The sequence below is a fragment of the Notolepis coatsorum genome (assembly GCF_963971535.1).
Source record: "Notolepis coatsorum genome assembly, chromosome: 6".
Classification (NCBI taxonomy): domain Eukaryota; kingdom Metazoa; phylum Chordata; class Actinopteri; order Aulopiformes; family Paralepididae; genus Notolepis; species Notolepis coatsorum.
This window is the reverse complement of record NC_140170.1, coordinates 20,369,095-20,441,183: the sequence shown is the minus strand read 5'-3', so window position 1 is coordinate 20,441,183 and position 72,089 is coordinate 20,369,095. Positions and strand designations below refer to the sequence as shown.

The window sequence follows — 72,089 nt, the reverse complement described above, 5'->3', positions numbered from 1 at the left end:
TTTCATCACACTTTTTAGTCTTTATTTTATTTTTGATTTTTTTGCACATTATTTTGTTAGATACATCGAGTATACACGCTTTTGAGCAGCCCAACTCTCAGTCTACTGCTGCCACATAAAGCTCCAACTCTCAGTCTACTGCTGCCACATAAAGCTCCAACTCTCAGTCTACTGCTGCCACATAAAGCTCCAACTCTCAGTCTACTGCTGCCACATAAAGCTCCAACTCTCAGTCTACTGCTGCCACATAAAGCTCCAACTCTCAGTCTACTGCTGCCACATAAAGCTCCAACTATCAGTCTACTGCTGCCACATAAAGCTCCAGCTCTCAGTCTACTGCTGCCACATAAAGCTCCAACTCTCAGTCTACTGCTGCCACATAAAGCTCCAACTCTCAGTCTACTGCTGCCACATAAAGCTTCAACTCTCAGTCTACTGCTGCCACATAAAGCTCCAACCCAACTGTATTATAGACTTGATTGATTGAAAACGTTATTAACAGATTGCAGAATGAGTACACTACAGTAGGGCTCGATAAACAATTGTTAAGGGGATGCAGACCAGAGAAAGACTTTCGTCTTGTTTACATCAGAGTCCCCCATTTTCAATTTGTCGTTCGACACGTTAGTCGCGACTCCAGCCTTAACCCTGCTATTCTGAATATTCTATTCTGTTCTGTTTGCCATGTCCTAAACCTCTGCCCGTCTCCTTGTCCAGGACCTCCAGTCGACCTGCCTGCCTCGCAGTACCCTGCTAGCTAGCTAACAACATGCTAACCACTGACATATTAACCACAAACATGCTCGCCTTCAGTCTGCTAGCCACCAGCATGCTAACCTCAAGTTAGCTAACCACCAGCATATTAACCTCCAGTCAGCTAGCCACCAGCATGCTAACCTCAAGTCAGCTAACCACCAGCATGCTAACCTCAAGTCAGCTAGCCACCAGCCTGCTAACCTCAAGTCAGCTAGCCACCAGCATGCTAACCTCCAGTCAGCTAGCCACCAGCATGCTAACCTCCAGTCAGCTAGCCACCAGCATGCTAACCTCCAGTCAGCTAGCCACCAGCATGCTAACCTCAAGTCAGCTAGCCACCAGCATGCTAACCTCCAGTCAGCTAGCCAGCAGCATGCTAACCTCCAGTCAGCTAGCCACCAGTATGCTGCTAACCTCAAGTCAGCTAGCCACCAGCATGCTAACCTCCAGTCAGCTAGCCACCAGCATGCTAACCTCCAGTCAGCTAGCCACCAGCATGCTAACCTCCAGTCAGCTAGCCACCAGCATGCTGCTAACCTCAAGTCAGCTAGCCACCAGCATGCTAACCTGCAGTCAGCTAGCCACCAGCATGCTAACCTGCAGTCAGCTAGCCACCAGCATGCTAACCTCCAGTCAGATAACCACCAGCATGCTAACAGGGACTGTATACAGAGTCCGGGACTGGTTCACTTCAAAAGCGGCCACGACCCGCCTGGAGGCAATGACTCTCTTCTAGGGGTGTAACGGTACACAGAAGCCACAGTTCGGTACGTACCTCGGTATTGGGGTCACGGTTCGGTACAACAGAAAAAAAATATTTATAATTATTATTATTAATATAAATTATATATTATATTTATGATAATTATTATAATTATTAAATAGAATAATTTTCTATAGGCTTGCCGTGGTAGTCAGTGATACTGGTGTCACTCTGTGTTCAGGCATCCAGAGTAAATGAATTGCCTAGTGCCCCTTTAACAACTTATAGGCTTGGTAAGTTTCACTTTCACTTCTAGAGAGGATTTAACTGCACGACATTTCGAAGTTTTAAAGGGATCACATTCACAGACCTGAATATAGTTGCACAACTGGATAATATTTGTATTATTACTAGGAGGAACTTAAAATCATTCAAAACAAGTATTACACTTTTGAGGTAGAAAGAAACGCAGTTGGGTATATTATAAAAAATGTATTAAAGAATATTGCAGATCATCCTGTAACCTTTTTTATCAATAATATAAGCGTGGATAACATCGATAATGTGATTAATATCTAAAGTTTCTAAACACTTATGATTTGTCAGCTTAAAAGCCGTAACATCCACTATTACAGTGTATAAACATAACAGGTGTGCTCTGTTAAAATGACCATTCATATGATTTAAAATAGTAACTAAGCCGTTTTCAGTTAGAAGACTTTCATCCTCTGAGAGTGTCTCTATCATATATTGCCAATTATTTAGCAAGCCTTTCTCTCTCACCAGCTTCAACATATTTTCAAAAAGGCTTAAGCGCAGGCTATTGACCTTCCCGTTTACCCATCGATGTACAATTGTCCTGACAGCTCCGCGGCGGTCACTAAGGCTTTAAGAGTAGCTACTTTGATTGGGAAGTGGAGGGTTTTTCTTCTAGTAGGACACAGTCTCTTAACCATACCCCGGGTTGGGGATGGCAGTGATGATGCTTTGTTGGTTACATCAGCGATAGGTATTTCTTCGGGGTCAGGGTGGAATACATCAGATTCTGATGTAGGAGAACCCGTGTACCAGATGCTATTACGAGGAGGGGGATCCATACGCCTGACGGGGTTTGGCGGTGATGAATCCGGCGATGAAGTCTCCCAAATCGTTGAAAGAGGGCTGTAACTAGTCCTAGGGGTGTCTAGGAGGAGGCTTAGCAATGAAGGAGTTTTAGTTGAACCATACATAGTTATGGGTAATGTCTTAACTTCATCGTCTGGAGCGTATAGTGGAGACAGGCTATCTAGTGTATCCAATGCAGAGTTAGAAGGATCAGCCTCATACCAAGCAAAGTTTGATTGCTGTGAAGGAGGGTCCATGAAACTATACCCGCCAAAGGGTAGTGTCTCAACATCGTCAGGCGTGTATAATGGGACAGGCCTGTTTGTGTATCCAATGCAGAGTTAGAAGGATCTTGTAGGGAGAAAGCCATGATTGCTATCTAAAAGTACAAAATGCACTGTAAGTCTTTTTAAAGGAGGATTTAGGGTTGACACGCCCCATCCTCCGCCCCCTCGCTGGGTCACTCCCACTCCATCTCCTCTGAATCGTCGGCTGGATGGAGCCTTCTTCTAAGATATGCCAGGTCTGTCCTCACCTTAACCCCATCGTTAGTAACCATTCCGCAAGTCCGAAGACATTCTAACCAGGCCGGTACCGGTACTGAGAATAGGAAATACTCATGATTTGTATTAAGGAACCTTGAGAAGATGGTTAGATTAGTCTCTACACCAAAAGCCAGAGTACTTTTTATAGATATCCGCCCGTAATACACATACCCGTAGTCTATTTAGCTTATTACCAGGGTGAATATATGCCCATCCTTAAGCGTTCTACCCACTAATCCATCCATAGCTTCATACGAAGCTTTTTTCATTTTCCAAAATTCACTCTCCGATAGGTCTATCTCAGATCTTCTTCCAACACCCTGGAAATTCTCCAAGGAGGTCTTGTAGAACAGAACTCTCTCAAATTTAACATCATAACAGAATCCGATGACCCCATCCCTGAGGGGCCATATCTCTTTATAAAACACGCTACCAAATTTGGATGGTGCAAGTAACTCGGCCTTAAAATGCGCTACTCGGGCTGACGTGCGTATAGTAGATGTAGCTAGACTGCTCGCCATTTTTTATTTTCTAGGGTCTCTCTAAGAGGGAACTCTCTAAATATATAGGTTTTTATCCAACCCTGACCGCCTATATAGCGTCATATAGACCCGTCCGCAGCTTCGCTCCCACCCCCATACAGAAATACATCCACCTAGACATACACACCCACACAATCTTTTTGACAGTCACAGTCTTTGACAGAAACTTTGAAGTATCAGCTGTTGTTTAAAGTATCAGGATCGTAGCATAGGAAATGGGGAATTTCTTCAGCAGGACTACCAGCTGTATTATGAGCTCAATAAACTATGATATCGCATTGCTTTTAAAACATGCTATAGCTAATAAAGTCACCGATGCCCACTTGTACACTGTAAACGGGAATGTCAATAGCCTGCGCTTAAGGCTTTTTGAAAATATGTTGAAGCTGGTGAGAGAGAAAGGCTTGCTAAATAATTGGAAATATATGATAGAGACACTCTCAGAGGATGAAAGTCTTCTATCTGAAAACGGCTTAGTTCATATGAATGGTCATTTTAACAGAGCACACCTGTTATGTTTATACACTGTAATAGTGGATGTTACAGCTTTTAAGCTGACAAATCATAAGTGTTTAGAAACTTTAGATATTAATCACATTATTGATGTTATCCACGCTTATATTATTGATAAAAAAGGTTACAGCATGATCTGCAATATTCTTTAATACATTTTTTATAATATACCCAACTGCGTTTCTTTCTACCTCAAAAGTGTAATACTTGATTTGAATGATTTTAAGTTCCTCCTAGTAATAATACAAATATTATCCAGTTGTGCAACTATATTCAGGTCTGTGAATGTGATCCCTTTAAAACTTCGAAATGTCACCACTGTCTGTTAAATGTAATGCTTGAAAACATTTTACCATTTGTCAGGATCATGATCAAATCATATTTGTAAGGTCCTACAATACATACATTAATGCCCCCTTGAGTCAAACTTCTTTAAACAATTCAAGAAGAAGTATCACAATGAATGTATTGTCAATAGTCAATGAATAAGCCGTAGATACCATAAACTCTAAACAATTTAAAATAAATGACTGCAACACAGTCATACATATCCTTGCATAGGTATGTAAAAACCTATAGATAGGACATAAATGCACCTCAGCCCCTTCTTAGATGATGCAACAGTCTTGCACTAAAACAACCAAACAGTCAAACAGTTACAATAAAACCTTAACATTTGACATGTATAGAAAAGGCGTACTTCCCATAGCAGGAGTCGAACCCGCGCCTCCCTGTTGAAACCAGGGCATCCTTACCGCTAGACCATATGGGATTGCATGTGATATACTGTACAAAGCCTGTTTACACTCCAGGGTCAGATATTTATCTTTTTTGTACACGTTTTTAAAGTGAAATATATTAGTAGAACTCTTTTTACATCATTCTACATAAGACTTGTAGATACATAAGAACATCTTATAGAACATAAGACATGTTTTGATATTATAAATGAAATGCCTCATTGTTTTAAGGTGTTTCATACAGAATATAACCGATCCACTATACCCCTGGATTCACTATAAAATGAATCAGTCCATATATTATATAATATTTTTTTATAAACAGCATATTGTGTGAACGAAGCAAAACTTTCATGTGGAAATAATACAAATCAACAATAGACCTATCAACCAGGCCATCACTGAAACAATATGAATTGTTTTTGCTAGTAGCCTATGTAAAACCCTGCATAGTGCAGGGATCTTTCGCACACGCATCTGACACAAACTGAGTACATTTGGATAATTGAATGTGAATGATACATTCCTATCTCTGACTTCACAAGTCTGTCCAGGGTTACTGATGTATAAAGGACCCCGTCCTGGATACATTCCTATCTGTGAACACTATAATCACGGTAAAACCTAACATTGCATTATTTTCATGGTTATAATGAATAAAAATACATCTTTGTTTTAAGATGTTTCATGCTAAATGGTTGTTAAAGTGAATTTCCTTCAATCATATGCGGACTATGAGCAAACAACCTCCGCCGGTAATACTCTGTATTTAGCTTTTTTTTCTGCAAAATTATTATGAATTATAATATTGTATCAACAACTTTAATAACGGCTTTATGTTACTTTCATACATGTTAGCCATACTATACACTAACTATGGTGAGTGAGTTAAAATGTATTTACCTTAGAATTATCATCTTTGAGCTGTTTGAATATTTCCTATTGTGTGTAGAATTTAATGCAGATCCATAATATTGAGTATATTACACAAATATTTAGTGTGGCTAAAAAACTAGACACTGTTCTGCAAAGTAATTCAGAAATGTGCTATTTGTATACCTTAGAACAGGTTAAAGAAAATACATTTGGGGCTTGAGCGTACTAAAAATACATTTGTATTGTTTTTACCTCATCATTGTGTAAACAGGTAAAAAACTAGGTTGATATGTCTATTTTAGCTGTATCGGTCAGTTTCATGGTTTTAGATGTTTATAATTGACACTCAGCCATTAAACAAAAATTCAGAATTCACTAGGATTATGTGATATGATGTTCTTTACATTTACCATAGTTTCTGCTAAATATCCTGCAATATGTTTTCATATGACATTGATATAAATGTCCAAATGACAGATAAAACACAACCAAACACCTAAAAATACACAAAAAGCAGATTGATAAAAAATAAAAGACAGACAAACGAGCCTAATCACTGTAATTACAACATCAAACTGCTTGTCTTACAAAGTAGGGATGTGTCATGGGGGGTGATATATGTCACCTGTTACAAAGGATCAGATTAAACCGAATATATATATTTATTTATTGATATATATTGCATAGTATTTGTATATCGTTTGATATCCCTTGTATATTCCTTGTACATATACACGGAATATCCCTTTAGTCCAGCCCATAATATTTCATTCTCCTATTGGACAGCGGTCCACCGGCGCCAGGGACCGGCCCCCGGAGCCAAGTTCAAAGTCACCGACACGACATGTCTGTACTTGCCCCGGCCCTGCCCAGGGATACGGCGACAGAAATGAGAGTGGCACTATTTGTTCACCGTGCGTATAAATACGGCGCAGGTGAATGTAGAAGCCCCTTAGCCCTTTACCTCCGTACCCTTACCTTACAGAACAGAGGACAGGGCAGGGGTCTGAGCCGAAACCGGGGGGCGCCCCCGCCGCGGGGGCAGGGCCAACTTAACTGGTTCGTCCTTGTCCAAGTGAGCAGGCTTAAGACGGTCTATAGTGACCCGCTCCGGCCTGCCTCCCATGTCCACAACAAAGTTTTTAGTGCCTGCCTCCAGGACACGGAAAGGTGGCTCCCTGTGGAGCGACGTGGTGTCCGAGGAAGGTGATGGAGGACTGCCCAAACTGGCACTTGGTTGGGTTCACGATGAGGCCGTGCTTACTGAGCCGCTCAAACAGCTGCTGGAGGTGTGTCATGTGCTCCTCTATGGACGTACTGGCTATAAGAATGTCATCCAAGTACACAAACAAAAACGGCATGTCCTGGAGCACAGAGTCCATCAGGCGCTGAAACGTCTGCGCCGCCCCCATGAGCCCGAAAGGCATTCTTAGGAATTCGAAAAGCCCAAAGGGTGTAATGACAGCCGTCTTTGGCACATCCCGTGGATGGACCGGCACCTGGTGGTAACCGCGCACCAGGTCCACCTTGGAGAAGATGACAGCCCCTGCCAGGTGGGTAGAGAAGTCCTGTATGTGCGGAACAGGGTACCGGTCGGGGGTTGTGGCGTTATTAAGGCGACGGAAATCGCCGCAGGGGCGCCAACCTCCGCCAGCCTTTGTAACCATGTGTAATGGAGAAGCCCACGGGCTGTTAGAGCGGCGCACAATGCCAAGTCGCTCCATGGTGGAAAACTCCCCCCTGGCGATTGCCAGCTTGGCTGAGTCGAGGCGCCGGGCCCGGGCATAGACTGGGGGGCCCTCTGTGGTAATATGGTGTTCCACACCGTGTTTGGCCACTGCAGATGAGAACGTGGGTGTGGTGAGGTCAGGGAACCCGGCGAGCAGGCGTTCATACGGGTCCCCGGTGGCAAGTGTGTTTAACAGGCAGAGAGCTCCGCCCCCCCCAACCGCCCCAAGTGTGCAGGGGTAAGAGGAAAAAGAGAGGGCATCGATCAAGCGACAGTTTTTAACATCTACCAGCAAGCTGAAAGCACAGAGGAAGTCTGCTCCCAGGAGCGGCGTGGACACCGCAGCCATCACAAAACCCCAGCCGAAACGGCGCCCCCCAAAACACACCTCCACATACCTGGTGCCGTAGGTACGTATGGGCGTACCGTTCGCTGCGTCCATCTGGGGCCCGTGTCTGCCGTCCATGGTGTCCACGCCCTGTGCCGGCAGGATGCTGCGTTGCGCGCCCGAGTCCACCAGCAGCCGCCGGCCAGACAAGGAGTCGGTGATAAACAATAGCTTGCAGTCATGGCCGGCACCCACAGCCACTAATGAGCGCCGGCCCTGGCGTTTCCCTGCCCCTTGAAACTGCATGGCTTGCGACACTGCTTGGCCCGGTCCCCAAACCTGGCATGGTAATAGCAGAGCCCATCATCGGGTTGGCGTCGGGCTGTCACCGCAGCAGCGGTGTCTGTATAGGCCTCCAGTGGTGGGGCAGAGGTGCCCTGGTGGGGCAGCAGCGCATGGACAAACTGCTGCTGCCTGTTGGCCAGGAAAACCCTGTCCGCTTCTGCAGCCAGGCCGCGATAGTCCTTGGTGGAGGAGAGGAGGGAACTCGCCAGTGCTGTGCGCACAGGCACTGGAAGCTGTCGCAAGAAAATGTGTGTAAATAGAAAAGAGGGATCAGCTGATCCCAGTACAGCCAGCATTTTTTCCATCAACTCCGACGGTTTGCCATCGCCGAGGCCGTTGAGGGACAGCAGGCGGTCCGCTTTCTCCAGTTCTGACAGTTCATACAGCTTCAGAAGGAATGTCTTTAGCGCATTGTACTTGTCAGCTGCCGGCGGATCCTCCAACAGCATCATCGCCCGTGCCGTCGTTGAAGCATCCAACGCCGCCACAACATGGAAGTACTTAGTTAGATCTTGTGTTATTCCTCTCAGCTGGAATTGGGCTTCGATGTGTTGAAACCACGGCCGGGGATTATGCTGCCAAAAGTCGGGCAACTTGACGGTCGCAGCGTAAATGTTCGCTTGTAGCATGTTAGCGTCGTTAGCATTCGGCGCGGGAGCTTGCGGTTGCGCGACGCCGTTGTCTTGAGACATAACGCTAAATGCTGTTAACGTTACAAATGTTCTTCACAGGGTCACCAATGTGGCGATAAGAAAGTAGCGAGCCAGAGACGTGGTTCGAGTTGAGGTACTTTACTTCTCACTCACATAGCATTTACAAATAACAACAAAGTTAACCCGGAACCGGAAGTGGTATTTAACCTGTCCCCTAAACAGTAAAACCCACACTCTTAAAGGCACAAGCCCACCTTGGTGAATGTCTCTTAATATAGGTCACCACAAGGTAGTCATTTGAGATCCTAGACCCCTTTTTTCCAAGCTAGACCTGGTCCAAATGACAGATAAAACATAGCCAAACACCTAAAAATACACAAAAAGCAGATTGATAAAAAATGAAAGACAGTCAAGCGAGCCTAATCACTGTAATTACAACATCAAACTGCTTGTCTTACAAAGTAGGGATGTGTCATGGGGGTGATATATGTCACCCCTTGACAAAATTAGCATTATCCTTCTGACTAATGATTAAATCTACAAAAAATCGACCTGTTTCATGATTTTAGATGTCTATTTAAAGTGTATCATTGATACTCAGCCTATAAACAAAGAATTCAGAATTCAATAGGATTATGTGATATGATGTTCTTTACATTTACCATAGTTTCTGCTAAATATCCTGCAATATGTATTCAGGTGACAATGATATAAATACAAATACACTGTATTTGTAATACACTGTTTAGAACAATGCTGTTTGCAAATAGTCTGTTTTACTTATGTATCACATTAGAGTTGAAATCCATGCATGAAAGTTGTTTACCAGGTAGTCATTTGAGATCCTAGACCCCTTTTTTGTAGCTAGACCTGGTCCAAATGACTGATAAAACATAAACAAAGACCTAAAAATACACATTTTCTGAACATTACATTTGAGGTGGAGCAAACTATATTGAATGGGTTTTTGAAAGTCCTTTACAGACATAGCTATCACATGAAGGCCTTCTACCCCTAACTCTGTTCTAATTTTCAGTGGTACTGTGACATATAAGTTAGATGTGTTGGTAAGGTTTGAACCATGCTAAAAGGGGAAGTTGACCTAAAAATGTAGGCTTAGCATTGATACAGTAGATGGACATTCATGCTTTGAAGTGATCTATATCCAGAAATAAGTCTTAATTTAAGACAGATGAAATACCCTATTGAAACATTTAAAGCAGCTTGGACAGACACATATTTTCAGGACTGTTTTCACAAACAGTGCTGTATTTGTAATCTGCTATGTCCTAAATGTATCGATGTAGCATTACAGTCTATCTGTATGTCATGTATGCCCTGATGAATTGAAAATGGGGGACTCTGATGTAAACAAGACAAAAGTCTTTCTCTGATCTGCTACCTCTTAACCTTGTCAAAGACTCATTTTCCAGTCAACATTGTATTAGTTTTACGAAATAAGAAATACAGCTATCTCTATGGTCAGCAATGTGTCCCAAACTGTCAAATAGTTGGTATTACACCATTTACATTTAGTCATTTAGCTGACGCTTTTATCCAAATTATAATTATAATACACCTCTGTCAGCTGTGTAACAGTATTCATCAAAGTGTTGCATGTTATAGTGTAGGTTAGTTTATTAGGACAAATGCATGTTTATGGGGGACATCTTTTAAGATACATCGTCTTCACAATAAATGTATGTGAACCCATCCATTGTGTTAACTAAAAATATGCTATGAGTATAATGTTGTACACAGGGCCGCCTGGGAGAAATGCGAGGCCCTGTGCGAGATTTAAACGTGAGCCCCCCCCCCCCCCCAAAAAGGTTAAAAAAAAAATATATATATATATATATATATATATATATTTTTTTTTCATACAGCCAACATATTCTTAAATAATAGCGCTGCCCGAGGCTGGGCATGATACAGTCAACATATAGCAAGAGAGAGCGAGAGAGAGCTCCCGTTCTACAGTCAATATACAGTGTACAGAGAGAGAGAGAGAGAGAGAGAGAGAGAGAGAGAGAGAGAGAGAGAGAGAGAGAGAGAGAGAGAGAGAGAGAGAGACACATTGGAAAGAAATTGAAATGCTATTTGGCCCTAAACAGAGAGTACACAGTGGCAGAATACCTGAGCACTGTGACTGAAGATCCTTGACTAGGTACAGACTCAGCGAGCACAGCCTAGCCATCGAGAAAGGCCGCCATAGGCAGACTGTGTGTGTTAGAAAGAGAGAGAGAGAGAGAGAGCATGTGTGTTTGTCGTGTGTGTGTGTGTTAGAGAGAGAGCATGTATGAGAGAGATAAGCAAAGATGACCCCCTAAAGGATATTCAACTTTTAATGAAAGAACAAAACAGAAGGAAAAGATAACTTCACAAAGGCAACATGAATATACATAGATCCAAAAGGACAAAGATCAACACTTAAATCCAAAGAGAAGAGGGTCTATACCAGAGAAAACAAAGCAGCAAGGAGCCAATGGCCGACATCAGCTAAATAGGCTAGCCAGGTAGGCTACTGACACCAGGCCACACACAGCAACGGCCCAACGCTACCCAAGCTACACAAACGACCAAGACAATTCACACAGCACATGTTGTATCTTCAAATGTTGTGAAGTAACATATGTTTTGCCTGGAAAAAAACATCGTTATTAACAAAACATTCGGGAGGGGAAGGAAGGAAGAGTGGGGTAATGTCATGACATTTTCATTCATCTTACCTGCACCAAGGAACGCAGGGCGAAAGGCCGCAACACAGGTCTCCATGTTGACGAAAGGCCTCTCGCTGGCGGCACAAAAAGAAGCTATGGCCGGAGCCTTGTCATGGTGCAGGCCCGACTACATCTTCTGTCAAAGATGATGTCGTAGTCAGAGTGCCAGAACCCCCTGCTATTCTCACGGCTAATGTCAATGGTCGTAGCACAAGCTAACAGCTAACTCTAGGCTAACTGATAGCATCAAGCTAACGTTCCCAGCCGAGCGCAGCCGGCAGCTAACGTCGTAGCTAAACAGCTAACTGGCTAACAGTTAGCTCAACCCGGCTATCGCTAACCATTAGCTAACGCAGAAGCAAGCTATGCGGCTACCACTGAAAAACTGTACAATGTGAGAAAAGCAATACAGATGCTGACACCAGGCCACACACCGTTAGCTACTAGTACTACAACAGCTAGTCGGCCAGTTTGGCTCCAGAGAGAGAGAGAGAGAGAGAGAGATATCCACGGCGGGAATAGAATAGAGTTAATAGAATAGGTTAAAAACTCACCAAACGTCCAAGAGGATGGAGACAACCGCGTGGAGTTGACGAAGTTCATCTGCCAAACGACCATCCTCTTCATCTTGGCTGCATGCGCTGTGTAACTGAGGGGTACAATTCCCTGACTGTATTACTAGATATGATACTTACTACCACTACCTTTGTACTTAATATTCGGCCACCCAGTACACGGCATAAATATATTATCATGAACACTCTCACGTAGATGAAACGGATCCAACACAAATGTACGAATTAGAAACAGGTCTTTATTGCCTACACAGCGATGGTGTGTAGACTAAACACTTAATCACTTAATTACATTTATGAATTGAAATAGTATGCACTTTTATGGCAAGGAGTATTCGTCGGTATATCAATAGATAATGTCCAATCTCTGAAGGCGCAGGTGGTAAATATACGACCTGGAATAGTTAAGGAATAACAGCAATGATACTTTAATGATTATAGGCTGGATACACTAGAGGGGGTTAATCCGGTCGCTTGTAAGCCGACAGGAGTAGGAGGGGGGGGGGGGGGTAGAATCCAGCTGCCTCGTCCGGCCAAGGGTATCCCAGGAGAACCCACTGTAGTGCCGTTCAATGCGCCGGCGATCCTTGGACCACAGATGAAAGCAGGTGGACTCTTTGTGGGCCGGCTCTCTCCGGTCCACGGGGGAGAGATGTGGAGAGACCTCGTCTTGCAGAGCGTCTCCTCAACTTGCGTCCTCTCCAGGGGGGGGGGTTCCAACACACGGTAGTGTCGGGGGTCTTTATCCATAGAATAATCAAAGTATCCAAAGCATAATCCGTGCCTGGGAAGGCGGGCTGTCGTCGGTAGAATAATCCGGTATACAGATCCACTCGCTCGTCGGCTCTGGGGCTCCTCGGGTGCAGCTTCACATGGGGTCAACCACCCTGGGTAAGCAGCCAGTTCTCTGCCCGAAACGATGGGGTACTGACTACGGTAGTATTCTCACCGCACGAAGCACTATATATTAACAGACTATTATTAGCTTAATAGACTACGTCCAACTCGACGATATAGTGCCAAATATGACTATTCAAATATTAATATACACGATGTCTCAATACCGATGGTAGGCCGAACTTGGCCTTACTCCCACACGTGGCATCGCGGGGAGGCTTTACGTCTGTGACTCTATTGGAGGGTAACGGCAAAAAAGGCAGAATATAACACTATCACCTCGCGAGAGGTAGAAAACGCTATGTCAAGGTTGAAACATCGCTACTATGAGCAGGGTGACAAGGCAGGGAAACTACTAGCGTGGCAAATTAGAAGGGAGGATGCCGCTAGGTGTATTCCGGCCATTAGGGTAAGCGACAAAGGGGAGTTGACCCGGAACCCACTGCTCATAAATCGGGCCTTCTCAGACTTCTACAAGTCTCTCTACTCCTCGCAGGGGGAGAAGAGACAGGAGATGTGTGAGTTCTTGGACAACCTAGACATACCTACGATAACAAAAGGCACAAGGGGGGTCCTTGACGAGGCGATAACTAAGCAAGAAATACTAGATGCCTTATCAAAACTGACGCCAGGGAAAGCTCCAGGGCCGGACGGCTTCTCCATAGACTTCTACAAGGCATTTATTAGCAAATTGATAGACCCTCTCCTAGAAATGTTCAACTACTCTATTGAGAATGACCAACTACCTGATACCCTTGAGCAAGCTCTTATTATAGTCCTGCCAAAACCAGGGAAGGACCCTACCTTATGCGGGTCGTACAGACCAATTTCGATCCTTTCCAACGAATATAAAATATTTACTAAAATCATAGCCACTCGACTTGAGAGAGTAACCTCCTCACTTATTAATACGGACCAGACCGGTTTCATACAAAATCGCTCATTAATAGACAACGTGAGAAGATTTCTTAACTTGACGCATTGTGCCAAATCCATAGAAGACCCAGTCATAGCGATCTCGTTGGACGCGGAGAAGGCATTTGACCGAGTAGAGTGGCACTTTCTCTTCGCTGTTCTACAAAAAATGAACTTTGGCCCAAATATGCTAAGAATGATCCATATGCTGTACCTTAACCCTACAGCCAGGATACAGACCAACTCAGAGATTTCACCTTCTTTCCCTCTAAGGCGCGGTACTAGGCAGGGTTGCCCTCTTTCCCCGACACTTTTTGCGCTGGTAATCGAACCCCTGGCTATAGCAATAAGGTCACATAAAGCTATTAGTGGGATCAAGGTGGGTCCTGAGAGCCATGTCATCTCTTTATACGCGGACGACATAGTCCTGTTTCTAACCAATCTCGACTCATCCATGCCTGCCCTTATGGAAACACTGTCAAAGTATAATGTAATCTCAGGCTACAAGATTAATGCACAAAAAAGCGTGGCCATGCCACTTAACTCACTAGCCGAAAAAATGCCAAGGTCCAATTTCCCCTTCCAGTGGAACTCACAATTTGTAACATATTTGGGTCTAAAAATCCCGAACCAAATAGATACAATTTTCTTACTAAATCATGACCCACTACTTAAAAAGGTGGAGAAGGACCTAGATAGATGGATGCAGCTGCCTCTCTCGCTAATCGGACGTGTGAACTGCATTAAGATGAACATCCTACCTAAATTTCTCTATCTTTTTCAAACCCTCCCTATATCTATACATAAGAACTTCTTCAAGAAATTACAAAGGATAATATCTGCATTCATATGGAGAAGGAAGGTCCCTAGAATTAAAATTAAAACCCTATATAATTCCCCCCAGTGTGGTGGACTGAAACTCCCGGACTTCCAACGCTATTACTGGGCTGCACAGACAAGGGCTCTGTGGATTTGGCAGAATGAGTCGACTAATTCCCCTGCCTGGAGACAAATAGAACAATGCCATACGATGGACGTACCGCTGGCCGGAATTCCTTTTATCAGGAAGTACCACACCCTGAAGAATTGTTCAGATAACCCATTTATTAAACACACAGCAAGAACATGGTTTGAGATTCAGACACATCTTGGTAGCTTTATTGCATTTCACAGGAAGACCCCCTTCCACAACAATCCAGCTTTGCCAGAATCACTTAGAGATGGCATCACCAAGAAGTGGTACACTCAGGGAATTAAAACTTTTGGGGACCTATTTGATAATAACATACTTATGTCCTTTGAACAGTTACGTGCCGCCTTCCACCTTCCAACTACTAATTTCTTTAAATACCTACAGGTCAGACACTTCATAGGTACAGGTCAGGGAGGAAACGCCACTCTTCCAAAACCCCTCCTCATAGATGATATTCTAAAAGGAGTTATTCACACTAGAGGCATCCTATCATTAACATATGATAGAATCCTGACCAGTACAGAAATTATACCCCTAAATGCCAAGAACAAATGGGAGCGGGACCTGGACTGTACCTTTGATGAAGATGAATGGGAATCACTATGCGAGTCTGCACTATCTTTTTCATATAACACTCGACATAAACTTATGCAATTTAACATTCTCCATAGAACCTATTTTACGCCGGAAAGACTTCACAGGATGAATGAGGCTATCTCTGACCTTTGCCCTAGGTGCTCAACGGAAACAGGTAGCCTGCTCCACATGTTCTGGGAATGTAACAAACTGAGACCTTACTGGGGCTCAATTTGGGAGACTCTCGAAGAGGTCACAGGCCTTGAGATCCCATGTACACCTAAATTAGCATTATTAGGAGACATGTCTGACATTTCTCCAGATAAGAGAGGCAAGGTGCGGATCATTAAATTGGCCATGATTGCAGGGAACAAGTGTATTGCCATGCTGTGGAAAAGTGCTGAATCCCCCCCCATGTCTATGTGGCTTAGTGAAATCTCTTCGTACATGGCATCAGAGAAAATAATGTTCAATCTTAAGAAAAAACCACGTCTCTTTGATAAATGCTGGGCTGGGTTTAGGCAATACTTAGAACAGATTACATAGTAGGTTGATGATATAGGCTATTATTGAAGCTCCCTTTTGTCTTTCTGAAGGGTATATATTGCAATGAATGATACTGTAAATGTTATTAGTTGCTCTTTGAAGAGAAAAGATGTAATGGTAGACATTTATTTGTTTGGTGTAGTATGGGCACCTGTTAGACGGGTGTAACTGGGTTTACAAAACTCTCAAAATGTGTAAAAAAAGAAAAAACTGAATTTGTCGAGGTCCTAGTCTGGGGGGAGGGAGGGGGGGTCTGGCCGATTTTTTTTTTCAGGGGGGGGGGGGTTAATATGCATTTATTTTTCTGTAACTCGGGGAGGGGGGGGGCAGTTGGCAGCATTTCCTTTTGTATGGTTGTTGAACTGATGCTGTAAAACTAAAAAAAAAAAAAAATACCTATAAACATATTGTTTAAAAAAAAGAATGAAAAGGGAACAAGGGAACTATAAAATAAATTGAAATGTAAATAAACAAGGTAAAGATAGAATTGACCGTTGAACCCATGTCACCCCCTCTCTTTTATTTTTGTTTTCTTTTTTAGTGATGCACGATATATTGGCCGCTGACATAATATCGGCCGATATGGCCGTTTTTTTTACACATCGGTATCGGCCCGATATCAAGATAGGGCCGATATGGGCCGATATAATTTTTTCCTTTTTTTTTATTAAAATGTAATATTATTTTTTCTTTTTACATGTTTTGGCCTTAAACTGTTTCAAAATATCAGTAATTTCTGAAAATAAGTTACAAAAGTAAAAAAAAAAGTATGCGTTTTGGAAAGTAGCTCTTTGTTTGATTATCATAAAAAAGTGTTTTCTGTGCAGAGATGTCGACATCGGTGGATGTCGGTGCCGACCAGAACAGCAATATTAATGTCGGTTAGCGGTATCGGCCACCATTTTCACATCGGTGCATCACTATTCTTTTGGATGTTATAATTTTTTCTTTATTGTTTCTGTCTGTTTAATTGTATTGTCTGAGATGTCTGTAAATCAAAAATGCAAATAAAAATATAAGTTAAAAAAAAACAGACTATTATTAGCTTAATAGACTACGTCCAACTCGACGATATAGTGCCAAATATGACTATTCAAATATTAATATACACGATGTCTCAATACCGATGGTAGGCCGAACTTGGCCTTACTCCCACACGTGGCATCGCGGGGAGGCTTTACATCTGTGACTCTATTGGAGGGTAAGAAACTGGACTGAAAAGAAAGTCCTACTTTAGTAGCGCAGTATATATACGCACTATGAACAAATAGTCCCATTAGTGGTGCGGTAGCCAAATTCCTACGCGGCACTAGGACTTGTTCGTACATGTCGAGCGGTACGTTTGAACTGGGTCTGAGGGGTATGGCAGCCTGGCACCAAGGTCTCGACCAATAGTAGAATGGAGACTATTATGGGATGTTCAGTAGGCTAGAATGGATATTCAATGCATATTGTACAAGGAATATACAAGGGATATCAGGGAATATTAGAGAATATACAAATACAATTAAATATATATATATAAATAAATATATATATTCGGTTTAATCTGGCCCTTCACAACAGCCACCCCCTGAATAGGTCCCAGACCTAATCAGTTAAACGGAGACAGATTAATCGCGTTGTCTATTTACACATAAGGGTTTGCTATAGGGGTCAGTCAACTTCACAAAGTCATAGGGTTGTAGGGTCATGGTCATCATCGATTGTGTCTGGGAGTCGAGGCAGTTCTATGAGCCTTGCCACGGGACGGGTGTAAGTGCGACCCTGGACGAGCACTTCAGCTGCTCGGACCTTGCCGTCGGCACCGGTGATCACTTTGCTTACGCGGCCGGCCGGCCACATAGCTCTGGGCAGTGATTGATCAATAATCATGACGACTGTTCCTTCTGTCAAATTGTCTCTCTCCTTTACCCACTTCTGGCGGGTCTGTAGAGACGGTAGGTAGTGCAGTAGGAAACTGTTCCAAAACTTGTCGGCTAATACTTGGCTGTACCTCCACATTCGTCGGCCGTTCGCTTCTTCAGGCCGGTACATTGTCTGGGGTAATGTGGGATCTAGCCGCCCCATCAGGAGTGTGTTGGGGGTAACTGGGTCGATATCCGCCACATCACTGGAGACATATCCGAGGGGCTTCGAGTTAAGTACTCCCTCAATCTCCGTGAGGACTCTTTCTGCTCCTGCGTGATGTACATCCTCATCGTATTTCTTTATAATCAGCTCTGTGACCTTGTGTCGGCTGTTCAATACGATCGGGTATTTAATGTCATCCGGTAGATTGGGGGCTCTGCGTAGGCGACCACCCACTCTGATGAGGGTGTGAGCGTCGCTCTCGGGGGCCAGATGAATTAATCTGCTGTCGGATGGGACGGGCTTTCCTCCCTGTAGACAGGCCAATTCATCGGGGAACGAGTCTCTCTGGGCTCGCTGCAGTAGAAGCAATTCTGCTTCCTCGTAGTTAGCCGCTGACATATCAGCGGGGGACTTGCACTCCGGGTGGTACCGCAGGAATGTTCTTTGTTGTGCACTCTCTATGGACGTGCAATCGTTTATGTTAGGGTCGGTGGAGGCTACGGTGCTCAATCCACAGAACACAGACTTCTTAATTTCCACCTCCTCTGGACTTGCTTCCCTCGGGATAGTCATGGGCCACTGTCCTTCCGGGAGTCTTAGGAATGCGGGGCCGTCACTGTAGACATTGCGACGGGTGAGGTCATCCAGGGGCATCCCCCGGGTGATGACGTCAGCTGGGTTCTGTTTTGTATCAACGTAGCGCCACTCTGTTTCTCCGGTTAACTCTTCGGTTAAGTCTTGAATCTCGGTGACTCTGACTCCCACGAAGACTTTGTACTTGCATGAGTCCGATTTGATCCAGGCGAGTACCGTCGTGGAATCTGACCACAGGATTGTTCTAGACACCGGTATAGTGAGCTCACGTTGGATGAGCGTGGCTAGGTGCGCTCCGGCTAGGGCTGCGCAGAGCTCTAGACGTGGGATAGATTGTTGCTTGCGTGGGGCTACTCTCGAGCGGGCGAGGACAAATGCTGTGTAGATCTCTCCCCCTTGGTCTTGGGCCCGCAAGTAGGCTACTGATCCGTATGCGACCTCTGAGGCGTCACTGAAGACGTGTAAGTCCATTTTACATGTCTCTGGCCTCACCGTGGGTGGGAAGTAGCTTCGGCGCATATTAACGCCTGGGAGTGAGTGGAGCTCCATCTCCCACTTTCTCCAGGTGGATGCAAGGTGTGCGGGAATGGGGTCGTCCCAGCCCTGGTCCTTGTCCCACAATGCTCGTACAATCATTTTTGCCCTGGTGGTGTACGGTAGAATACATCCTAGCGGGTCATATTGTCGGGCGAGTGTTGTGTACACACTCCGTCTGGTGGTCGGCGCCGCCGCCGGCCTTCCCTGCTCCGTAGTCAGGGGCTTGTGTCTGTAGTGAAGCGAATCTGTTTTGAATCGCCACACCAATCCCAGGGTCATCTCCTGGGCTTCTCCCGGGATTGTAGCCATCCAGGTCTCGCTGCTGGCTGCCTTGTCCTCGGAGGAGAGGCTGCGCAGTACTTGCGGATCGCTGCTGGCCCACTGCCTGAGATCAAAGCCGCCTTTGATCAATGAGGCGCGGAGTTTAATCAGGAGAGCCTCGGCTTCTTCCTGGGTTGAAAGGCTTTGTAGACAGTTGTCTACGTAGAAGCTGTTCTTTACGCTGTGTCGGACCTCTTCGTCCGCTGCTGGGTCCTCTGCTACATGTTTCTGTAGTGCAAATGTCGCACAGCAGGGGCTGCACGTCGTTCCGAAGGGGAGGACTTCCCATTGGTAGATGGCTGGGTGCTCATCTCCTGGCTTCTCTCTCCATAGGAACCGTAACAGGGGCTTGTCCGCCTCTACTAATCTCACCTGCAGGAACATTCCTTTAATGTCCCCGCTGATGGCCACCTTTTCCTGGCGGAAGCGGAGTAGAACGCCGAGTAGGGAGGGGCCGAGTGTGGGACCGGGCAGTAACTCTTTATTCAGATTTTGGGATCCGATCTGGTAGCTGCAGTTAAATACTATGCGGTCTTTACCGTTGTGATGGACCTTGTGGTGGGGCACGTACCACGATTCAGTGGTCTGGTCAGCCTCTTTAATGTCCATCTTTGTGACGTGTCCCGCTGTGATGAGCTTCTCAATCTCAGCGCGGTATACACTCTCTTGGGCGGGGTTCTTGGCTAAGCGCCGCTCCGTGTTCAGCAGGTACCGTTCTATGGCGTCTGTCTTGGCGTGGAAAGTAGGCATTCCTTCTCGCCGCAGGAGTGGCGTGGCGTATCTCAACACGCCGTTGACCGGGACTCTCTTGGTCCCTGTCTCGAGGAGGTGAATGGCGTAAATGTCATCTTTAGAGCGAATGTCTTTCTTTCCATTCTTAAAGGGCATTTGTTCCAAGCTCCATAGCCGCTCTACGTGTTGCAGGAGTGCGGTTTCTCCCTCTGTGACTCGGGAGTGGAGACATCTAGTGGCTGTACTTCGGTTGAGAGATTTGGCGAGCGGGCCTTGGAGAGTCCATCCCAAACGGGTCTCGACTGCTGCAGGACAGCCTCGGGGTCCGGTATGAACCCGGTCTATCGGGACAATGAGGTCTGCATGGTCGGAGCCTATCAACAGGGTCGGCATAGCATTGTCTATGAGCGGGATCGGTAACTTGCGCAGATGTGCATATTTCTCCATCAGCTTGGCGACGGGGTATGTGTACCGCGACAGTCCTATTTCTTGGCTGGTGAAAGCGTCTGCAATCTGGTACCGTCGCTCAGGCTGGCCGCTTGCTGCGATAGAGAATGAGACATTCTCGCCCTTTATCGTCTTCAAATCTCGTCTTATTGTCCGAATTGTCATTTGGGTTTCGCTTCCCCGCAGCCCTAGCTGGGCCGCAGCGGAGGCGAGCAGCAGGGTCTTCTCTGACCCGTCATCGAGGACGGCGTAAGTGTCCAGGACTTTATTCTGGTAGCTTAGTGTCACACGCACTACTTTTAGGAGTACTCGGGCTCCACTGCTGCTGGCGGGATCGATGTACATGACGCTCGCTTTGCGGCTGGATGGTGCAGGTGAAGGGCGCCGTCTGTTACTGTCGTGAAGTATGTCCAGATGGGCTCCATCGCACTTGGTGCACCTTTTCTTTAAGCGGCATTCGGCTGCCATGTGTGAGCGCGCACAGCGAAAACAGCGCTTGTTGGACTTTATCCATTGACCTGCTTCCTCCGCGTTCAACTTGGGGAAGGAGTCACATTGCGCTAGCCAGTGTTCTTTCTCACAGTAGGGGCACACTATCTTCCACTTCTCCGTTCTGGAGGGGGTACTGTGGCTCCTGCTGCTCGGTACTGACTCCGATTGGTGCATCACAGTCACCGATCTTCTTCCATCATTTAGTCGTCTGGTTCCTTCTCTGGAGCCAGGGGTGCTCCGTCCGAATGTATCTAGCCGTAGGCTGCTGACTTCTCTCGCCAGGAAGTCTGCTAGATCGAGGAGGTTCGGTTCGGGGCCATTCGGGTCTCTGTGGTCCCTCTGCCGCCTAAAGCGCTCCTGACGAGCGGGCGGCAGCTTCTCCAGGATCCTTTCCACATTTGAGTTGGCGTAAAGTTCATACTTCCCCTTCTCTCTTTGCGCTCCCAACATCCCTACCAGGGACTGCACTCTGATGGACAGGTCGTCCAGTGCTCGATTGTCTATTGCTGGGGGTAAGCGGTCGATGTGTCGGATCTCCTGGATCACGTAATCCCATATGCGCCCATACCTCTGGTCCAATGCTACCAGCGCTGCTGTGTATGGGGTGGTGGAAGTCGCGTAGGCGAGCGCTATATTATGTGCGCGGGGCACCTTTAAGTGCTGCAGTAGGATGGCGTATTTGTGGCGGTCATCCAATACATCCACCAACATGGTCTCCAGACACATGCGGAGTTCTGTATACTGGGCCCGGTTCTCTTGGGTGAAGTCGGGTACCATAGGCGTGCCAATGTATGACGCTGACTGTGGATACATCGGCGAGCGTTGGGGGAGAGGCCTCCTAGGCGAGTCTCCTCCCGCTTCTTGGTATGGGCTGGTACCGGCAGTGTACCATGGCCTGCTTGTCCAGGTGCTGTTCCTCGGTGCGGGTCGTGCGTCGTGCTCACCCGTGTATAGAGTCGGGGGTCTGTAGCGCAGCTCCGCGGGAGTATAGCCTGGGCTGTACCGGACCTCCTGGTCCGGTAGAGTACTGTGCTGTCTTCGGGCGCGGTTCTCCTCCTCTTCCTCTTCGTCTTCAGTTAGGTCATCCAGTGCTTGTAGTCTCTGGTTTAGCCTCTCCACAGGATATGCTGCTCCTTCCCGGTTGCTAGGTCTCGCTTGGACCGGTGGGGGGAGGTGGTCTGTGGGGGGTATAGACCTCGTCTGTTGGTCAAGTTCAGGGTTGTTTACTCGGCTAGGGGATGCCGCCCTGGAGGTGTGTCTAGACGAGTTCCTGGAGCCTCTGGCGGAGGGAGAGGGTGTTGTCCGTCTGATCAGCTGTTCTATTAGTTGCGCTTGCTGTCTGTCGCGCTCTGCGTCCCGTTGAGCACCGGCTCGTTCTCGGGCCACATTCTCTTCCATTTGAATGCGTCTTATTTCTAGACGTATCTGCTCTTCTTCGCTCCGCTGCTGGATCTGCAGTCGGTCGCGTTCAGCAGCGGCGTTCAGGCTGATGAGGAAGGCCTGCTGTAGGGTCCTCTCTGCCTCGCTGGGAGAAGGCGGTTGTATAGGGGACCCTTCCCTCGGGGTACTCCTTGCGGAGCCTTGGAGCTCTATCTCCACGGTGCTCTCCCCGTCTTCTTCCGTGCCGAGTTCTCTCTCGGTAGCGTTGTATTCCTCCCGGGACTCATCGGGGACTACTTCTTCAGTACTGGCGGGGTGTGAAGTCATGTCTGGTTCCCACTGGTCCCCACCGTGAACTTGGTCAGTTACATTAGAGCCCGTAGGGGCCTCTATGGTCGGGGTAGTCTGGGCGTTGGGGTTAGACATACTTTTACTTTCTAGTTTTACCGCGTTTACTGTTAGTAGAAGACTAGGTTGTTGACTGACAGCGTAAGCCTCTAAGTACTGAGGGAGCCGTCGTTCGCGCTGCGGGCGTTGGTTAGGAGGATCGTTTCGTGGAGTGTTCATCATAGGCCATTTCAATATTAATAACACTATATTAATATTACACTAGTTACCCTCCGGCTCGAAGGACCAATTGTAACTGAGGGGTACAATTCCCTGACTGTATTACTAGATATGATACTTACTACCACTACCTTTGTACTTAATATTCGGCCACCCAGTACACGGCATAAATATATTATCATGAACACTCTCACGTAGATGAAACGGATCCAACACAAATGTACGAATTAGAAACAGGTCTTTATTGCCTACACGCGTCTACCTTAATGATAAGCAAGCAGTGCAAAAATGCTTCCGCATTCGTCACCGCACGCCACTACGGTAAAGCGCCTTTCTTTTCAGGCCCGCTTTGGGAGCTGTCGCGCGGAAATAGGCTGTCTATTGCCATTCTCTTTGACAAACTCTAACCTTAACCAGCTCCTTAACAGCGCCTAAACTTAACCGTTCTAACCTTAACCAACTCCGAAACAATGCCTAACCTTAACCTTAACCTTAACCATGCCTAACCTTAACCATAGAAATTATATTGCCATTCTCTTTGACAAACTCTAACCTTAACCAGCTCCTTAACAGTGCCTAAACTTAACCGTTCTAACCTTAACCAACTCCGAAACAATGCCTAACCTTAACCTTAACCTTAACCATGCCTAACCTTAACCGGCGAAAGAATACACGCTAAAAAAAAAAATCACGTTAAAAAAAAAATATTCGATGGGATTCGAACTCGCCAGCAAACGAGCCATAGGATCCACAGCCATGTAGTCTTGCCAATTGAGCTATTTCTAGATACTGAATAAGGGGCGGTGACTTATATATATTGAGCTCCGCTCGTGTCGAACCAAGGCGGGATCTCATGCGCATGCGCGGGCACCTCGCGCGAGCACGCCGGCGCACGCACGCACCTGAGCGAGCACGCCGCCGCCGGTGCACGCACGGGCGCTGGGCGGCGGAAAATGAAAGGCGCATTACCGCACGCCACTACGGTAGAATTGCTTCCGCATTCTTGCACTGCTTGCTTATCATTAAGGAAAACGCTGCCTACACAGCGATGGTGTGTAGACTAAACACTTAATCACTTAATTACATTTATGAATTGAAATAGTATGCACTTTTATGGCAAGGAGTATTCGTCGGTATATCAATAGATAATGTCCAATCTCTGAAGGCGCAGGTGGTAAATATACGACCTGGAATAGTTAAGGAATAACAGCAATGATACTTTAATGATTATAGGCTGGATACACTAGAGGGGGTTAATCCGGTCGCTTGTAAGCCGACAGGAGTAGGAGGGGGGGGGGGGGTAGAATCCAGCTGCCTCGTCCGGCCAAGGGTATCCCAGGAGAACCCACTGTAGTGCCGTTCAATGCGCCGGCGATCCTTGGACCACAGATGAAAGCAGGTGGACTCTTTGTGGGCCGGCTCTCTCCGGTCCACGGGGGAGAGATGTGGAGAGACCTCGTCTTGCAGAGCGTCTCCTCAACTTGCGTCCTCTCCAGGGGGGGGGGTTCCAACACACGGTAGTGTCGGGGGTCTTTATCCATAGAATAATCAAAGTATCCAAAGCATAATCCGTGCCTGGGAAGGCGGGCTGTCGTCGGTAGAATAATCCGGTATACAGATCCACTCGCTCGTCGGCTCTGGGGCTCCTCGGGTGCAGCTTCACATGGGGTCAACCACCCTGGGTAAGCAGCCAGTTCTCTGCCCGAAACGATGGGGTACTGACTACGGTAGTATTCTCACCGCACGAAGCACTATATATTAACAGACTATTATTAGCTTAATAGACTACGTCCAACTCGACGATATAGTGCCAAATATGACTATTCAAATATTAATATACACGATGTCTCAATACCGATGGTAGGCCGAACTTGGCCTTACTCCCACACGTGGCATCGCGGGGAGGCTTTACGTCTGTGACTCTATTGGAGGGTAAGAAACTGGACTGAAAAGAAAGTCCTACTTTAGTAGCGCAGTATATATACGCACTATGAACAAATAGTCCCATTAGTGGTGCGGTAGCCAAATTCCTACGCGGCACTAGGACTTGTTCGTACATGTCGAGCGGTACGTTTGAACTGGGTCTGAGGGGTATGGCAGCCTGGCACCAAGGTCTCGACCAATAGTAGAATGGAGACTATTATGGGATGTTCAGTAGGCTAGAATGGATATTCAATGCATATTGTACAAGGAATATACAAGGGATATCAGGGAATATTAGAGAATATACAAATACAATTAAATATATATATATAAATAAATATATATATTCGGTTTAATCTGGCCCTTCACAACACGCTGTCTCTAGGTTAGCTAACGCTAGTTAGCCTTTAGCTAAGCTAGCTACTAGCCGACATCATCATGGCTATATCCCGACTGCACCATGACAAGGCTCCGGCCATTTGTCCCGCCAGCGAGAGGCCTTTCGTCAACGTTCCTTGGTGACCGACCGACTGATAATGACCGACCTCTTCGTCTTGGCTGGCATAACTAAGCATAACCTCCAAAGCTGCACGCGCGAAATAGTCAAACGCAGCTGACGCACGCCGGCGTACACATGATGTAACCACTCCCTTCGTTGAAACCAATAGTATGTCTGCTGCAGAGCCCCAGAGCTCCAATAGTGAGTGTTACGGAGTCTGTCCTTATTTCATTCCTTATTTCATTATGTGTGCATGTAATATTATATTGTATGGGTTATTATGTATATATATAATATGTGTTATGTATGTAGGCAGGTTGTAGTGTTTTCTTGTCTCCCTCCTATATAATCTATCTACCTCTCAGGGTCAATCACCATTCCACTCCAACCAACAGAAGAAGCAGCAGCAACCACAGCTGAGGCTCATCAGCCTAATTGGCCCCCACATCCCTTCATATAATCCCTGTGTATGCATTGTTAGCTAGAGCCCGGTCGGTGTATGGTAACTATCTGGTTGTGTTGTAAAAGGGGCTCTCATTTGTTTTGTGTGTAGACTCATATTTGGTTCATAGGCCAGGTAAAGCTCTGTTGGGCTGGTGGTATTGAGAGAGCTAGTTAAAGCTCTGTGGGGCTCATGTCTGTTACATGAGCCACTTACAGCTCTGTTGAGCTACAGATGGTGTGAGAGCTGGTGAACGCTCTGGTTGCTTATTATTTGTATTGTATAGTTGTATCTTGTGTGTTCCTACCTATTATACATTTTGTCTGTAACCCATTACCTGTATTGTGTAGTTGTGTATCCAATTATCACCCTGTATGTGATAATTGTTTCTTTTCCCATTTCTAACCTTTTGTTTCGCACACAGGGACATTGAGGGCAGGAAGAAACCCTGGGGTCTACATCTGCATCACGTAGGAGAACTACTGTTAAAGACACCAGCTTAGAGTGAGCACCACCTCCTGTACTTTGGGGCGTCCGCGCCTGTAACGGGGGGGGGCTTTTGTTTCATTTTTATATTATTTGGTGCTCACTGGTAGGTCCTCTTTGCTCTCTGTGTTGCTGATCTCATTTGTGTAAAATAAATATTGTTATTTTACAATCCGTCTATGGTGTTTTGTGTCACTGCATCCTCACCTATCCTGTCTGTGGCCTAGTGTTGCGTCTCCCCACGGGGGCACGTAACATAAATGGGGGCTCGGTAGTTGGGCGACAGACATTTGGTGTTGGTGTGCGGTGGGCACGTTGCTTGGTTTTGGTTTTGGGTGGTGGTTTATTAGGTGTGTTTTTGGTGTGTGTGTGCACTGGTCTGGGTAGGGATGTCGTCTTTTGGGGTGGACGTGTTCCTGGGTGATCCCTCGGTTGATCGTTTGGATCAGTGTAGGAGGGAAGACTTATTTGCCATCGCCTCGCATTTTCAGGTCGCCCTTTCTAAAAGTTTGGCAAAGGCTGACCTGAGAGAAGAGGTGGTGCGCATATTGGTGTGGAACAAGGTGCTCTGTGTCGGTGAGGGAGCGTCTTTTGTTTCTTCCCCTCTAGTCACAGACGAGGAGGGCGAGGAACCTCCGGTGGTAGACCCGGTTAAAGACGGGGTAGAGGATAAGCCTCCCCTTTCGGGTGTCACGTCTCCAGTGCACAGACGTGCAGCATCTTTCCCTAGTGGGAGTGCTGAGGAGGCCAGTCTAAAATTGAGTTTAGCACGGTTGCAGTTTGAGGAGAGGAAGGAAGAGAGGGAATATAGTCACAGGTTGGCTATTAGGAAAATGGAGCTGGACACTGAGAACCACCGGATGGACGCTGAAATTAAGATGAAGCAGCTGGAGCTTGAAGCTGCTAAAATTGGGAGTCCTGCTCAACCCTCTTCCACGGCTGTGGGGGCTTACGATGTGAGTAGACTGATTTCTTTAGTACCTCAATTTCGTGAGGCGGAGGTAGACTCCTATTTTAATGCTTTTGAGCGGGTGGCTACGTCTTTAAAGTGGCCTAAAGAGGTCTGGGCTCTCTTACTGCAATGTAAGCTAACGGGAAAATCCCAGGAAATTCTGTCTGCCCTCCCTCTGACTGACAGTTTGTCGTATGACTTAATCAAGACGGCTGTGCTTAGAGCCTATGAGTTAGTGCCAGAGGCGTACAGGCAAAAGTTTAGAACTCACAGAAAGTTACCTGGCCGGACTTTTGTGGAGTTTGCTCGGGAGAAAGAATCCCTATTTCATCGGTGGTGCAGGGCTTGTGATGTAGCTGATTTTGATTCTCTGTCTGAATTAATGTTACTGGAGGAGTTTAAAAATAGCCTAAATGACCATTTAGTGACTTATCTCAATGATCATAAAGTTGAGACGTTGGCACAGGCGGCGGTGCTCGCTGATGAGTTTGTGCTTACTCATAAACAGTCATTTGGTACACTAAGACAGGAGGATAGAGGTTTTTATCCCTCTGCTCGGGCTCCAGCTAAAGTGCACACTAGCCCACCACGTTTGTTATCTCCCCGCTACAGGGAGGAGCGGGAATGCTATCATTGTCACCGGGTGGGTCATATTAGAGAGAACTGTCAAGCGTATAAACGCACACAGTCTACGCCAAGTGGTCGGCCAAAGGAGGTTGGTTTGGTGCAGACGGTGATAGTTCCACAGTCAGTAGTCCCCACAAAAATGTGTGGTGACCTGGAGCCCAGTTACGAACCGTTTATGTTGGACGGCATGGTTTCTCTCAGTGGTAGTGAGTTGGACCAGCGTCCGGTGCGCATACTGAGAGATACTGGGGCAGCGCAGTCTTTTATCTTGTCGGACGTGCTACCGTTTAATCATGAGTCATCAAATGGCTCAAGTGTGTTGGTGCAGGGGATCGAGATGGGTTTTGTGTCGGTGCCCCTCCATCTGATACACTTAAACTGTGGTTTAGCACAGGGGGTGTTCAAAGTGGGCATTCGCCCGTCGTTACCGGTACGGGGTGTCACTTTCCTGTTGGGTAACGACATCGCGGGTGGCCGAGTTATGCCCGTTTTGGAGGTTTTAGAGCGCCCTGAGGTTTTGCGTCCAGATGTGTTGGCGCAACAGTTCCCCCAGGTGTTTACAGTTTGTGCAGTCACCCGTGCTCAAGCACGTAAGTTGGGTGAGGTAGTTGATCTGTCGGAGTCTGTGCTAGCTACACAGTTGTCTGGCGCGCCTATTTCCCCACTTATGTTTGTTCCACCTGCTATAGAGACGAGTGACAGTAATGCGCTTCAGCAGGATACGCTCACCTCTGAGACAACGCATTTACCCATGACTAGAGGTAATCTGATCATTGCTCAGAAGGAGGATGCTAGTTTATCTAAATGTTTTGCTGCTGCTCTTGCCCCAGAGACAGCTGAGAACAAGGAGGTAGCCTATTTTGTTGAGAATGATGTGCTAATGCGGAGGTGGAGATCACGGATGGATTTTGGTAATGAGTGGAGTTATGTTACCCAGATTGTTGTGCCAACACCGTATCGACAGTCTGTTTTGTCTTTAGCTCACGATCATCCTTGGTCGGGACATCTAGGCATCACCAAGTCCAATGACAGGGTTTTGAAGCACTTTTTTTGGCCCGGGTTAAAGGGGGATGTGACCAGGTTCTGTAATTCTTGTCATGTGTGTCAAGTTACAGGGAAGCCTAATCAGGTTATTAAACCTGCCCCGCTTCACCCAATCCCAGCGATGGGGGAGCCGTTTGAGCATGTGCTAGTGGATTGTGTTGGTCCCCTGCCGAGAACGAAGTCTGGTAACGAGTTCCTTTTAACAATTATGTGTGTAGCGACTCGGTATCCTGAGGCTATTCCTCTTAGAAAGATAACATCTCAGTCTGTAGTGAAAGCTCTGATCAAGTTTTTTTCTACGTTCGGGCTGCCAAAAGTCTTACAAACGGACCAAGGTACTAACTTCCTTTCAGGAATATTTGAGCAGGTGTTATCATCATTGTCTATTTCTCACAGGATCTCAAGTGCGTATCACCCTGAGTCGCAAGGTGCCCTGGAGTGTGTGTAGATTTAAAGAGCGGCTGCATGAGGCGTGTAGTATCGCTAAGGAGAGTCTCTCTGCTGCTCAGGGTTCAATGAAACGGCAGTTTGACAAAAAAGCGGTTCCACGTTCTTTCCAGTCTGAGGACTTGGTTTTAGTTCTGTTCCCCATCCCTGGCTCTTCTTTGAGTGCTCGTTTTTTTGGCCCTTATGCTATCGAGCAGAAATTGAGCAATACTGACTATGTAGTCAGGACGCCTGACAGGCGAAAGAAAACCCGTGTTTGTCACATTAATATGTTGAAGCGTTATCTTCCCAGGGACAACCTGCAGCTGGAGAAACAAAGTACGCCCCCAGGGGCCGCGGTGGGAGCTGTTCCAGCGGTGACTGTAGTTGCTGTTCCTTCTACTCTGCCAATAAGTGATGAGGATGGTTTGAATGGTTGTGGGGTCCAGCAGCAGACTCCTCGTTTATGCAACTCAGAGATGTTGTTGATCCTTCCCTCCCTGATGCCACATTTGGGTAAGGAGCAGGAAGCTGATATGGTGGCGCTCATTAGCAGTTATCCCATTTTGTTTGGGGATGTCCCAACCCGCACTACCGTTCTGGAACACGACATTGATGTCGGTAATGCAAGGCCAGTCAAACAGCATCCTTATAGGGTAAATGCGGTAAAAAGGGAAATAATGAAACAGGAGGTGGCATATTTACTGGAGCATGATTTGGCTCATCACAGTTTGAGCCCGTGGAGCTCACCATGCCTGCTGGTTCCGAAACCAGACACCACTCATCGGTTTTGCACTGATTATCGAAAGGTAAATGCAGTAACCATTCCTGATTCTTTTCCTATGCCGCGCATCGACGATTGTGTAGATACCATTGGGTCAGCCCGGTATGTGACGAAATTGGATCTTTTAAAAGGGTACTGGCAGGTGCCACTCTCGCCAAGGGCCTCTGAAATATCTGCGTTTGCTACGCCCGATGCTTTCCTGCAGTATTCTGTGATGGCGTTCGGGATGCGTAACGCACCGGCTACGTTTCAGAGACTGGTCAACATAGTGTTGGGGGATGTGCCCAACTGCACAGCATATCTGGACGATGTGGTGGTGCATTCAGTGAGTTGGTCTGCTCATGTGGGCTCATTGAGAACCGTATTCCAGCGGTTGGCAGACGCTTCTCTGACACTGAACTTGGCAAAATGCGAGTTCGGTAAAGCGACAGTGACCTACCTGGGGAAACAGGTGGGCGGTGGTAAGGTGCGTCCTCTTGGAGCCAAAATAGAGGCCATAACCATGTTCCCAGTACCGACCACACGACGAGAGCTACGTCGTTTTCTTGGGATGACGGGTTACTACAGGGGGTTCTGTAAGAATTTTTCCTTGGTTGCAGCCCCTCTGACTGACCTAATCAGTCCCTTGGTGCCATACCAGTGGACGGCCAAGTGTCAAGCGGCTTTTGAGAGCTGTAAGGCCCTTTTATGTAGTGCTCCGGTTCTTAGTGCTCCTGATTTCAGTAAGCCTTTTTCTATTGAGGTTGATGCGAGTTGTGTGGGTGCTGGTGCGGTTCTGACGCAGGTGGATTCCGAGGGTTTGGTCCATCCTGTGGGCTACTTCTCAAAGAAGTTTAGTGGCAGCCAGACACGCTACTCAACAATAGAGCAGGAGACGTTGGCATTGCTGCTGGCGCTCCAATTTTTTGAGGTCTATGTGGGATCGAGTGTGGAGCCTGTGGTGGTCCACACAGACCACAACCCACTTGTTTTTTTGCACCGCATGTATAACCACAACCAGCGGTTGATGCGGTGGTCTCTGCTTATGCAGGGGTATAACGTGGTGGTCCGGCACAAGAAGGGCACAGAGAATGTGTTTGCCGATGCCCTTTCTCGGGGGTAGCCTGTTGAAACAGGTGTTTTGCTATTCGGGATGGTTGGGTGTTTGTTTTATTTGTTCTATGGTGACTGATGGTGTGTGTTTTCGTCGGCCATGGGCTGACTCCTTGGGGGGGGAAGTGTTACGGACTCTGTCCTTATTTCATTCCTTAATTCATTATGTATGCATGTAATATTATATTGTATGGGTTATTATGTATATATATAATATGTGTTATGTATGTAGGCAGGTTGTAGTGTTTTCTTGTCTCCCTCCTATATAATCTATCTACCTCTCAGGGTCAATCACCATTCCACTCCAACCAACAGAAGAAGCAGCAGCAACCACAGCTGAGGCTCATCAGCCTAATTGGCCCCCACATCCCTTCATATAATCCCTGTGTATGCATTGTTAGCTAGAGCCCGGTCGGTGTATGGTAACTATCTGGTTGTGTTGTAAAAGGGGCTCTCATTTGTTTTGTATGTAGACTCATATTTGGTTCATAGGCCAGGTAAAGCTCTGTTGGGCTGGTGGTATTGAGAGAGCTAGTTAAAGCTCTCACTTACACTTACAGCTCTGTTGAGCTACAGATGGTGTGAGAGCTGGTGAACGCTCTGGTTGCTTATTATTTGTATTGTATAGTTGTATCTTGTGTGTTCCTACCTATTATACATTTTGTCTGTAACCCATTACCTGTATTGTGTAGTTGTGTATCCAATTATCACCCTGTATGTGATAATTGTTTCTTTTCCCATTTCTAACCTTTTGTTTCGCACACAGGGACATTGAGGGCAGGAAGAAACCCTGGGGTCTACATCTGCATCACGTAGGAGAACTACTGTTAAAGACACCAGCTTAGAGTGAGCACCACCTCCTGTACTTTGGGGCGTCCGCGCCTGTAACGGGGGGGGGCTTTTGTTTCATTTTTATATTATTTGGTGCTCACTGGTAGGTCCTCTTTGCTCTCTGTGTTGCTGATCTCATTTGTGTAAAATAAATATTGTTATTTTACAATCCGTCTATGGTGTTTTGTGTCACTGCATCCTCACCTATCCTGTCTGTGGCCTAGTGTTGCGTCTCCCCACGGGGGCACGTAACATAAATGGGGGCTCGGTAGTTGGGCGACAGACATTTGGTGTTGGTGTGCGGTGGGCACGTTGCTTGGTTTTGGTTTTGGGTGGTGGTTTATTAGGTGTGTTTTTGGTGTGTGTGTGCACTGGTCTGGGTAGGGATGTCGTCTTTTGGGGTGGACGTGTTCCTGGGTGATCCCTCGGTTGATCGTTTGGATCAGTGTAGGAGGGAAGACTTATTTGCCATCGCCTCGCATTTTCAGGTCGCCCTTTCTAAAAGTTTGGCAAAGGCTGACCTGAGAGAAGAGGTGGTGCGCATATTGGTGTGGAACAAGGTGCTCTGTGTCGGTGAGGGAGCGTCTTTTGTTTCTTCCCCTCTAGTCACAGACGAGGAGGGCGAGGAACCTCCGGTGGTAGACCCGGTTAAAGACGGGGTAGAGGATAAGCCTCCCCTTTCGGGTGTCACGTCTCCAGTGCACAGACGTGCAGCATCTTTCCCTAGTGGGAGTGCTGAGGAGGCCAGTCTAAAATTGAGTTTAGCACGGTTGCAGTTTGAGGAGAGGAAGGAAGAGAGGGAATATAGTCACAGGTTGGCTATTAGGAAAATGGAGCTGGACACTGAGAACCACCGGATGGACGCTGAAATTAAGATGAAGCAGCTGGAGCTTGAAGCTGCTAAAATTGGGAGTCCTGCTCAACCCTCTTCCACGGCTGTGGGGGCTTACGATGTGAGTAGACTGATTTCTTTAGTACCTCAATTTCGTGAGGCGGAGGTAGACTCCTATTTTAATGCTTTTGAGCGGGTGGCTACGTCTTTAAAGTGGCCTAAAGAGGTCTGGGCTCTCTTACTGCAATGTAAGCTAACGGGAAAATCCCAGGAAATTCTGTCTGCCCTCCCTCTGACTGACAGTTTGTCGTATGACTTAATCAAGACGGCTGTGCTTAGAGCCTATGAGTTAGTGCCAGAGGCGTACAGGCAAAAGTTTAGAACTCACAGAAAGTTACCTGGCCGGACTTTTGTGGAGTTTGCTCGGGAGAAAGAATCCCTATTTCATCGGTGGTGCAGGGCTTGTGATGTAGCTGATTTTGATTCTCTGTCTGAATTAATGTTACTGGAGGAGTTTAAAAATAGCCTAAATGACCATTTAGTGACTTATCTCAATGATCATAAAGTTGAGACGTTGGCACAGGCGGCGGTGCTCGCTGATGAGTTTGTGCTTACTCATAAACAGTCATTTGGTACACTAAGACAGGAGGATAGAGGTTTTTATCCCTCTGCTCGGGCTCCAGCTAAAGTGCACACTAGCCCACCACGTTTGTTATCTCCCCGCTACAGGGAGGAGCGGGAATGCTATCATTGTCACCGGGTGGGTCATATTAGAGAGAACTGTCAAGCGTATAAACGCACACAGTCTACGCCAAGTGGTCGGCCAAAGGAGGTTGGTTTGGTGCAGACGGTGATAGTTCCACAGTCAGTAGTCCCCACAAAAATGTGTGGTGACCTGGAGCCCAGTTACGAACCGTTTATGTTGGACGGCATGGTTTCTCTCAGTGGTAGTGAGTTGGACCAGCGTCCGGTGCGCATACTGAGAGATACTGGGGCAGCGCAGTCTTTTATCTTGTCGGACGTGCTACCGTTTAATCATGAGTCATCAAATGGCTCAAGTGTGTTGGTGCAGGGGATCGAGATGGGTTTTGTGTCGGTGCCCCTCCATCTGATACACTTAAACTGTGGTTTAGCACAGGGGGTGTTCAAAGTGGGCATTCGCCCGTCGTTACCGGTACGGGGTGTCACTTTCCTGTTGGGTAACGACATCGCGGGTGGCCGAGTTATGCCCGTTTTGGAGGTTTTAGAGCGCCCTGAGGTTTTGCGTCCAGATGTGTTGGCGCAACAGTTCCCCCAGGTGTTTACAGTTTGTGCAGTCACCCGTGCTCAAGCACGTAAGTTGGGTGAGGTAGTTGATCTGTCGGAGTCTGTGCTAGCTACACAGTTGTCTGGCGCGCCTATTTCCCCACTTATGTTTGTTCCACCTGCTATAGAGACGAGTGACAGTAATGCGCTTCAGCAGGATACGCTCACCTCTGAGACAACGCATTTACCCATGACTAGAGGTAATCTGATCATTGCTCAGAAGGAGGATGCTAGTTTATCTAAATGTTTTGCTGCTGCTCTTGCCCCAGAGACAGCTGAGAACAAGGAGGTAGCCTATTTTGTTGAGAATGATGTGCTAATGCGGAGGTGGAGATCACGGATGGATTTTGGTAATGAGTGGAGTTATGTTACCCAGATTGTTGTGCCAACACCGTATCGACAGTCTGTTTTGTCTTTAGCTCACGATCATCCTTGGTCGGGACATCTAGGCATCACCAAGTCCAATGACAGGGTTTTGAAGCACTTTTTTTGGCCCGGGTTAAAGGGGGATGTGACCAGGTTCTGTAATTCTTGTCATGTGTGTCAAGTTACAGGGAAGCCTAATCAGGTTATTAAACCTGCCCCGCTTCACCCAATCCCAGCGATGGGGGAGCCGTTTGAGCATGTGCTAGTGGATTGTGTTGGTCCCCTGCCGAGAACGAAGTCTGGTAACGAGTTCCTTTTAACAATTATGTGTGTAGCGACTCGGTATCCTGAGGCTATTCCTCTTAGAAAGATAACATCTCAGTCTGTAGTGAAAGCTCTGATCAAGTTTTTTTCTACGTTCGGGCTGCCAAAAGTCTTACAAACGGACCAAGGTACTAACTTCCTTTCAGGAATATTTGAGCAGGTGTTATCATCATTGTCTATTTCTCACAGGATCTCAAGTGCGTATCACCCTGAGTCGCAAGGTGCCCTGGAGTGTGTGTAGATTTAAAGAGCGGCTGCATGAGGCGTGTAGTATCGCTAAGGAGAGTCTCTCTGCTGCTCAGGGTTCAATGAAACGGCAGTTTGACAAAAAAGCGGTTCCACGTTCTTTCCAGTCTGAGGACTTGGTTTTAGTTCTGTTCCCCATCCCTGGCTCTTCTTTGAGTGCTCGTTTTTTTGGCCCTTATGCTATCGAGCAGAAATTGAGCAATACTGACTATGTAGTCAGGACGCCTGACAGGCGAAAGAAAACCCGTGTTTGTCACATTAATATGTTGAAGCGTTATCTTCCCAGGGACAACCTGCAGCTGGAGAAACAAAGTACGCCCCCAGGGGCCGCGGTGGGAGCTGTTCCAGCGGTGACTGTAGTTGCTGTTCCTTCTACTCTGCCAATAAGTGATGAGGATGGTTTGAATGGTTGTGGGGTCCAGCAGCAGACTCCTCGTTTATGCAACTCAGAGATGTTGTTGATCCTTCCCTCCCTGATGCCACATTTGGGTAAGGAGCAGGAAGCTGATATGGTGGCGCTCATTAGCAGTTATCCCATTTTGTTTGGGGATGTCCCAACCCGCACTACCGTTCTGGAACACGACATTGATGTCGGTAATGCAAGGCCAGTCAAACAGCATCCTTATAGGGTAAATGCGGTAAAAAGGGAAATAATGAAACAGGAGGTGGCATATTTACTGGAGCATGATTTGGCTCATCACAGTTTGAGCCCGTGGAGCTCACCATGCCTGCTGGTTCCGAAACCAGACACCACTCATCGGTTTTGCACTGATTATCGAAAGGTAAATGCAGTAACCATTCCTGATTCTTTTCCTATGCCGCGCATCGACGATTGTGTAGATACCATTGGGTCAGCCCGGTATGTGACGAAATTGGATCTTTTAAAAGGGTACTGGCAGGTGCCACTCTCGCCAAGGGCCTCTGAAATATCTGCGTTTGCTACGCCCGATGCTTTCCTGCAGTATTCTGTGATGGCGTTCGGGATGCGTAACGCACCGGCTACGTTTCAGAGACTGGTCAACATAGTGTTGGGGGATGTGCCCAACTGCACAGCATATCTGGACGATGTGGTGGTGCATTCAGTGAGTTGGTCTGCTCATGTGGGCTCATTGAGAACCGTATTCCAGCGGTTGGCAGACGCTTCTCTGACACTGAACTTGGCAAAATGCGAGTTCGGTAAAGCGACAGTGACCTACCTGGGGAAACAGGTGGGCGGTGGTAAGGTGCGTCCTCTTGGAGCCAAAATAGAGGCCATAACCATGTTCCCAGTACCGACCACACGACGAGAGCTACGTCGTTTTCTTGGGATGACGGGTTACTACAGGGGGTTCTGTAAGAATTTTTCCTTGGTTGCAGCCCCTCTGACTGACCTAATCAGTCCCTTGGTGCCATACCAGTGGACGGCCAAGTGTCAAGCGGCTTTTGAGAGCTGTAAGGCCCTTTTATGTAGTGCTCCGGTTCTTAGTGCTCCTGATTTCAGTAAGCCTTTTTCTATTGAGGTTGATGCGAGTTGTGTGGGTGCTGGTGCGGTTCTGACGCAGGTGGATTCCGAGGGTTTGGTCCATCCTGTGGGCTACTTCTCAAAGAAGTTTAGTGGCAGCCAGACACGCTACTCAACAATAGAGCAGGAGACGTTGGCATTGCTGCTGGCGCTCCAATTTTTTGAGGTCTATGTGGGATCGAGTGTGGAGCCTGTGGTGGTCCACACAGACCACAACCCACTTGTTTTTTTGCACCGCATGTATAACCACAACCAGCGGTTGATGCGGTGGTCTCTGCTTATGCAGGGGTATAACGTGGTGGTCCGGCACAAGAAGGGCACAGAGAATGTGTTTGCCGATGCCCTTTCTCGGGGGTAGCCTGTTGAAACAGGTGTTTTGCTATTCGGGATGGTTGGGTGTTTGTTTTATTTGTTCTATGGTGACTGATGGTGTGTGTTTTCGTCGGCCATGGGCTGACTCCTTGGGGGGGGAAGTGTTACGGACTCTGTCCTTATTTCATTCCTTAATTCATTATGTATGCATGTAATATTATATTGTATGGGTTATTATGTATATATATAATATGTGTTATGTATGTAGGCAGGTTGTAGTGTTTTCTTGTCTCCCTCCTATATAATCTATCTACCTCTCAGGGTCAATCACCATTCCACTCCAACCAACAGAAGAAGCAGCAGCAACCACAGCTGAGGCTCATCAGCCTAATTGGCCCCCACATCCCTTCATATAATCCCTGTGTATGCATTGTTAGCTAGAGCCCGGTCGGTGTATGGTAACTATCTGGTTGTGTTGTAAAAGGGGCTCTCATTTGTTTTGTGTGTAGACTCATATTTGGTTCATAGGCCAGGTAAAGCTCTGTTGGGCTGGTGGTATTGAGAGAGCTAGTTAAAGCTCTGTGGGGCTCATGTCTGTTACATGAGCCACTTACAGCTCTGTTGAGCTACAGATGGTGTGAGAGCTGGTGAACGCTCTGGTTGCTTATTATTTGTATTGTATAGTTGTATCTTGTGTGTTCCTACCTATTATACATTTTGTCTGTAACCCATTACCTGTATTGTGTAGTTGTGTATCCAATTATCACCCTGTATGTGATAATTGTTTCTTTTCCCATTTCTAACCTTTTGTTTCGCACACAGGGACATTGAGGGCAGGAAGAAACCCTGGGGTCTACATCTGCATCACGTAGGAGAACTACTGTTAAAGACACCAGCTTAGAGTGAGCACCACCTCCTGTACTTTGGGGCGTCCGCGCCTGTAACGGGGGGGGGGCTTTTGTTTCATTTTTATATTATTTGGTGCTCACTGGTAGGTCCTCTTTGCTCTCTGTGTTGCTGATCTCATTTGTGTAAAATAAATATTGTTATTTTACAATCCGTCTATGGTGTTTTGTGTCACTGCATCCTCACCTATCCTGTCTGTGGCCTAGTGTTGCGTCTCCCCACGGGGGCACGTAACAGTGAGTATGTCTCCTGCAGAGCCGCAGACCCAGGAACAAGTCAGACACATTCTACAAACGTGTCTAATGTGAAATATATAAGCAAAACTAGATTTTAGGTCTGTGATGAAAAAGGGCCTCGCGGGAAGGGGGGCCTCGCAAAAAAAATAAAATAAAAAATAAATAAAAATAAAAAAGAATAACAAATAAAAATTTTTTTTTTTTTATTTTTTTTTGTGCAAGGCCCCCCTTCCCGCGAGGCCCTGTGCGACCGCACTGCTCGCACACCCCCTGAGGCGGCCCTGGTTGTACACTAACTTTCATGTTACAAAGATATAAACCATTTGTATTTTGAATGTTGCCTGTAACATCTGAGTTTGCCTGTCCCCTAAACTTCACGCCAGCATGGGGGTGTTTTAACACCTAAGAGGAGCCTATTCACACCCCTCACACACAGATCCTCAAAGACATTTTTATTTTCAGCACTTTATATTTTCACCCCAACTCTTTAAGCTATCATGTCTTTAACTTTTATAATTAATGTGAATAATACAAAACACTGTAATGCAACCTTTTTAAAAGAATCTATTTTTAAAAAAAATGCTTCACCGGTTTTACAACAGTGGTTGTAATCAGCCCCCCACCCTTGAGAGGCAGCCATCTAGCAGAACTTAGGCCCTGTCCACACGAGAGTTTGGATTTAATATGACCGAAGTTTGAAAAAATAAAACTCCGTCCACACGGTGAACACAGGTGGACAACCGTGTATAACTGCATACTCACGGCAGAGCTGGAACCCAGCAACCGATACATTTAGTACAATGTAATACAATGCCAAAGCAGTAGGCGGCGATGTTGTTCAGACATGAAGGCCATTTCAACCAATCAGAAAAGACTGAACGCTCACTAAACTTCCTGTTGGGTCGCGATCTGCCATTAATTAACTGAAGAAGAAGAAGTAACGTTACCGATATGAAATGGATGTAAACGTTATTTAACAGATTGCAGAATGGGTACAATACAATACGGCTCAATACAAACAATTGTTAAGGGGATGCAGTCTGGACTGGGTTCCTTATAAGTTATAACAATAACTTGACAACACATGAGTTTAGTTTAGCTGCAGCTACATGTTTACTCTGAGCGTCAACAGACACCAGTCGATCACAACACTCTTCAACACAGACGATACGTTTTGAACAAAAGTTTGTTACAATCATTTTCATATAACGCTACTTGGGACAGCTCTGCTGTAAACACTGGTGTAGTTGGCTCTGCTCTAATCTCTCTACCCCGCGGTCTGCCGTGAACATGGGGAATAATTGCGACAGCTCTGCTGTAAACACTGGGAATAACCTCGGTTGCTATGCCCACACGCAACTGCAAAACCGCACAACTCCACCCTGGCCACCGGTTTCAAAAGACCGCGGTTGCAGTGTAGCAAATCCCCGGTTGTGTGTGGCCGAACAGTGCAACTGCGCACATACAATCACGGTTACATTAAACCCAGCGTTCGTGTGGACGGGGCCTTAGCCTCCAAGCATATAACTTAAGCACAGCCCTGTCCCCCGTTGGCAAAACAGCATGCTGTAACACCCATATATTTTATCTACACTTATATTTTCCATACACATTTGTCTAAACACAGTCTTCCATGGGGCATTCTCCAAGAAACTAAAATATAGACATATTGTATTTTTCTTAAAAAAAACAATCCTCCACACACACACATACATACATACATACATACATACATACTTATTGTGGTTAGTTAGAACCCCTATTTACAAGTTATCACTCTTTTTTCAAACAACATCAGCCTATTATTCACTTACATTTGTATTTTCTTTTATTTAGACTTTTGCTTAAACACACTCTTCCATATGAAACAAAAAAATATAGACACATTACATTTGTAATTTTCTGAACACATGTCTAAAGATTGTGACATTATCCATGAATAGACACAAACATGCACATACACGCACAGCCACACCTTGGGGGCTGTGTGTTTTTCTGCAGAAAGGAGAAGTAAGACACGTCGTAAATCTTTTGAAAATGACAGAAGCTGTATCCACTAGTTTTAGGCTTCCCTATTAGCTATCGTCATTCTCCCTCCTTCTATGACAGCTAAGGGGGCTGTCATAGCGCTGGTGGAGTGTCAGAACCACTCTAATGTTTCTGAATGTCATTTCAGCCTACGGAGTGGAGACAGTCTACTGAGAGAGAGAATTCTTTCTACACACACACACCATTTGGAAGAATACACTTTCTGCTTAAACAGATACATTGTATTTTCTTAATTCCTCCACACAAGTGTCTAAACACTCTCTTGCATTTTGCATTTGGAATACACACATTGTATTTTTGCTTAAAAATATACCCCCACATATACATTCTGAACATATACACTTATTCTTAATTCTGTAACTTAAACCACACACACTTTAAATGTTTAATCTGAAAACCTTGGAATACACATTTATTCTGCATACTTTGGAATACTTATTGTAAAACTATATTCTTAAGATACACAAATACATATTGTGAAATGTTTAATCTGAAAACCTTGGAATACACAAATACAATCTGAAAAAAAAACGTTTGAAGCTTTTATTTCTGACAATAAAAAAAACGTATTTTTGAATCTTTTATTTTGACGAACTTTTATTTCGAATTTTGTTATTTTTTTTTAAACTTTTATTTTGAAAAAAAATCTACAAACGGAAGTCCCCGCCCTTACAACCCCCTCCCCTTCCGAAACCGGATGTCCCTCCCCTCGAAACCGGATGTCCCGCCTCCTTGAACCTCTCGACCAATCAGAGAAGCCCTAAGGGGTCATAAATCATCTCAAAAAGGGGGCGTGGTTACAATCCATCAAACTTGCCTATATGCCCTTATAAGGTATGGCATACCCCTAAGTCCCGCCCCCTTAAACCTATCGACCAATCAGAGGGCTCCAAAGTCCGTGTTTTGCATAATGTGACAGAAGGTGCATTTGTATTCTCTCTCTTCCGTTGGTAAAAAATAGACGCGGCCAGGCCGGCCCTCAGTTTGGAAGCGCTCCATTAGTAGAGTACAACACCACTCATGAATGAATGAATGAATGAATGAATGAATGAGAGAGAGAGAGAGAGCCCCCCCCTCATCCGCATGCGCAGTAGTGCAAAACAAGGTACAAGCCCCGACGCCCCGCCCACGCACAGTCAAACAGAGTACAAGCCCCGAAGCCCCGCCCAGACGTTGGGCTTGCGGCTCTGCAGATATACCCCACTCTTCTGGGGACGGCAGTAGCTGCAGCTCCTCCTCCTCTCTGACTAAAACACGTAGTTTCTGGAGCCTCGTCGTTCAGGTAAACGAAGGTACATTCGGTTCATGTCGACCTCTCCGTTTTGTTACAGTAAAATCAGCTTTTATTCATCTACTGACCGCACATCTGATCTGTTGGGCGTTTCTGCCACTTTTCCATCCAGACTGGGCCTTGAACAGGGGTAAGTTAGCTGGAGCAGCTAACAAGCTAAGCTGCTATGCTAATGCTACTACTGAGTCTGTGAGAATGTGTGACGTTAGGTCAGAAACTGGTGCGACTCTATGTATAGAGAGAAATGTGCGTTTATTCAGCTCGTTAGTAATAATGATGAGTTGTCATAGTAAAATACAGAATACCTTTCCATGAAATGCTTTTTTCTGTATGAGCTCCTGAGAGTGTGCTAGATACAATAGATAAAAAGTATAAAATAGAAAAAGTCAAGAGTACGTAAACAAAAAGTGTTCAGTCAATCAATATACATATATACAATACAGAGTAAAAAAAAGAGTAACAGTGAGGCACAATGCAGCAATGGGATCAGGTACAACTTAGGGTAAGGTGCAATGAGGTATGAATTGTAGTGCGAAACTCTTTGCTAATAAATATAAAGTGTAGACTGTTTTAGCTTGTATTTTCTTCACAAAGACACTGGAAAGGGTCCTCGGTTCCGTCTCAGCAAATCAAAATAGTACAAGGTGACTGTATGATATTGTAGATTTTATGATGACTGGATCTTAACTTTTTTTATTTGATACATTTTGGCTTTGTGGCTTGTGTGTCGCACAAACAACCTGAAAAAGTTTATGAGTGGGAGCCGATCGCTATCCTAGACCCACTATTGTGTGAATAAATATAATTAACAAACGTGGGATTTATTGCACATTACAAGTAGTTTTTAACAAGAAAGCAATGCAGATAAATAATAATTAACCAAACAATAAAACGCTGCCTCGCCCAGGTCGGCACTCACCTCTGCCTAAACTCTCTTCATGTTGTGTGCCAAGAATATAAGTTTGTCCACATTGTCAGGGAGGATGGAGCTCCTCATCTTATTGACAATGTATCCTGCCTTGGAAAAGATTCGTTCCGATGGTGTGGAAGTGGCTGGGATACAAAGGCAGTGTTTTGCTGCCAGTGACAGTGTTGGGTAGCGGTCAGAATTGGCCTTCCACCACACTAGCGGGCCGCCGGACTTAACTTTGGATTTGTCCTGGAGGTAATGCTCCATCTCTTTTTTTGCAACATTTCTATTTCACGTTTTTTTTATTTTTTTGGCTGCCGTCCAGCGGCTCCCGCCGGGGCGTCAGTCTCCTCTCCCTCTCCCTCGCTTGCACCATCTTCCACGGTTGCGTCACGCTGTTGCAAGTGGTCAGCAAGGAGAACAACCTGGAAATAAAATATTGTTTTTAATAATTAAAATCTGAGAATATGTTGTGCTTGCCTTGTGCAGGCTACAATGTGGCATGCTAAGATAGTTGTGTGAATATCGGTCAGACTCAGAGTAGTTTAATTAATAATTGAATATATTAGTCAATAGTCTAACCTGGATATATACGTTGTCCTTCATCTCATCATCGATGAATTTGAGATGTTGGAACCGGGGGTCCAGGGCAGCAGAAAGGAGATGGATACTGGCAGGTTCCAAGTGCTGCAGCTCCCATCTGGTATCAATCTCGTGGACCAGGGACTTTTTCAGATCCCTTATCGCAGGGCTGTCCGACTCATCTGGTGACAAGTGCCGTTTTTTAAGATTATTTAACATGGGCACGGTTGCAGACAATGACGCATTGTCCTCTTGGGAAAAGAGCTCTGTGAGCGTCTCCAGAGGGTGGAGCACATCCGCGACATCACCTGCCAGGGTCCACTGGTCCGAACTGAGGTCCAGTAATCGATCCGCCTTTTTGGAGACGGTGGGGTCGGACAACACAGCTGTTATTGGCCATCGTTGTTCCAACGAGTGGCAACGTCTGGGATCAATTTGTGGGCTATGACGTTCTGCTGTTCTTGTTTTGCTTTTGCGCTCTTTCGAAAATGCGCTACCAGATTCCTGCCCGCTGCAACAGTGCGATGCACGGTGCTCTGTTTGAGGGAGGAGTTTATGCACAGCTGTAATGTGTGTCCCAAGCAGCAGACCCCCTGGACCTTGCCCCAATTTTCTGGGTCCCGTTTAAGTGTCTTGGTACACAGCTTCATGTTGCTGGCATTGTCATGCACAACAGCCACTCTTTTGTAGTTGGGTATGCCATACGCGCCACTTCACCAAGGCGTTGCGTGATGTTTACTCCAGATGTTTTGATCCAGTTCTTTCATTTCCAAGACATATCCCAGTAGTTCCCACTTGTTGGAAATAAAATGACAGGTGACTGCCATGTACGCCTCCATCGCCACCGACGTCCAAGCGTCTGTTGTGAATGCCACAGCTGTGGCATGGTCAATGTAAAAGGAGACTTTCTCCGCACGGCCCCGTACTTCAGAGTTAGGTTGTTGGAAACGGTGGATCTTCTGGGCATGGTGTAACCTGGCGCCATCACATGAACCATTCTCCTGAATCCCTCACCCTCTACTACATTTATGGGCCTCATGTCCAAAGCAATAAAGTCCACAATGGAGTCCAATAACTCCTTCTTTCTCTTCTCGCTCATTGGTTTGGTATCAAATTGCAGTAGTGTCTGCGTGGTTGAGGAGGTGGGCCCGCCGTCCAGATCCAGTTTATGTACCTAAAATAATGAATTTGTTATTATTATTAGCCTATATAATCTTGTTCTTATTACATTTATTTGAGGCCAGGCCAACAGGGCATCGCGCATTCACGCAGCAGCCTGCACATGGCGAATGGCGATACTTCTAATTAGCGCCCAATACATTTTTTAAATGAGCAGCCAGGTTTGATGTGCCACCGTGGAATGCCAAGTGCTTGTCACATTTGACACACAGCCTTTGCCTTATCCTCCGCTAATTTAAAGTGTTTCCACACAGGTGATTTCTTCCCACTTCTTGCAGCTGCCATGATTGAATAATTGAGCCGAGCGCCGCAGGGACGCGCGCCTCCTCACCTCACCTCGACCCCGCGCGCCTCTTGGTTCGAACCCATTAATTAAAATACGAACGCCAGCGTAACGAACAAACGTTCGAACGTTCGGGCTCACCCTTAGAGGACACATATACTATCGATAATTTAGCGTTGATTTGAAAACTATTCATAAATCAGCCGAAAAATTACAACGTGTTTTGTGTAGTCCACTAAAGGGCTATTATCGTGTCTCTCTGGAATTACTAGAAATCTCCAAACTATACTCGTATTCAAAATGGTATAACACGGAAATGTACAGATGAAAAAACAATCCGTTTCGTACATGTTGACTGCAAGCAAGTCATTGATAAGCGACGGGTGTATTAGACCCATAGCCATCATTTAAGATATAGTTTAAGCGTTCGCAAATATCCCCGTCCTCCCATTGATTAAAGCGGTGGCAATCTAGACCTAATTTCCCGGAAGGGGCGTGGCACTCAATGTGTTAAGGATCTTCTGACTCACTTGGAACTTCCTTAGGCGCCTAAGGAAGTAGAGGCTAGAGCCATATGAAATCCGTTAATTCTTTTTCCAAATCCGTTTTTAATATTTCAGAATTCTGTATTTTGCTTTGTACGCTCATTTTACCATCAGAAATAGTGTCTAATAAGTGGGAATTAATAAATGTCCACAATTTAATAAGATATAACAGTCCATTTAATGTTTTTAAGTGCTGCAACTCAGAAATACAGTTCAATTTTACACAATATTTTTCAAATAATATTGTGACAAAATAAAAATACACATTTCAAGTGTAAACAATAGATACAGCTAGCTACTACTGACATTATCACAATGTAAGTAGCCTAACTATATCTATTCTATTGTGATGAAATATAGTAATGCATAATTTAGGCACCTTTAGTTTATAAAAGACAGTGTGTACTAGTGTCGTCACGATACTGGAATTTCGAACTTCGATACGATACCTTGAAAAGTATCGATATTCGATACCATTTTCGATACCACAGGGAAAAAGGTTCAATCTTAAAATGTAAAAAAGAAAATATATAATAATTTGATAAATTTTGCTTTTGTTGCTGGTTGATTCTCCTCAGCTTCTCTCTGGTACTATAAGAGAAGATAAATATAACACTTTTAAAACCCTTTGTTTATCTTTAGATCACACATTTAAAAATAACTGTTCATCTCACTTCAATAATTTTTATTGCAGAACATGGTATTTTCTCAAGCAGACAGATGTAAACACTGTAATCTGTGTTGCATGTACCTGACAAACTGAACTGTTTGTATTACAGTCATATTCCGACTTAACTGAATGCACATATGTGTGTGTGGACTACTGTACTATTACAGGTATTGAAATGAACAATGCAACTTCCTTATACAAATTTTTTTTAATGAATAATTAAATATCGATATTTCGGGAAATGAGTATTGAAACCGTTTTAAATATTCAGAATCGATATGTATCGATTTTTCGATATTTTTGACAACACTAATGTGTACTGACAATAATTTGCATTAAATGTAACGTTACATAGCTATTTCATCACAATAGTGTCAGTGATTGGGCGGCTGGGTGGCGTAGCGGACATTGCGCTCGTCACCAACGCAAGAGGACACCGGGTTTGAATCCGGCTGTCTGCGTTGCGTCCGGCTTGGGCCGGCCATCATACTAACTCAATTGGCAGAGTTAGCGGGTGGGAAGTCAATGGGTGGTAATCTGGATGTTGTAAACAGCGACTCCTACAGGTCGGTTGGGGCGCCTGCACAGCAGAGACAGGAAAATGGCAGGGGCAGTGTGAGCCTCCTACACGTTACTCCTCGCCAAATGAGAGTCCGTGCTGGCAGGTGAAAAGATGCGACTGGCTGCCTGCACATGTATCGGAGGGGACATGTGACAGTAGAGCTGCCGTGGTATTGATTTCTTCCTTACCAAATTTGCTAAATATTTCCTACCGCCGCGATAACCGGACCAAAAAAAAAAAAAGTTTGAAAGCATTTTTTTTTCTTTTCTACTCTTTATAGCATAAATAGCCTGCCTCTAGTCTAATGGCGTTTTTCCACTGCATAGTACCTACTCGACTCGACCCGCTTTAGGTACCTGGTACTTTGTTCCTTTTCCACTGCAGGTACTACTCCGTTTGTCTCCGTGTGGGGACGCAAGCGGGGCCGCTTGTGTACAGCATGAACGCTCGGTGAGCATAGCTATGTCCGAGGGCTTGCAGCAAGCCCGAGTTTAACACAGTTTCAATCAATCAATCAATCAATCAATAACAACATTAACCAGACTCTCGTGTCTATTCTGCTAAAGCTAACGCTACCTCTCAATAAGAAAACATTGCTGAATCCCAGGTAAGAACAAAATAAGAGGAAATGCTAGTTAAGAACGAAATCTGTTCTTATAGCGCTTCATGAATGAGGCCCAATGTGTGTTCACACTTATACCAATGACATATTGTCCCAGGAACACCCACAATGTCTGTCTCACTCAGAGCGACAGAAACACAACTGTTGTCGTCAAATGAAAACTGTGACAGGTTTGACATTTCCCTGAATCTTCTGTCCCAAGTGAATTTTCTGGTGTTTTTTCAGATTACTCAGTTGACTAAAGCTCTTCTCACACTGGTCACAGGAGTAGGGCTTCTCTCCTGTGTGAATTCTCTGGTGTGATTTCAGACTACTCAGTTGACTAAAGCTCTTCTCACACTGGTCACAGGAGTAGGGCTTCTCTCCTGTGTGAATTATCTGGTGTGTTTTCAGAGTAGACAGTTGCCTAAAGCTCTTCTCACACTGGTCACAGGAATAGGGCTTCTCTCCTGTGTCTCCTGTGTGAATTCTCTGGTGTGTTTTCAGAGAAGACAGTTGCCTAAAGCTCTTCTCACACTGGTCACAGGAATAGGGCTTCTCTCCTGTGTGAATTCTCTGGTGTGATTGCAGAATATTCAGCTGACTAAAGCTCTTCTCACACTGGTCACAAAAGTAGGGCTTCCATCCTGTGTGAAGTCTCTGGTGTGTTTGCAGAATACCAAGTTGCCTAAAGCTCTTCTCACACTGGTCACAGGAGTAGGGCTTCTCGCCTGTGTGAATTCTCTGGTGTGATTGCAGATGAGACAGTTGACTAAAGCTCTTCTCACACTGATCACAGGAGTAGGGTTTCTCTCCTGTGTGAATTCTCTGGTGTGATTTCAGATTAACCAGATGACTAAAGCTCTTCTCACACTGATCACAGGAGTAGGGTTTCTCTCCTGTGTGAATTCTCTGGTGTGATTGCAGATGCTGTTGCTGAGTAAAGCTGTGTCCACACTGGTCACATGAGTAGGGCTTCTCTCCTGTGTGAATTCTCTGGTGCATTTTCAGATCTCCTCGCTGACTAAAGCTCTTCTCACACTGGTCACAAAAGTAGGGCTTCCATCCTGTGTGAAGTCTCTGGTGTGTTTGCAGAATACCGAGTTGCCTAAAGCTCTTCTCACACTGGTCACAGGAGTAGGGCTTCTCTCCTGTGTGAATTCTCTGGTGTGATTTCAGATTACTCGGTTGACTAAAGCTCTTCTCACACTGGTCACAGGAGTAGGGCTTCTCTCCTGTGTGAATTCTCTGGTGTGATTGCAGACTAATCAGATGACTAAAGCTCTTCTCACACTGGTCACAGGAGTAGGGCTTCTCTCCTGTGTGAATTCTCTGGTGTGTTTTCAGAGTAGACAGTTGCCTAAAGCTCTTCTCACACTGGTCACAGGAGTAGGGCTTCTCTCCTGTGTGAATTCTTTGGTGTGATTTCAGACTACTCGGTTGACTAAAGCTCTTCTCACACTGGTCACAGGAGTAGGGCTTCTCTCCTGTGTGAATTCTCTGGTGTGATTTCAGATTAACCAAATGACTAAAGCTCTTCTCACACTGATCACAGGAGTAGGGTTTCTCTCCTGTGTGAATTCTCTGGTGGGATTGCAGATGCTGTTGCTGAGTAAAGCCCTGTCCACACTGGTCACAGGAGTAGGGCTTCCCTCCTGTGTGAATGCGTTGGCGTTTATTGAGATTCATCTTAGAACTAAAGCTTTTTCCACACTGGTCACAGCAGAGACCTTTCTTCCATCCAAGCCTCTTGGTTTCTTCCAAGGCCTGACAGGACAGCTATCTGGATGGAGATAGTGATGGAGAAGAGTGTCAGATGAAGGAAAGAAAGATAAGTAATTTTATTCAGCTTTTGTTTCAATGCAAGAGGTTTATAATGGTATGTAGCTGGGTTTTATAGTTTAAGAACACTGGGTAGTCCAGAGTGGTTTACAGTTCTAGACGTAAACCACTTTGTTTCAAGCACCAGTTAGTCAACAGTTTCTGGAGCAGGAGTGGTTACATCATGGCTGCGGTTAAGGTCGGTTTAGCCATTTAGTCTCACGTTATGACAGATTTAAGTGTCACCTTATGGATCAAATCTTATATCAAGCTATAGGAAATATCATATCTCAGTAACAATATATATCACGGTATAGTACAATACACAGAGAGAAGCTTCAGCGAGTACAAAACGCTGCTGACCGAAAAGAGAATCCCTCACTGAGGAAAACACAAAGGCCTAACCATCATGTATCACAATTAGTGTTGTCAAAAATATCGAAGTATCGATACATATCGATACTGAATATTTAAAACGGTTTCGATACTCATTTCCCGAAATACCGATACTTTCTGCAGTATCGGTACCAGCTGGCGAGTGTTCTACCGCAAGTTGTTGACACGCTGTTCAGAGCACGCTTGCCCCTCCGCCTCCTCCAGCCCTCCCCCTCACAGAGCCGTCTTCAGTTTGTAAACAAACATTTTAGCTGAAGATGGCAAATGCAGAGCCTCCGCAACTTGTGCTTGTGGATAAAGAAAACAGCAGAAGTGCTGTTTGGAGGTACTTCGGGTTTGAAGTAAACAACGAAGGACAAGCTAAAGACGCCACGATGCCCATTTGCAAGCGGTGTTACAGAGCAGTGCCAACGCGGATCTCCATAAAGAAATGAAAGAGGTTCGTGACAGCTGCTCTTTCAACGTCACTGTGACTGAAGCATTAAACCATTAACTCTAGTTTAATACATGATACGTTGTCTACTGATGGCGCATAATATCAACAGCTGATTCGTTGTTAGTAACGTTACAGCTATTAGCTAACGTTAGCTCCGTTAGCTTAGCTTAGCTGGCCACCTTTATAATTACTGCATGGAAACGGAGTAACGTTAACGTTTAAACGTTATGTCGAGGTCATACAATACTACAGTCGACATAAGGTTAGCGTTACCCCGTTTCCATGAAGTGTTTAAATAGCAGCAATCTTGTTGAAAATGTAACGTTACTAAATGCTGCGAGCATAGCTTCTCTCTCTCTCTCGCTCTCTCGTTATCTTTAAATAAACTAGGGATGCCCCGATCGATCGGCCACCGATCGTTATCGGCCGATAATCAGTATAAATATGCGATCGGTGATCGGTGATAATGTTTTATTTTCACCGATCGTCAAACCCGATCTCACTAGCTGTCGCTGAGTTCTGTCTCAGACACCGGTGGTGCGGCGTCTGCTCTCGAGTCCAGCCCCTCCCGCACACATGTAAACACGGGTCTAGTCTAGTGAGACACGGGAGGACGGCGTGTCGGCGTCTCCCTGAGCTAACGTTAGCTTAGCTACCGTTACAAAATGACCCAGTCAACTATTCACTTTTAGTTTAATACATGAGGCATTGTCTAACCGAACGGTATCTAGCCGGCCAGCTACCGATAGCTCCTGACATCAACAAACGCTCCAACAAGTATAGTAGGTAGGTATGATACCTGTTAGCACACGTTAGCGCAAGTTAGTTCACTGTTAAAAACGAAATGTCCCATTGAACTAAATAATTCACTGAGGCGTTGTATTAACGTTATATATCCGGCTAGCAGTAGCTACAGATAGCTCCTGATATCAATGTCTTATAACACTGATTCGATGCGTATTCGAGCTGAGGGCTTGCTGAGCACAGTTAAGTAACGTTATACCAATAGGGTCCAGGTGCAGCGCCGGAGAATCCTGGCTGTAGCTCGAGGCTACTCGAGTATAGGTCCAGCTGCAGCTCCGGAGAATCCTGGCTGTAGCTGGAGGCTACTAGAGTACACACAGACAGTGGAGCTTGTTGCGTGGTGGCGATGTCTCGCAGATAATACAAGTACAAGTCTAATTATATAATATATATATTTTATAAAAAAATAAAAAATAAAATATAAAATAAATTTTAATTTCTTTTAATCAAAAACGATCGGTATCGGATCGGTATCGGCCGATATGGCTCACGACGATCGGTGATCGGTATCAAAAACGTGATCGGGGCATCCCTAAAATAAACTGTTACTAACTGTTACTAACTGTAATACAAACAGTTCAGTTTGTCAGGTACATGCAACACAGATTACAGTGTTTACATCTGTCTGCTTGAGAAAATACAATGTTCTGCATCTGCAATAAAAATGATTGAAGTGAGATGAAGTTATTTTTAAATGTGTGATCTAAAGATAAACAAAGATTTTTAAAAGTGTTATATTTATCTTCTCTTATAGTACCAGAGAGAAGCTGAGGAGAATCAACCAGCAACAAAAGCTAAATTTGTTTTAAAAAATATATATATATATATTATTATTATTTTTTATTTATTTTTTGGTATCGAAATGGTATCGAAGTATCGATACTTTTCAAGGTATCGTATCGAAGTCGAAATTCCAGTATCGTGACAACACTAATCACAATGGTGATGTCAGCCAGAGATGGGGAGAAGCATGAACCTTTAAAAGGACATCTCTTTGAAAGAAATTACATTTTACAGGTTCTTTTCTAATATCTTTTAAACAAATACTTTTTTATTATTTAACTATTTAATTATTATTTAGTTATTGCACTGCACTGGCAGTTGAACTGCATTGAACTGAACTGAACTGGCAGTTTGCCGATGCACTGTTATTAAAGTTAGTTAACACATCCAGTGCCTTTCAGCAGAGGGCGCTGTGGGCCGTGAGTGCCAGCGCTCTGTTCAATGGGGATAAATGCCGATGTTTGCAGTGCTAAACCTATATTAAATATTATAGCTATGGATCTGATAAGTCGATTGTCAGTGAGTTTCTTCCGGTCAACATGCAAAAAAACTTTTTTTCATCCATACATTTCCGCTTTATACCGTGGTGAATCTGAGTATAGTTTTAGAGTGATTCTGTGTAATCCCAGGAAACACAGCCAAACAGCGTTTTACTGCATTTCATTATAAATCGTGCCATTTCTCGCCTGGATCAATAATCAATCTGAAATCAACGCTAGATTATCTGTATTATGTTTCATCATGCATGCAAGAAAGGGTGGGGGGGGGGGTCGTTTTTCTATGCTTCGATCGCTACCAACGGGACACGGCTCACACACACGCGCTCTGATCGCGGGGAGAAAATGATCAGATCAACGCAAGATTGATAACATATAACCCTTACCTTGTCTATGATGTACTGCATTATAAACAGAGTACAGGCACTTCTGACATTACCACTGCTCCCCTGGTGACATCTGGTATACTTCTGACATTACCACTGCACCCCTGGTGACACCTGGTATACTTCTGATATTACCACTGCACCCTGGTGACATCTGGTATACTTCTGACATTACCACTGCACCCCTGGTGACATCTGGTATACTTCTGACATTACCACTGCACCTCTGGTGACATCTGGTATACTTCTGAAATTCCGGATATAGAATTGGCCTTAGACTTCTTCAGTAAAACTCTCCTATCAATCATTATTAAACACGCACAATTTTAAGAAACTCAAGTGAAGGATAGGTAAACTCCTTGGTTTACACCTGAGCTATCATTAGGGATGGGTACCGTTCACATTTGAACCGATACGGTACCGGTACCTGTGAATCGATATCGATACCGGTACCCAACGGTACCCTTTTCGGTACTTTAGTCTCTAAAAATGTAAGCTACCTACCTCAGTTGTGAAAAGAAAAAATCCAAACTTCAAATAACCACACTTTCGATCGTTTTCGGCTAGCCATTGCCCCGACTGCTTTGTTGTTGAATCAAGTCAAATCCTAGGTAAGCGTGTATTGTGCGTGTGAGCGTTGATGTAAAGAAAATTTTTATAAAAATAAAGCAAAAACGTTTTCTTTTTTTTACAGTACCGAAATGTGGCACCAACGGATGTCACGTGAATCGGTACTCTGTAGTACCGACGTGATTCAGTAGGTACCTTTAAAAGTACCTAATTCGGTACCCATCCCTAGCTATCATTGCTATTCCAAGAAAGGAATAGAGCCTGGACTCTAGCCAGACGCTCTGGGGATCCATCCCATTGCTTATCTTTTAGACAGATTAGAAATAAATGTACATCATCTGTCAAAAATGCTAAATCAAGCTATTATTTAGAATGAATCAGTTCATACTCTGACCAAACAACATTTTGGAAAGCAGTAAATTCAAATAAAACCAAGACTACCATTTCCCTGCCTACAGAGGTCAAATATAATGACTGTTTGATAACTGAAGGTAAAGAGATTTGCTTAGCCTTCAATAGCCATTTTGCCCAAGCTGGACATCTGTTTAATGAAGTAGACTGTGAGCGTGACTGTGAAGGGCCTCCTCCTGGTGACTGCTATGAGCAAAATGAAGGGCTTGCCACCACATCTTTCTTTGAGCCTATTACTCCTAATGGAGTTTTTAATATGTTGGTGTCTATTGATACCAGAAAGTCGACTGGGGAGGACAACTTGGACCCTTACTTTCTTAAATTAGCTGCTCCTGTAATCACAGAGCAAATATCCTATATTTTTTATCTCTATATTAACAGGCATAGTTCCCAGTATTTGGGAAATGGCCCATGTCTCTCCTTTGCATAAAGGTGGAGACAGAACTGACCTGAACAATTATCGTCCAATTTCCAAGTTGTCATGCTTAGCTAAAATTCTGGAATCACTAGTGAATAACCAACTCAAAACATTTCTCTCTAATAACTCTATTCTAAGCCCCCATCAATCTGGTTTCAGAGCCAACCATAGTACAATCTCAGCCTAGGGCTGGGCGATATGACCAAAAACGTTATCGCGATAAAATTATAAAATTATTTTCATATAATTCGATATCGATAATTATCGTCGATATAATGTATGTCAAGTTTAATTAACTTATTATGCTGCTGCAAATGTCTCGAGTCGAGTTGATGTCGTCATCAGTCCGCGCACGTTAGAAGTTAGCCGTCAAGCGGAATATCTCATGGCAATGTAATAAATATGACACTAAAATACTCTCTTCCGCCACAATATATTGAAACGACGTCCACTGTATACCCACACTACTATGAACGTGGCCTCAGAATTCATGCCGCACACATACTCGGCACGTAAATATATAAAACATCGACGTGCAAGCTAGTTAGCCTAGCCAGCCTGTTGTCTTATTATGCTGCTGCGAATGTCTCGAGTCGGGTTGATGTCGTCATCAGTCCGCGCACGTTAGAAGTTAGCCGTCAAGCGGAATATCTCATGGCAATGTAATAAATATGACACTAAAATACTCTCTTCCGCCACAATATATTGAAACGACGTCCACTGTATACCCACACTACTATGAACGTGGCCTCAGAATTCATGCCGCACACATACTCGGCACGTAAATATATAAAACATCGACGTGCAAGCTAGTTAGCCTAGCAAGCCTTGTTGTTGAGTGAGTCCTACCTCTCTACCCAGAGGTGCAGCGCTGGGTCTCCTTCCTGGTCTCATTCGCTCTCGGCCATCTCCTTCACCGATTGGTTGTTAGTGCGTGCTCATATCCAAGCTTGGAAAATCGATATATCGAAACTTTGCGACCACGTTTCATGTTTATTTCGAGGAAATAATTTATCGCGATAGTTATCGTTATCGTTTTATCGCCCAGCCCTATCTCAGCCACCACTTTAGTTATAAATTATATTGTTTCTGCATTGGACAAAAAGAAACATTGTGCTGCCCTATTTATAGATGTATCCAAAGCGTTTGATACGGTTGATCATTCTCTTCTGTTGAATAGACTGCATAGTGTTGGTTTTGATGAGATTGTTTGCGGTTGGTTCCGGAATTATATCAGGCAGAAACCAATGTGTGTAATCAATATTTCAAAAATCTGTGATCGAAATCATATTTTTCCTCCGCAGCCCTGAGACACAGTACTGGCCTCCTCTCAACCCTCTAGCGGTTCAAGAGCGCCATCTGGTGGCCGATCGGCAAAAGCGCCAAACAGGAAGTCATGTGGATGAAGTGCTGATCACCCATATTACTTCCGGCCACTCTCTATAGCTCCCGCGACTCCATCTTGAAACACTCGATAATGGATCGCTCGCCCTAACTCAATAAACAACGTTATTTGGACGTATATACTATTATACAAGCTGGAAATGGACCGGGTATTTCTACATCCCATAATAGGAATATTTCAGTTCCACGCTCATCGTCCAACGGCGCGAGGAAGATACGGTAAGATTCAGCATTATTTTTGAACGTGTTCGATATAAACTGCTCTGATGATCATATCACCCACACTAGATGAATGATATAACGCTGCCCACGGAATTATAAACGATCCCCCGCCCATCCGGTCATCATCAGATGATACGTAGAAACTTCTAGAAAAGCTTCATATTGCACCCTGCCCTAATTAAATTACAACAGATTAAGACTTGGACAAGAAAGAAAGAGGTGACAGGGGGGCTTCCCACCCTCCAGAACATTTACAACAAGCGGTGCAAGGGGAGGCTAAGAGAATTATTAAGGACTCGAGCCACCCGAACAACTGCCTCTTTGAACTGCTGCGGTCAGGCAAGCGATACCGGAGTCTTAAGGCGAGCACAGAAAGACTCAGAAGAAGCTTCTATCCCCAGGCCATCAGGCTGCTAAACGAACAATAATCACTATGCAACAACCATCAAATGCACACAGCACACACACCCACACACTCACTCAAACAAACAACACACTGCAGCACCCACTCTCCACACTTTAGATCACACAAACACACTTACACTTTATATTTATTGATAAAGGATTTGCACTACAACTCGTACACCTACTGTGAATTGTACCTAAATTGCACCTCGTCCCATTTCTCCATTTCTGCCTTGCACTATATAGTATTGTATATTAGTACACTGCACAGTATTGTATATTGTATGGTAACTACGTCTATTCTGCATCGAACATTGTACATATGTCTAAACTGAACACTGACCTCATTTTTTTTACTTCTAATTTTACTATGTTATTTTATTTCATACTTATCTTGTCTTGCACAGTCTCTGGAGCGCAACAGTAAGAAGCATTTTGTATAAAAGTATTCTGTACTTCAGTATGACAACTATTAAAGAAGCTTGAAACTTGAACTTGGACAGCCCACTGTGGCACCTCAAAGGAATCAACCTCTAGTATTATTTAGGAGAGCGATGGATGTAGGAAGGAAGGAGAGCTTGTAGCGGTTGCTCTTGTATCTACTTGCTCTGAACCGTCTCCCTGAGGTAAGAACTTCATATTCGGGATAAAGAATATGAGAAGGGTCCTGTAAGATTCTCTGTGCCTGGCTGACCACTACTTCCTCGAAGATGGATTGGAGTGACGGATACTTGGTGTTTCCGGTCACCTTCATCGCTGCTTTCACTAGCCTTTCAAGCTTTGACTTACACTGTACTGTGAGCGTACCAAACCACACTGCCATCCCATATCTCATCAGGCTTTCTAGGACAGCTTTATAAAATGAGGTCATGATTGCTGTGCTCACACCAAACAGTCCGAGTCTACGGAGGAAGTGAGGTCGTTGGGCTAGTTTGGAACACAGAACATCAACATGTACATCCCATTTCAGTCCATTATCCATTATGTGATGCAACCTCCCTTCCTACCCCCAAACAATTTAGACATGTAGATTGAGCTTAAGTCAGCATGTACAGACAGGAACTTGACCCCATTGAATTTACATTGTTTTTTGGCTAACTAGCCAGAGCTACAATGAGAAACTGTAGGATTTGTGCTAAGAAAGGACTTACAGATGATGTCCACAGTCTGATCTGTTTTCAGAAGCAGGTTTTGATCCAGATGCATGGTTTCCAGTAGAAAGTCTTGGTCCAGTAGACAATGTGTTCTGCCACAGAGAGGCGTTCAAGTCAACCAGCAGACTATCCCGTCTTTATGGTTGAATGAGTACTTCAGTCTGGAAAACAGCCTGTTCTTATACAAGAGAGACAAGAGTTGAGCATTTAGCTGCTTGGAACTGATTGGCCAATCAGAACAATAGACACCTCCTCCATCAAACTGATATTTCCTCTCTGATCATCTTGCATATTTTTTATTTGATTTGTACCTATTGTACTTTAATTATTTAAATCCCCTCTCTCTTAAACCATACTGGGTTATCACTTAACGCAATTTGTTTTTTTAAATATTGAAAATAGAAGGAAGTTGCCATATTTCAGGTTCCAAATCAGACATAATCCTCAGTGGGACTTTATGAATGTAATGATTTTATTTATTCCATGGTATTTGTTAAACATCGAGTCTCAGAATAAAAATGAAATCTAGTGCTCAAGTTTAACGTGGGAAACAAGAATCAACATTGACCATCAGTTAGCTGGTGACTGAAACTGGGACTCTAGGTGTGAAAGAAAGGACTCTACTCTGGTGTTTCTCCAGACCTCTCTTGGCAGAGCCTGAGGTGTGGCCAGACAATAACAACCCCTTCAACTCCCATTCAATTCTAACCCACACATCTGAGAAATGTGCATTACCAAGCAGGGCTATTTTGCTTAGAGGTTACAGATTATACTGTTAAGTTCAAGTTTCTTTAATAGTTGTCATACAGAAGTACAGAATACTTTCATACAAAATGCTTCTTACTGTTACGCTCCAGAGACTGTGCTAGACAAGATAGTATCAAATAACATAGTATAGCATGTAATTTAGAAGTAGAAAATGAGGTCACAGTGTTCAGTATAGACATATGTACAATGTTCGATGCATTAAAAGTGAATCTGCTACAAGATTGGTATTGAAAACTGGTCAACTTTAGTTGGGCAGTTGCCTGCAATGTCATTGTGGTAGTATCTTTCATTGTACAAATAAACTATTGAGTCTCAGAATAAAAATGAAATCAAAGAGACTAGTGCTCAAGTTTAACATGGGAAACAAGAATCAACATTGTATTATTGACCATCAGCTGGTGACTGAAACTGTGATTCTTGGATTATGCCACCAGATTACAAACACATTTGTCAGGTCAGGATATTGTTTTAGAGATGTGATTTCAAGATTTGCAAAACATCAAATGTTGATGGTGTATTTTATATTGGTTAATGTAATTCACAATATATTTCTAAATATATTTTGAATGACTCTGCACCCCCCCCATTCCTACCCCCAAACCATTTAGACATGAAACTATACAGTGACAATGGAAATACCAGAGCCAATGGCCCAGTCATATGTAATAAGCATTTGTATAGCAAGTGAGATACAGTGGCCACATCCACCTCATGATAGATTTGCAATTGAAAAGTAAATATGAAATAGGGAATTATTGACGGAAATAGAAAAGAAAGCGAGGTTTATGAAACAGACGTACTATGAAGGGGGACCAAAGGCGACCAGACTGTTGGCTAGGAGAATCAGGACGCAACAGAAGTTAAACACGATACACACAATAAGGGATACAAAGACTAATGAAATATTGAGGGACCCAGCTGAAATAGAGAGGACATTTAGAGAATACTATGAGAAACTATACACACAGCCAAAGGCAGCGGGAGAAGAGGAAATAGAATATTTTCTGGAGAAGCTGGAGTTACCATCGATAGGGAGAGAACTGAATGAAGAATTAAATAAAATAATTACGGAACGGGAACTGGAAGAGGCAATTAGTAGAGCTAAAAACAACAAATCTCCGGGGAGCGACGGATTCCATCGGAATTCTACAAGACATTTAGAACAGAATTAGCGTCCATGTTAGGGGCGGCATTCAGGCACACGATGGAAGAGGGCAAAACGCCCCCCCCCCCCCCTCGTGGAAGGAAGCCGTAATCACCACGATACCGAAGGAAGGGAAGGATAGAGAATTATGTAGTAGTTTCAGACCTGTGTCCATACTCAACGTGGATTATAAGATGTATACATCTAGGCCTGCCACGATAACACATTTTGCTGGGCGATTAATTGCCCCCGAAAATATCGCGATAAGCGATATTATTGCGACCGGTTAGAGAATTTTTTTGAGAAATTTATTTCCCAAAACTTTTATTTTGAAGCCCACCGCTCCGTCTTTTCCGGTTTAAGACTTTTATTTTGAAGCCCACCGACCGGACCGGAAGTATTGTTGTGATTATCCTAGCCGACAACTTGTCTCGTCCGGTTGTGTTTTTTAGTTTTAACGTTAGCTACTAACGTTAGATGCAGCTACTACAGGCAATCAACGATGAGGAGGAAGCGTCAAAGCAGTATATAATAGAATAGCTGTGGTGCGTAGGCACTGCAGCACGACTAGAAAACGACCCGTTATAATAAATTAATTCATGTTTAACTTGTCCCCGTCTCCAGTGCTTTGACTAGCCCCACCCGTTCATTGTAAACAATGATGCATGTAATTGTATTAACGTTATTCTGTGTTATTCTAACGTTACACTACAAATAACGCTACTTGGTTAAAAGGAGCAACACTATTGAGAAATGTATTAAGCTATATGTGGCGTTGCTACTGCCCCACGGAGCTCCCGTGCTGTGCTCTGTAGTAACGCCAGCTGCCAACCCACACGGAGAGAGACTGCAAGGGGCACTGGTTCCGCCTCATTAAAACAAACGCGCAAATAGCAATTAATCGCGCCCGTCAAAATCATTGCATTCATTTTAATTATCGCGGCAATTAATCGATTTATTGCTTATCGCGGCAGGCCTATATACATCAATAATATCAAAGAGATTCGAGACTTTATGCCAGACATTATAGATGAAGATCAAACTGGATTAATTAAATGGAGACAGACACAGGACAACGTGAGAAAGACATTACACATAGTGGAGGAGATACAAAAACAAGGTGGTAGTGCGGTACTGATTAGCCTAGATGCAGAAAAGGCATTCGACAGTGTGAGTTGGACATTTTTATATAAGGCATTGGTGAAATTTGAGCTAAACGGGAGGGCAATGAAGATGATCAAGGCACTATATCAGGAGCCGACAGCGAGAATTAAGGTGAATGGCAGCCTGACGGATAGAATCAGATTAGAGAGGGCTACCAGACAGGGATGTTGTCTCTCACCAACGCTCTTCGCCGTTTTCATAGAACCACTGGCACAACTGATCAGACAGACAGAGGACATCAAGGGAGTAAGGATAAAGGGAACGGAATATAAACAAGGCCTATTTGCGGACGACGTGATAGTATACATGAGGCAACCAGACAAGAGCTTCCCGGCAGTGATGGATCTACTGAAGGAATACGGCCACTACTCAGGATACAAACTAAACGTGACAAAGACACAGACATTAGCATGGAACTTTACCCCAACGACGGAAATTAGGGAGGAGTACGGGATAAGGTGGGAGATGGACAAGATTAAATACATAGGGGTGAACATCACGAGAGGAGTGGGGAAACTGTTTGAGGCGAACTATACACAGATAAATCAGAACATCAAGAGAGACTTAGAGAGATGGACAGTAATGCCCTTGGACTTCAATTCAAGAATAGAGGTCATTAAGATGAACATACTATCAAGGTTACTATACCTGTTTCAGTCACTACCGATACAAATACCACAGAATCAATTCAGGGAGTGGGACAGACTGATATCGAGGTTCATATGGGCGGGGAGAAGACCACGGGTCAGATATAAAACACTACAACTACCAAAGGAAAAGGGAGGGATGGCAGTACCCAGCCTACAAGACTATTATTATGCAGCACAACTGAGAGCAGTGACGTGCTGGTGTAACGACAGATATGAGGCAAGATGGAAAGACATTGAAAAAGAAGGGGAGGGATACAAGGTACAAGCTCTGGTGGGGGATAGGGAACTATTCAAAGAAAAAGAGGGACTGTTAGATCCAATCACCAAGTGCACCTTGACCATATGTGACTGGGGACGATGGACTTGTTGAGGCAAGTCAATTTTTTATTTTTTTTTACATATTGTGAAAGTACAGATTCATACCTTAAAAATAAGCCATCACTTGAACATTTTGGTGGGATACTTTTCAAGCTACATCCTATGAATCATGGTGATATCAGTAAACGCATTCAGAGATGAATGGCCTTCGAACTTGTGGAGAGGTTCACACCTGTGATTTAATCAACTACAACCCTACCCAGAATGCATTGTATTCCATGGCCCCCCTCTCTCTCTGGGGACATTAACACCTTGCGTCAGGCTCTTTTGTTATGGCAATGACTCTGTCTTGTGGCAAGTTGTTGTGGCAGTTGAAGTATTTGCCTTGTAAGTCTAAAAGCTAAATGACTAAATGTAAATGTATTATAAGGAAAGGTTAACCTTCTGTAGTGTGGTAGTGAAAGGTTAACCTTCTGTAGTGTGGTAGTGAAAGGTTAACCTTCTGTAGTGTGGTAGTAAAAGAGTTAACCTTCTGTAGTGTGGCAGTGAAAGGTTAACCTTCTGTAGTGTGGTAGTGAAAGTTAACCTTCTGTAGTGTGGCAGTGAAAGGGTTAACCTTCTGTAGTGTGGTAGTGAAAGAGTTAACCTTCTGTAGTGTGGCAGTGAAAGAGTTAACCTTCTGTAGTGTGGTAGTGAAAGGTTAACCTTCTGTAGTGTGGTAGTGAAAGAGTTAACCTTCTGTAGTGTGGCAGTGAAAGGGTTAACCTTCTGTAGTGTGGTAGTGAAAGGTTAACCTTCTGTAGTGTGGTAGTAAAAGAGTTAACCTTCTGTAGTGTGGTAGTGAAAGGTTAACCTTCTGTAGTGTGGTAGTGAAAGAGTTAACCTTCTGTAGTGTGGTAGTGAAAGGTTTGTTGGAAGCCTCACATAAGCCATGTAATGTACTATATTAGTTTTAATAAAATGGGGGACCCTGATAATAAACAAGAGACAAATCAAGTTTCAAGATTTTATTATCATTTAAAATAACACGAGAAAAATAGGCATGATAAACATAGACATGCTAAAGTCAATGTTCAATGTTCAATGTTCTGATGGCCTCTCCAGAGTGATCACCGTGGTCTTTTTGAACCGCCGCTGGATACTTTGGCTGGTGTGCAATTATAGCGTGCATTCATAACGTCCAGACAGGAGGGATATACACGGTGCTGCGCGCATTCATAACGTCCAGACAGGAGGGATATACACAGTGCTGCACGCATTCATAACGTCCAGACAGGAGGGATATACACGGTGCTGCGCGCATTCATAACGTCCAGACAGGAGGGATATACACGGTGCTGCGCGCATTCATAACGTCCAGACAGGAGGGATATACACAGTGCTGCGTTTGTCTTCAGCAGAAAATAGTTTACATCAGGGCCCCCCACAACAATAACCTCTCGCTCCGATGAAAAGCATTTTGTATCACTCCGTTTCCTTATTAAATTAATTTACTTTTTAGCCATTAGGTTGCAATAAATGCACTCTAACGAAATTCGTTCGCTCATAAAATTCTAACTGTGTTTTAATGGTGTTTAATTAAGTTTCAAATAAGCGTTTTATGACGCTGGCGCGGCGGCCTCTTTTTTTATCTTTTTTTTTTTAGACACTGCGTTTGTCACAAGTTACGTTGCTTATAACTTATAACTTATAACATTAAGATAGTGTATTAACATTGTTATTCTCTGGAGGAGAGCTAAGACTGTCTGTGTGTGTTTCAACACCTCATCAAGTACCCAATACTTGATACCCGGACAGGCCGCACCCAGCGATTAACCCGCTGCTGTAGTTTTTCCACCTTATGAGAGAAAATCCTTGTCGAACTATATAACAATAATTACCTCATTTACAAGTTGTATTTAAGTTTGCAAATAAGGGCAAATAAGGGAACACATTAATATATAAATAAATATAAAAAAAATAAAGATTTCGATTTTTTTGGATTTTCTGAACAGCAAGACATTTTTTCACTTAGCGACATTTCTCTCTGGCCGAATCAAATCGGGTTTGGTCGCGTCTGGGCACATATGGAACAGAGTAGTAAAAACACACAAATTGGAGAAGCAGTCAGGGGTTCTGAGATGGGTAGCACATGACAAGAGATTCAAGCCAGGGAGGTTGGACCATGGATTCAGAAGGTGGGAGGGGGGGGGGGGGCAACAGCAATATGCAAAATGATAGAGAAGGGGGAAATGCAAACCCTACAAAAATTAAACGAGAAATTTGGACTAGAAAACAGGGACCACTTCAGATATCTACAGGTTAGAGATTACTACAATAAAGAAATAAGAGGAGACAAGGACGAAGAACAGAATGGAATAATCGAGATGATAGTGTGGGCATACGAAGGGGGGAAAGGAAGGGTAATTGTGGGAAGATTATAAGGGGAACGAAAACGACATCACAGAGGAAGGAACAAATGCAACACAAGAGGGCGAAGGGTAAAGGAGGAAAGAGGTTCATGGAGGGTCTCTGAACCCATGTCACACACTTAATGTTTTCTATTTTTATTTAGGGTATGACAACTGTTTTATGTTTTTACACTTCATTATTTATGTATGTGGAAATTTTTATTAAGTCAGTATTTTTTATTTTCATTTTTTGGGTATTACATTTTTTTTCTTTATTGTTTATGTCTGTTTAATAGTGTTGTTGATGTTATTGTATATGTTGTGTTGTATGTCTATAAATGTTTAATAAAAATTTAAGTTTAAAAAAAAGAAAAGTAAATATGATGAGACTGAAGTACCCTATAAACATGTACATAGCAGGGAACAATTAGGGTACTAAGGCTGAATAGGCGTAGTTAGTGTGACCAATACAGTATCATTATAGCATTATTCATGCTGAATACCTCCGATAGGCCTCCCATCTTCAATGTCTGGTAGTGTTGTCAAAAATATCGAAGTATCGATACATATCGATACTGAATATTTAAAACGGCTTCGATACTCATTTCCCGAAGTACCGATACTTTCTGCAGTATCGGTACCAGCTGGCGAGTGTTCTACCGCAAGTTGTTGACGGCAACGCGCTGTTCAGAGCGCTCAGCGCGCTTGCTCCCCGGTTCCTCCGAGTCCAGCCCTCCCCCTCACAGAGTCACAGAGAGCCGTCTTCTTCAGTTAGTAAACAAACATTTTAGTAGGGCTTGGCGATATGACGATATTATATAAATATCGGGTACAGTTCATTAACGATACACTTTTTAAACGTATCGTGGATATCGTGATGTTTTGCCCAAGAGGCTTGTGTCGCGTCAATCTGGTCCACACGTTGACACTTTTGAACAGCGCCGCCCCACACACACACTACTGCATCAAAAGTTACTACTTATGATAACAAAGGCATTCGTTTTGTGGCATTAAAGTTATATAGTTACACTTTCAATAACATCAGCGTATTTACATAGCAACGACCGAGGTCGACCTATATAGCAAGCATTAGTCGTTCATATCTCAGCCCGTGCTGACTCAGTTGTGCCCATTCTGCGGTCTGTTAATAAAGTTTTCAATCAGACAGATGTATGGAAAGGCTTTTATTATAACATCCGTTGCAGTAAAATCATTATGCCTCCAGTCGTTTAGTCCTTCTCCGGAGCTAAAAGCTAAACGTCGGCCGCGGCGAGCTACGGCTGCCATTGTTATTGTCATTGTAAAAAATGAATACGCGCTTGCCGATTGGTGCTAAGAGCAGCAGGGCGGGTGCAAGCGATGTGACGTAATTGGCAGACGCGACTGTCAATCAAAATGATTCTGTTTGCCGACTGAATGAATGAGAACGTTATTAACAGATTGCAACATGGGTACAATACAGTACAGCTCAATACAACAACAGTCAACAGCGGACTGGAGGATGCAGACCAGAGAAAGACTTTCGTCTTGTTTACATCAGGGTCCCCCATTTTCAATTCATCATATTTCATATCTAAATCATATAATATCTCATTGCTAAATATATGCAATATATAATCTAATAATCCAATAATCTAAATCTAATATATAATATAAAAATGCTAAATGCATGGGTATTTTATTTCGTCTTTAATGTTAGCTTGCAAACTCAAATACTGTCTTGGTAAGCCTCATAATGAATTTTGGGGAAAAAAAGAAAAACATCGTGATGCGTATCGTGTATCGCCGAAAGGTCAGAAAATATCGTGATATCATATTTAGGCCATATCGCCCAGCCCTACATTTTAGCTGAAGATGGTAAATGCAGAGCCTCCGCAACTTGTGCTTGTGTAACGGGGAAGCCCGTGAGTATATCCACAGTCACAGAAACAGGGGTGTTGACAAGTGACTGTGGCAGTAAGCGGGCTGGTAAGTTAAACTCACTTCCTCATAACAGGGTTAATAGACGCATAGGTACGGTACATAGCAGTGGATTCACTTCTTAGTGCAGCGGTCTATGTCGTCGCCCGCGGAGCGGGAGCTCCCCTGTTCGACTCCCCCTCGGGACATTAGCATTTAACATCAACGCAGAGTGAACCAATACGATCCGTCACAGTGGTGCCCAGTGACCCGGATGTCCTGAGGGGCGTGAGTTTAGGGAGGTGAGTGTAACGGGGAAGCCCGTGAGTATATCCACAGTCACAGAAACAGGGGTGTTGACAAGTGACTGTGGCAGTAAGCGGGCTGGTAAGTTAAACTCACTTCCTCATAACAGGGTTAATAGACGCATAGGTACGGTACATAGCAGTGGATTCACTTCTTAGTGCAGCGGTCTATGTCGTCGCCCGCGGAGCGGGAGCTCCCCTGTTCGACTCCCCCTCGGGACATTAGCATTTAACATCAACGCAGAGTGAACCAATACGATCCGTCACACTTGTGGATAAAGAAAACAGCAGAAGTGCTGTTTGGAGGTACTTCGGGTTTCAAGTAAACAACGAAGGACAAGCTACAAATGCCCCAATGATATTTGCAAGCGGTGTTAGAGCAGTGCCAGCGCCGATCTCCATAAAGAAATTAAAGAGGTTCGTGACAGCTGCTCTTTCAACGTCACTGTGACTGAAGCATTAAACCATTAACTCTAGTTTAATACATGATACGTTGTCTACTGATGGCGCATAATATCAACAGCTGATTCGTTGTAACGTTACAGCTACCAGCTAACGTTAGCTACTGCTAGCTCCATTAGCTTAGCTGGCTACTTGTATAATTACTGCATGGTAACGGAGTAACGTTAACGGTCATACAATACTACAGTAGACATAAGGTTAACGTTACCCCGTTTCCATCAAGTGTTTAAATAGCAGCAATCTTGTTGAAAATGTAACGTTACTAAAATGCTCCGAGCATAGCCCCTCCTCCCTCTCTCTCTCTCTCTCTCTCTCTACTGCAACCTCTCTCTCTCTACCGCCCTCTCTCTCTCTCTCCTCTCGTTATCTTTAAATAAAAACGAAACTGTTACTAACTGTAATATAAACAGTTCAGTTTGTCAGGTACATGCAACACAGATTACAGTGTTTACATCTGTCTGCTTGAGAAAATACCATGTTCTGCATTTGCAATAAAAATTATTGAAGTGAGATGAACAGTTATTTTTAAATGTGTGATCTAAAGATAAACAAAGGGTTTTAAAATTGTTATATTTATCTTCTCTTATAGTACCAGAGAGAAGCTAAATTTGAAGCTAAATTTGTTTAAAAAAATATATATATATATATTTTTAATTTTTAATTTTTTTTATCGAAATAATATCGAAGTATCGATACTTTTTAAGGTATCGTATCGAAGTCGAAATTCCAGTATCGTGACAACACTAATGTCTGGTATTCTGCTATATATCCATAGAACCCACGCCTTATTTCTTACTTATCAATGATGATGTTGAATCAGTATAGTGAGTTATTTCGTTCTTGTTTCTCATGTCAATGGGGTCAAGCTACTTTCGATACAAGCTGACTGAAGACCACTGAAACATATTCCACGGTGTACCCAAAGTAGATTTCTGTGAGCTTAAGTCAGCCTGTACAGACAGGAACTTGACCCCATTGAATTTACATTGTTTTTTGGCTAACTAGCCAGAGCTACAATGAGAAACTGTAGGATTTGTGCTAAGAAAGGACTCTACTCTGGTGTTTCTCCAGACCTCTCTTGGCAGAGCCTGAGGTGTGGCCAGACAATAACAACCCCTTCAACTCCCATTCAATTCTAACCCACACATCTGAGAAATGCACATTACCAAGCAGGGCTCTTTTGCCCAGAGGTAGCTGTTTACAACATTACAGATACTTCTAAAAGTGAATCTGCTACAAGATTGTTATTAGAATCTGGTCAACGTTAGGTAAAATACTGGGCAGTTGCCTGCAATGTCATTGTGGTGGTATCTGACTGTTGTTGTACAAATACACTTACATTTAATGAAGACAAATAAACAACAGACATTCAGGCATGTTTAGATTGTTTCAGAAAATAAGAGGCTCTGCAATGCCACGAAAACAATCTAATAAATAATTGTACTTACAGATGATGTCCACAGTCTGATCCGTCTTCAGAAGCAGGTTTTGATCCAGATGGTTTCCAGTAGAAAGTCTTGGTCCAGTAGACAATGTGTTCTGCCACAGAGAGGCGTTCAAGTCAACCAGCAGACTATCCCGTCTTTATGGTTGAATGAGTACTTCAGTCTGGAAAACAGCCTGTTCTTATACAAGAGAGACAAGAGTTGAGCATTTAGCTGCTTGGAACTGATTGGCCAATCAGAACAACAATAGACACCTCCTCCATCAAACTGATATTTCCTCTCTGATCATCTTGCATATTTTTTATTTGATTTGTACCTATTGTACTTTAATTATTTAAATCCCCTCTCTCTTAAAACATACTGGGTTATCACTTAACCCAATTCGTTTTTTTAAATATTGAAAATAGAAGGAAGTTGCCATATTTCAGGTTCCAAATCAGACATAATCCTCAGTGGGACTTTATGAATGTATTGATTTTATTTATTCCATGGTATTTGTTAAACATTGAGTCTCAGAATAAAAATGAAATCAAAGAGACTAGTGCTCAAGTTTAACGTGGGAAACAAGAATCAACATTGCCCATCAGTTAGCTGGTGACTGAAACTGGGACTCTAGGTGTGAAAGAAAGGACTCTACTCTGGTGTTTCTCCAGACCTCTCTTGGCAGAGCCTGAGGTGTGGCCAGACAATAACAACCCCTTCAACTCCCATTCAATTCTAACCCACACATCTGAGAAATGTGCATTACCAAGCAGGGCTATTTTGCTTAAAGGTTACAGATTATACTGTTAAAAGTGAATCTGCTACAAGATTAGTATTCAAAACTGGTCAACTTTAGTTAAAATACTGGGCAGTTGCCTGCAATGTCATTGTGGTAGTATCTTTCATTGTACAAATAAACTATTGAGTCCCAGAATAAAAATGAAATCAAAGAGACTAGTGCTCAAGTTTAACATGTGAAACAAGAATCAACATTGTATTATTGACCATCAACTGGTGACTGAAACTGATTCTTGGATTATGCCACCAGATTACAAACACATTTGTCAGGTCAGGATATTGTTTTAGAGATGTGTATTCAAGATTTGCAAAACATCAAATGTTGATGGTGTATTTTATATTGGTTAATGTAATTCACAATATATTTAAAAATATATTTCTAATGACTCTGCACCCCCGTGCCCAGGGTTCCCACGCTTGCCTTGAATTTTTTTTCCATGCTACCTCCTGATTTTCCAGGTACCATATTAAAGTGATGATCTATAGGCCCCTGAAGATTTCCGCCCCCATCCGCACCCCCCTCCCCTCACACACACACAACCCCCTAGGACATCTGACTACTTACTTACTTGATTTAAAAGATGTGCCAGTCAAGACTACATTGTAAATGCTTAGAAATGATGTTTTATTGATAATATCAATGCATGAAATAATGCAACAAGCTGTAGATGAACAACAATTTATTGAACTGGAACTTTGAAACACATGAGCACTGGGATTGATATATGTTCTCTCTTCCACTCCTCTCCTATCTAATCCTGTCCTCTTCTCTCCACAGTCTCCACAGTCAAATTTGCTGACGACACAGTGGTGGTGGGCCTGATCTCTGCCAACGACGAGAGGGCCTACCTGGAAGAGGTCAAGGTCCTGGCGGGATGGTGCCAGGAAAACAGCCTCTCCCTGAACGTCAGCAAAACAAAGGAGATGATTGTGGACTTCAGGAGGTCGGGGGTCAAGGACTACAGCCCCCTCAGCATCGACGGGGCACCGGTTGAGAGAGTCAACAGCTTCAAGTACCTCGGAGCCCACATATCCGAGGACTTGAAATGGACCATACACATTAACAGTGTGGTGAAGAAGGCACGACAACGCCTCTACTTCCTCAGGCGCCTAAGGAAGTTCCAAGTCAGCCAGAAGATCCTTAAGAACTTCTACTCATGTACAATAGAGAGCATCTTGACCGGCAACATCACCTCCTGGTTTGGGAATAGCACTGCAAAAGACCAAAGCAGACTACAAAGAGTGACACGTTCAGCCGAACGCACAATTGGAGGGGGGCTCCCCACCCTCCAGAACATTTACTACAAGCGTTGCAAGGGGAAGGCTAAGAGAATTATTAAGGACTCGAGCCACCCGAACAACTGCCTCTTTGAACTGCTGCCGTCAGGCAAGCGATACAGGAGTCTCAAGGCGAGCACAGAAAGACTCAGAAGTAGCTTCTATCCCCAGGCCATCAGGCTGCTAAACGAACAATGAATGAACACTACACAACAACAACCACCAAACACACATAGCACACACATCCACACGCACACACTCACTTTAAACAAACACACTGTAGCACCCACTACACACACTTTATAGCACACACCCACTTTAAACAAACACACTGTAGCACCCACTCCCCACACTTTATATTTATGGATGAAGGATTGCACTACAACTCGTACACCTTACTCGTACACCTTACTGTAAATTGTACCTAAAATTGTACCTCATCCCATTTCTGCTTTGCACTAGATAGTACTGTACATTAGTACACTGCATAGTTGTGTATTGTATATTATATGGTAACTCAGAACATTGTACATATGTCTATACCGAACAACTGTGACCTCATTTTCTTCTTCTAAATTCATGCTATATTATGTTATTATGTTATTTGATACTATCTTGTCTAGCACAGTCTCTGGAGCGTAACAGTAAGAAGCATTTTGTATGAAAGTATTCTGTACTTCTGTATGACAACTATTAAAGAACTTGAACTTGAACACACCTCCCCTCTCGTGTCCACTCCCGTCTTCTCTTCCTATTCTTCTCAACTCCTCTCCACTCTTCCCCCTTTCCTCCGTCATCCTCTACTCTCTTATCCTCCTCTTGTCCTCCTCTTTCATCTTCCCCCCTCTTCTCTTCCTCCTCCCTCTTTCATTTATTATTAGTATTATTAGATACGAGTCTTACGTAGAAGGGGTAGTATGCCTACTCTTACTCTATACAATATTTTGTAAATCAAACTAATGAACCTAAAAGGGAAAACATAAGGCTGGTTCCCCTGTGGTTCCTTAGTACAGCAACCCCACTAGTAAGCTTAGCTTAACAGTATAGATGTATAGAATCAGTCTAGGCATGATCAATGATTTTTCAAAAATGTCTCACCCCAAATGTTCCTATTTAGTAGTATAATCTTTTTTAAGAAAAAAAATGAAAAATCACAAAATAGCTAAAAGTAGATAAGAATTAATGTTACAAAATGTATCAAGACTAGACTATTCATGTCAACTAGTATAGAAGTAATGTCACAGCCTAATGTGAAAATGTATTGGTAGTTAGCTAGCAATGCAAGCTAGCCAACACTAGCTAGTAGCTAGTTAGTTAGCAAATTGAATGTTGGCTAGCAAGATTGCACTCCATGTGCTTGCATCAAAACAAACTCAAACTCAAGTTGCTAGCTAGTTAGCAAGATTGCACTGCTTACTAACTTAACGTTGATAAACCCAGGTTTACCACACAGTTAAAACACAGCTACAGTACTTACATTTGAGGATCAACTTGCATAAGAAGTTTCACTGTAGATGTCAAGGCTCCCGTGTTGGCTGGGAAATGCATTGTATTTGACCCTTCTATTGAGATCGCGAGTAACGTTATTATTCCTGAAGTCCACCAATCCAAAACTATACTTTTAAAGTCCATATCACCAAGTTGCCTGCATCAAATTCCAACATCCAATATACCATAATGGATGCCAAGAGCATGCTCTACAGTCTACAACATGGGATCATCCATTTCTATCTACAGTAAAAGCTGTTCACATGTAAAGGGTTTTTATAAACTCATCTTAATTTTGTGCTCAATAGTTTCATTTTATTACTATTTTACACATCATCCAATACAATTTTCCAGGACAACCGTTTCGATTTCCATGTGTTCACTTTTGCTCAGTTTCCATGACTTTTCCATACCTGGAAAATGAAAAAATGAATTCCATGTTTTCCAGGTACCGTGGGAACCAGTGGCCAATTACCACAGGGTCATGTACTCTCACTTCTCTGGGGTCATAGATCATCTCTTTGGTTTTGGTGGTATTGAGAATGAGATGATGCAGGGCTTGACATTAACTTTTTGAGCCAGATATTTTACTTGTCCGAAAGCTAAACTTACTTGTCCGAAATGTACTTGTTAAAATAAAGGCCTATTTTTATAAAACCGACAAGAGATTGACAATTATTATGATTTAATAACTTAAACACAGTGTGTGTGCATTTGTGTGTGTGGGGTATATACTGTATGATCAGTCCTCCAGCTCATCTTCACTCCCCATCAGCACCAGCTCATCTTTCTCATCTCCCCTCTCTTGACGACCAGGGCCCTGGTCTACGCCTATAGTTGTATAGTTGTTATTACGGTATAGTTGTTATTACGGTATAGTTGTTATTGCCATAAATAAACTGCGGTCAAGCCAGCCGTCTTTCACTTTTGCGTGGTCAAAACAGCCGCCCCTGTATTTCGAGTGCGTGATTAGTTACAGGTTTACGGTAATGCAATAAAACAACCCTGGGAAGCTGTTGTAATTAAAAGGAAAACTCCAACATTTTGGGAAATTTGCCATCTACCCTGGAGTTAGACAAGAAGATACATACCTTTTTTCTTCTCTGTGCATGCAGTAGGAGTAGGAAGACGTGCACCGTTAGCCTAGCTTAGCGTCAGTCACTGGAAGTAGGTTCCTCCATTAGCCTAGTTCCCAACGTCTTCCTACTCCTACTGCATGCACAGAGAAGAAAAAGGTATGTATATTCTTGTCTAACTCCAGGGTAGATGGCAAATAAGCTAATTTCCCAAAATGTTGGAGTTTTCC

General features: G+C 44.2%; 1 long non-coding RNA gene across 1 annotated transcript; it reads right to left on the bottom strand.

Annotated features, from left to right (window-relative positions):
- Nucleotides 1–48,400: 48,400 nt before the first annotated feature.
- On the bottom strand, nucleotides 48,401–67,394 carry LOC311229367. Its single transcript, XR_014619758.1, has 3 exons — nucleotides 67,241–67,394; nucleotides 56,690–56,865; nucleotides 48,401–48,768 (listed from the first exon to the last, which is right to left on the bottom strand). It is a non-coding gene; the product is annotated as an uncharacterized lncRNA (long non-coding RNA).
- Nucleotides 67,395–72,089: the final 4,695 nt, after the last annotated feature.